Genomic DNA, 72,089 nt, shown 5'->3' on the forward strand with positions numbered 1-72,089 from the left:
ATAACAATCTTCAAAGGTTGAAATGTGATTATAGAGAGGATGGAGATGGACTATTCTCTGTGCCTGTAGGGGACAGAACTGGCGGCAGTGGTCTCTTACTGTAGCAGAGAAAATTTAGGTTGGAGATTAGGAAGAATGTTATGACTATGAGGGTGATCAAGCATTGGAACAGGATACCTAAAAAAAATTATGGAATCTCCATCCATGGAATTTCCATATATGGAAATGTTCGGGGGGGCGGGGGGGGCAGTGCTGGAAGAGACAAACAAGCAAAGAACCCATAGGAACAAATGGGATGGTTTAGTCAGGGATGATGCTGCCTTGAGCAGGAGGTTGGACTCATGAGGTTCCTTCCAGCCTTACTTTCCTACGATCCTATATTAAATTTAGCTATAACCTATTCAAGAAATGCACAATTCAGATCATAGGCATATCAGCATATTAAAAATGTTTGTATATTGTTCATTCCATTTTTACTTGCTATTTTTTTAATTATAAAAATTACTTACTCTGATACTATAGACTCAAGTCTGGAAAGCATTTAAATTGTACTATATTTCCATCTCCATTAAAATAGCACTTAAGAACATGTAATGGGTCTATTTTTGGTTGTGTTCCATAGCTTTGTAGTGAGTATTTTTCAAGAGCCTGTATATTAAGTCTGTCTGATTGTATTCAGTTTTGTCATTTTAGTGAATACAGTACTCACAGTGTAATATTCAAATTACTTTCATGTAAACATTCCACAAAAAAGATTGTAGGTAGATATATATATATATTTACAATGAACAAATGTAATGCAGAACATTAAGTTTCATATATGAGTAACTTGTTGTTTCTTCATTGTGGATCTCTGCCATACATTTCCTCCCATGTTTGGGCCTTGGAATGTCGAGGGGCATGAAATCTAAAAGTGTTCTGTTTTCTGACAAAAAATAGCCGGGAAGCAGAGATTACAAATATTAATCCCATGAAAAGATGTTTACTGGCACACAGTCTGTAAGTTGGGGCACAGAGGAAAAATTCTTTGAAGAGATGGGGTCCTAAGTGAAATTCATACTAGTTTTGGGAACTGAAAGATATGTATACTTAGCTGCTTACGGATTCTAAGAGTTCACTGAAATAGGTATAAATACACTTTGAAATGGATAGTTAATATGCATAGAAGAAGGAAAGTACATAATTTGGGATCAGTAATAAATATATTGAAACTGAGATACTACTGTAATTGTATGTTGAGTATCTAATTATATTTCCAACTGAGAGTCAAAGTAATGCCCAACATGTTAATGACAACCTTATGCTTTGGGCTCAGAAATAGTATATCCGAAATGCAACCAAACATGTGACTGAAGCTCATGCAGATATAAACAAGAGCGATTTAAGATGGCTAGCTCAGATACTGATAGCAACACAGAGATATTGGAAGAACAGATGTGGGGAGATATTTCATGAGTGGAATATTGGCACAGATGGGTATAGCTTGTGTGGGAAAAAGGGAGAAGGTGCTCTCTTGTATATTAAAGATATTACACTTCATCTGAGCTACAGACCTATGTGAAATCAGAGCTTATTGAAAGATTTGGGTTAAGTTAACAGGAAAAAGGTGATGTCACAGTGGGTATCTACTTTGATCTTTAAAACAAGAGAAGGAAATGGATGAGGCCTTCTTTTAAACAAGTGAGGCATCCACATCTGAGCAACTGGTGCTTATGTGGGACTTTGATTACCATGGAAGTGTAAAACAGTATGTATAGATGTCCCAATTGTTGGAGACAATTTTTTGGTAAAAATATTGAAGAAAAGTAGGTGGGATACTTCTTGCTTTGTTGATAACTAATGGGGAGAAATTGGTGAAAAACCTGAAGTGGAAGGTAACTTGTGTGACAGTGATCATGAATCAGTGAGTTTGATTCTAAGAAAAGAAAGAAAGAAGAAGAGCAGGAAAAAGAAAACCAATTGAACTTATGGAAAGCAGAATTTAACTCAGAAAACTGATGAGCAAGATCCCATGGGATGCAAATCTAAGTGGGGAAAATGAGCCCAGGAGAGTTGGCTGTTCCTTAAAGGGACAATATTAAGAACATGCTCCTGATGTGTAAGTTTAGTAAGACACTAGCTTGGATTAACCATGAATTTTTCAATGACTTGAAACTTAAAAAGAATCTCACAAAAAATAGAAACTTAGCCATATTACTAAGGTTGAGTATAACAGTTCAATCATATAATAACAAAATAAAAAAGTCCATGATACAAACTGAGGCATAGCTAACAAGAGATATAATTGTCAACAAAAAACATTCTATTCTACAAATAAAAAGATGATTAAGGAAAGTATAGCATGCTTACTGAGTTGGGAGGGAAACTTAAAAAGAACATTGCAGGGAAAACAGAAGTGTTTTAATTCTTTTTTAATTTGGGTTTCACAAAAAGGCAACTATCAGAAAATGAGTACATTAAGCTGCAGGAAGGGGAGTAGATCAACAAAGTGGAGTAGGCCTAGAGTAGAGAAAGAACAAGTTGGAAATGTATTACTTAGAGATATTAATATAGATTACTTAAATAAATTACCAGTTTTCAAAACATCAGGGCCACATGGGATTCATCCTAGGGTATTCAGGGAATTGGCTATTATCCATTAAAAGTTATGGACATCAGATCAGATCTCAGGAAACTGGAAAAGGTCAAATATAGTATCCATAAAAAGGGTGAAAAGAAGGACCCAGAGAATTGTGGATTGCTCAGTCTAATTTTGATATCTGGAGAGATACTGAAGCACATCATCAAATAATTGATTTTTAAGCACCTACTGGGCAAAAGGGTAGTAAATTACAGAATTGGATTTGTTATGAGAAAGTCATACTTAGCCAACCTGATTTCCCTACATGACAAGATGACAGACCTTGTGAATACCGCAGAGAACTGGATGTTATATAATCAGGTATTGCACTGTTTCCCACAAAATTCTCCCAAGTAATCGAAGGAAATATGTTCTAGATCAAAGTTGTTCAACATGTGACTGCCACTGTCACCCCTGACCCCACAATTGCTCCTGCTGTGACAACCAGACTCTTCTCCCATTTCTGTTTCCTGCCTCTACTCTTGAGGGTTGGGTGGTGCAGTGGGAGGAGGTCCAGGCTGCTTGTGCTGTGTACCACAAAGGCAGGAGCCAGACTGCCTACACTGTGGGTGGGTGGTATACATGGCTGGAATGGGAGGAGGGTGGGAGCCAGGCTATCTGAGCTGTAGCAGGAAGGATCTGGATTGACTGAATCATACACGTGGTGAGGAAGGAAGGGAGCCAAGCTGTCTGCACGTCTGGGCAAATGTGTGGGCTGGGCTACACACCCAGTGGGAAGAGTCGGGGAGGGGGGGAGCGGGAAAGGATCTGGGTGACACTGGGTGCTTCTGTTCAATATGTAGCTTTGGTCAACCAGAAAACAAAACGTTATGGTGTATAAAGAATGGGCTGAGGAAAAATTCTGAAAATGATAAAAGCTCTTAGTTAAGTCAATTATTCACCTTCATCTATTCAGTTCTGCTCAGTTAGGATTGTCTACACTGTCTGCCTGCCGAGAGTGGGAGTACTACCTCTTGCCATGAAAGTATGGCATGGAAGGAAATGTGATGGTGTACATCATGCACCGGATCTCGTGCCTTTACCTGCACATTTAGAGGGGTCCTAAGAAGCACTACCCACCCTCTTGTTCTACTATATCCTAGTATTTAGATAATGTAGCTACATCAGAGTGACACCGAGCATGTGTCTAGAACTATTCCCAGACTCTATTTTGGGCATCTTCAGGGCCACATTAAGGTAGCTATGTTGCCTCATTTTCAGGATTTAGTGTGTATAGGGGAGGAGTGGTGGCATGCTTCTCAGCCACTCTACTGCGCTTGGAATGGAGGCAATGTGGACATGTCCTTAATCTCAATAAGGATTATAAAGGATTCAGTGGTGTTCACAGATGGAAAATGATTAGTAATGTGAAGAAGACATGGAGAGATTAAAATATTGAGCGTGTTTACTTTATGGAGGACATGATTAGGAGGGTTCAGAAACACAAGTATCCAAACAATGAATGGACTGCAGAAGGTAGGATTTTTTATTCTCACAGTAAGGGGACATTTTGTTAAATTCAAAGGTGGAGAAGTCAAAATTGATGGAAATTTGTTTTCACACAAAGAAAATTATACTGTGGAACTCATTGTTGCAAGGTATTATTGAGGCCAGGACCTGCTAAGAGGAAATGGGCATTTATATGGAAAATGTCCAGAATTATAATAGTTAGAAAGTTCAAAGATCCTCCCAGGCAGAGTAACAAATAGGACTAGCATTGTTAAGGCACATCAGTTTCTGCAACTAACGCATATAATGGAATGATGTAGCAAGTATCCTGGTTGGCAACCTTTGCCCTAGCACAAATGACCCATTTAAAGCTGACTCAGTGGGAGTCACTCTTCTGCACAAGTTTGTAGTGTAGCCTTAAGCTCATGGCTCTGAAGCTGCAGTGAGATGCCTTAACTCAGAGGTGCCAAATTCACTTTGTGCCTCACGCCAGACCTAGAATATAGGGCTCCTTACAGGCCACTTCTGGACTGGCACACAGGACAGCAGCAGCACTAAAATGGCAATCGGGCAAGTGGCTGTGGATCAGGCAGGTGCTTGCTATGGCAGAAGTAATAGCGAGCCAGAATGCAGGGCAACCAAGGGCTGTGTCACACAGCCCTCACTCACTTCTCTGCCACTGATGGCTGTGTTCACCAGGACCCTGGATTCTGCAGCAGGCTGTGCCCCCCTCTAGCCACACCCCCAATTCCCCTGGGCTGTTGTGCTACTAGTGGGGTGGATGGAGCTGTTCTCTCTGTTTTAACTTTTCTGCCACTGGTCTTTCAAAATAATATCAAAATGGGGGACGAGGTGAAAAGATTATTGAAGAGGACATAAAATTCAGGATTTAGGTTTTAAGAAGGTACTAAGGAATATGAGGAGATAGTCCAGAGAGGGTAAGCAGGGGGTAATCTCCACTGATGTACAGAAGGGTTTTTTGTATCACATGTGCTTCAACAGAAGGTGGAAACTTTTCTTACAGATGGGACAGTGGGCCAACAGACTATAGGTATGTTCCAATAAGCTATTCTTGTGTACCAACTGTGCAGCTTAGAGGTCAGTAAAGAAAGTGTTAGGGTTTTCTATATTTTTTTCTAACATCCTTGCTGTTTTGTCAGTATTCTGGACTTAAAATGAACTAATGGACAGGACCCCCCATTTTCCTCAATTCCTCAGCTATAAAAGTGCCAAAGGAATGCTTTGTTGCTGTGAAATCTATCATGGGTTACAGAAACATAAAGAAAAGAGAGAGAGAAAATATTACCCTGCCAAACTCAGTGCAGAAAAAGTAGCATTTTAAACCAAAGACGGGGTGGATGTGCATTTATGCCAGTTGATGTCATCATTATAAATGCTTTTCCCCTGTAAAGCTGCATCCCTTCTATATAACCGCATCACTATTTAGGTTTATGGGATACAAAAGACAAGATTAATAGCATGCACTGCATGGAGCATCAAACAAATTATCTGTGGTATGAGGGCAATACATTGCCCTTTGGATTCTCTGTTTCCTGGATGGGTGGAGCTTACAAGCATCACCAATATGATATTTTAAGGCTGTGTGAAGTGGAAGAGAGATACAAAGTTACTACACACTTCACAATCCCTAGCCAACTCGCAGAACAGTTTAAGTAGGAGCTGTTTACTTTTGCAAATGGGAAGGAAAATTGGAGGTACTGAGAAAAAAGAACACTAAAAAACTAGAAATAGGAAAGGAATACATTAAATACACCTCCAGTTTCAAGACAGCATATCCTACATTCATGAAGGGAGTTGAACTGGATGCTCCTTGAAGTTCCTTCAAACTACATGATTCTATGATTCTCATTGAACACAGAGTCCAGTTGAACGTCTCCATGCTGATATTTAGAACTCTTCATTGAATCCATTCAGAATTGTATTATTTTCAATAGTACTCTGTATGTTGATTACATCCCATAGCAGCTAAATTCCTCTGGAATCATACAAAAACTAACAAGGACATTTCTGAGTACAGGATACATGGTTTTCACATAAGCTGCATCCACACTATGGAATTCATTTTCAAATAAGAGAAAGTTGACCAGGTAGGCTTACCTCTTTCAGACCTGACTGGTGTAAACTCATTCCTTTAACTTACTTTCTCCCTTTACTTTCTTTTCACTCTCCCCACCCCCTACAATACACTCACCTATTTCTGTATATCCTTAAAAAAAAAAAGAATGTTTATTTGAATCAGTCCATCTTTCTTCCAAAGGATGGTAAGAAAGAAAGAGATTGTTATTTTTATTTCTGTTTTTAGTTCTTAGGGAATAGCTAATTATGATGATAATGGATGCTGTATAAGTACCTAAAAAGATAAAGATATGTACATAACATGTACTATGGTCACAACTCCAGTTGGAGTTAATTAGCATGATATCAGTTGAGCTCTATAATTTATACCAGTTAAGGATCTGGCACAGCATTTCATGGTAGAAACACTCTCGAGTGCACAAGTGTCACAGCTCACTGGGTGTTATTACAAAAATCATACCTCTTGCTGGCTTTGACTCTCAAAAACAAGCTCTGCTTAGCACCTCTGAGTTTTATAAAGATCACACAGCAACCAACATGCTATGAAAGCTTCAGGAACAAATAAATAAGCGGCTTATCTCTCAAGGTCTTTTCCTTTGATTTTATTATGTGACAATGAAACCAATGTTACAAAAGCAGTATGTGATCTCAGACCCAAATATGTATGTTTTTTGCACATTGTTTAAACTTGCTATTGTTGGATTTCCCTTCAATAATTGCAATATTAATTTTAGATCTCTTTTAGAGCTTTTGAATTAATTCTCACTTTCTGTCCTGCAAAAAACACACAATATTTTAGAACCAACTGCAGGAGAAGTGAACCTACCTTGGCAAGTATATGCTAAAAAAAAAGCAAATGCCCGTTTTATAAAGCTAGTGTTTTCATGCTGAAAACTCTTCCCAGGGGCTAGAATGTGGAAATTCAGGGAACTGTCACTAGATTTTTTAACATTTGATGTGGCTGCTTTTAATGATTAAAACCCAGATAATTCTTCCATCCCTTGAGTAACATAATAAAAACCTTCAGGCAAAACATTGACCACCTTTTGTGGTACGTGTGTAATGTATAATGTTACCTATACTAATATTGACAATTAAATAACATCTCTTTCCTAGTTGTCTTCTATCTTTCTTTATCTACAGTTAAAGAATGCAGTTTTGCACCCTTCTTCTAATTTTAATGATTATCTAGTAAAATTGTTCTGTAAATTGATGGAGGTGATGGAGCAAAAGTAACAGACAACAAGCAAGAAAACATAGCAAATAATGCAAGCAAAAAGCTACCCTCTCCTGGAAGTTAGCCCAGTATACTCAGCACAATGCCAGGACTGTTTCTTCTTCCTGTTTTTCCCTCTTCGGAAGCTAGCACTCTGGAGAGCTTTCCCCTTTGTTTACTGGGCATTAGTGCCCAGCACCTTATTATGCTAACTGGTCTATTCCTAATTTAAGATCAGTAAAGGTTATTTTTAGAAGTGTAATTGGTCAAGACTGTGCCCAGGGCAGTTCTCTCTCCCCTGGACCTTCTTTTCAGGCTCAGGAAGCAGGCAGCACACAGGAGCAGCTTTTGGAGTTCATTGCTGTGGAGGGGAGATGCCACTTCCTTATCTTTGCCAAATGGCCACGTGGAGCTGCCAAAAAGACCCTGCCATTTTGGGTAGCAAAAAATAGGGGGACATCCCTCCTCAGCAGCAGGGAGCTCCACTGGTTCTTCAAAGCTACATTTTCAAAAAATGTTCTTCACTACCACTAACATTTTTGTGCCATCCATGCCACTCTCCTACAGGGGCTGAAGCTGGAAGGGTGCAGGAGAGGAAGTAGGAGATGGGAGTTTAGTGCCTCCTGCCTCACTCATTGTGGCACCCTGCTCCTAAGGCAGTTCATCTACTCCTTTTTATACCACTGGTTACTTTGGGGTGAGTTTTGTGGTAAAAAATTAACCATCGACAGACTAGGCAAATCCTTTGCTTATGAAACACTGCTGACTACAATGGAATTATGCCAGCAAATAATGTGGTCCAGTATGTTAAAGAGTATCACAGTAAAACAGCCAACTTTTCCTGCTCAGCAATCACTCATGATGAGGTAGGGGGAGTAAAAGAAAAGAAGGAAAAGCAGTTTAAACAAATTGTCTTCCCTCTGCTTCATTCCCAGTATTTCCTCCTTCCTCAATCAGAGCTCTTGCCTTTGAAGTTCTTATATCTCGCCCATCCCTGTGGTATCTCATTGTGATGTAGTTTATGAATGGCTTGATACAATTCTTCCACCAGGCATGAACCCTGAGAATGCACAATAATGTCTTTCATAAAACTATATATACAGCATGTTTCCTTTATATAAGTGAGCCTCTTAGCATTTTAACAGTGTTTAAAAGTCCTGATGCATTTAACCAGAGTTGGCTGAGCAAACTATACGTATTTTTTGCTTTCTGTTTTTAAATCCTGAATTGATAGTTTGATTTCCCCTCCCTCTGTTGAGTACAAAGATAGTAGTATATGGTTGTTATGAAAAACTGAGCAGTCTTTAGGATAAAGTCTCATAAATTCTGAAATTAACCATTTGCTTATTGAAAGAAATGATCAGTACATAGATGAACTTGCCCTCACAAGCTAATGTGTTAATATTTGGGCAGCAGTTACATAAATACAAGGGCAATTCTGTTGACTACCATGAAATGGGTCACAGAATTGTTTCTATAATCTATCCCAGACTTCTCAAACTCTGAACCATGGTTTCTGAGAGATAATATTTGAACCACATAAGTTTCCAATTTTGTATGGTTTATTAATTAAACTAAATAAGTAAAAAGTATAAAATAATGATAAATCAAGTAAAGATAAATCAAAGTTAAAGAAAGCAGGGTAATATCAATGTGATTTAATCTTATTAGATCTTTAAAAACATTTAGATAAAGTTTCTATCAAAAAAAACAGACAGAAGAAAAAAAAAAGAAGAAAACAGCAGTCTCATTTACTTAGCAGGCCCAGAATAAGAGTATATTGTCAAGCTCATTGCCTATCAATATATTTATGCCAATACAGGGAGGGTAAATTATGCCTAGGTTGAAACCAAGTTAGGAGTAGAGTTCTGATGCCAAAATTATAGACAGCAAGCTAACAAACTCTCCCCTCCAACACACCATTCCTAGAAATATTGCTATACAATCCAAAATAACACAGTATGTTACACCTTACACTGTGAACCACAAAAATGTTGATCACTATTAGTGTTAGCTTCAAGTCTGGAGCAGTTACACCCTTAGTCTAAAAACCTTCACTGACTGTCCCCTACCTGCACCTCTCTCCCCCACCTGCACTTGCCACTAGAGGCCTGGTGAGCAGGGGCAGGACTAGGAGCTGTACCTTTAAGCTTTAAGTTGGCACTAGAGAGTTGGTGGGCCCGGACAGGTTTCTATCCCTGCTCTATGGGCAGGGATGTGAGAGATCCTGGGATACTGGAGGAGTTCAACTTGGGTGGCACATCTGTGGGGAGTGGCCACACCTGAATGGAACAGGAGCTGGTTAGCGCAGATCAGAGATGACCCTGTCCTGGAGTGGCATAACTTTGAGCCACATAACAAGTGCTTAAAGCCATTTTAAGGTGTTAATGTGTGGACAATCCAAGGGTTAAGAGCTCCAAAGGCCACACAAAATTACCATGTAGCAAGGCCCTAAATCCCTAGCGGTTTTTCTTGCAGGGGGTGAGGGGAATGCAGTCTGTTGGGAAAAGCTATAGCCTTTGTGAAATGAATGAGGAAGGGCAGAGCTGGGACTCCACAGCTTTCCCCCTTGACTGTTGTAACTCACGTTTTCATAATTGTAATGGCTATTGTCTTTAAGGAGCTCATTGCTTGCTTTCATCATCCCTGCTGTCCCTGATTACCTAAATATTCTGCCAAAGCAAACAAAAAAATCCTTTCTGTTAATACTTTATCACTTCAATATGCTGATGAAATGTCACGAGATTCACACCATTGTGAAGAATCCCCCAAATTAATTACCAAGTATGGATATTTCCACTGAGACAAATGCATTAAATGAAAGGTGGGGGAAATCATGTAAAAAGATTTTAAGTTTTTTCCACAAATATGTCAAAGAATGGAAACTTCTCACATCTCCAGCTGCAGGTCTCTTTTTCTTTCAAAAGTTCTTCTGGGTATAACCTTAAAGCTGTCTGATGTTTTCTTTTGCTGTGCCAACTGTTGAAAAGCAGTCTGGTCTCATAAACATGCCAGTGCAAGTGAGAGAGTGCTATAGTGTTAGCCCTGTAGGATCTTACAGTGAAAGGAATGGAAACTCATCCTTGAGGTTCTGCATCAGAAAATGTGCAACCACATGGACTTTTATACTCTCAGTCCCTGCAATGGTTCCATGAAATCCTCAACTTCTGGTGCAGCTATATTAAAACCACATTGTACCTATGTGGCAATATTTCACTTTACTGGAAGGTTATAAATATCTTGCTAATCAGTGGTCAGTCTCTTTAAGATATGAAAGAGCCATACTATTATAACAAATGGACTTAAACAAGTTCAACCCCATAATTATGGAAAAGGTTACATTGTTCTACAATTATCCTTTTAATCAATCTCACAAGATAATCATTCTGCCTAAAAACCTGTTTCTCAATACCAATTTCATTATCTAGGTGATTCTCATCACTAATCATTAGAGTGTGATTCACTATATTCTTAACAACTCCTGTTTTAACTTTAAATGGGTGATTAGACTCAATATACAGGATATTACCTGCATGATAGTCTTCATAATACATTCCCCTTCCTAACTGTCAGGCTATCTTTTCACTAATAAATGTAAAAAAGCTTTTCTTATTAACATCCCTTTCCATAGTAAATCATGTATTCAAATGAACATTATTAATAAAAAAAAGCAGAAAAGTTTTCTCTTTACCTTTGTATCAAACACGAAAATTTCTCCAAAAGATTCCACAAAATTATATTAGGAAAAGTTAGGCACAAATGGAATTTCGTGACTAGACTTCCTTCCGAACTCGCATATAATTTTTATATGTGACCAAGGCAAAAAGTCACTAGCTGCCTTTCATTTCGAAATCAAGTTAGAGTTGTAAAGAAATAAAATTGATGAAGGCATCTTATTTTTACCAGTTAAGAAAGCTAGCAAAATGTTTGGTGTTCACTTAAAGTAAACCGAGTGACTGAGAGTGAGGACCCTTAGGCCACGTCCAGGTGTGCACCCCGCCACCTGGTGCCACATACCACATATTCAGCTGTTTTTCACACTGCAAGGGAGCAATGCAGTTGTTTTTTTGGACCCCTGTATATGTGCTTCATGCAAACAATAGCAGAGCAGCCCACGTGGGACTAGTGTGTGCTGCTCAAAATCAGAGCCTGGCTGGCCAGACCCATGCTCTGGCTGCCAGCCAGGCTCTGAGCAGGAGGATCGCCACTGCTGAAGCCCCAGAAGCCCCTCAGGACCCCAGGTAAGGCTTCTGGTACCAGCTCAGTGCTGGCCCTAGCTTCCCCTAGCCCACCCTGGGTAACCAGAAGGTGCATGGCACAGGCATTCCCTGGGGACAACTGGCAGTGGCACAAGGTGTCCCACTGTCAGTTGTTGCCAGGGAACCAAATGTCCACATTTGTGTAGACACGGCCTTGGATGATATTGGTTTTATTTCTATGTGACCTGTCCATGTCACTCAACTTCCTTAGTCTCATTTTATGCATCTATAAAATACTTTTTTAGCTACCTTATAGGTTTGTGGGACTTTAAATAATTTTTGTATAAATAAGATGAATGCAGCTATTCAAGTGCAAAAAATTCCTTTTCGCACTACCATTACACTTAAACATCCAGTACTGACATCTCCATTGCATTAACTCCAACTAAATTTTTCTAGTTTAATTTTGCACTGCACCTTGTCAGGCATTACATAGTGAAAGGCAGGGAAGACTTGCATCTTACAGACTAACCAAAATATGTGTGTGTGTGTGTAGCATGAGCTTTTATGAACTGAAGCATACTTAATCATAGTGACACAGTAAGGAATCGCAAGTTTTCTGTTTAGCTATGAAAAAATCATGTTAAGTACCTTATTGGATGGGATGGTTTTCTGACCTAAAAGAATACATATTAAAGTTTACATAAAAAAAAATAGGCAAAAACATATAGGGTATGAGGTACTAATGTAATCTTAATCAGGGTGCTTCACTGGTTCAGAAGATCACTGAAATAACCAGAATCAGTATGTTTAATTATACTGGTTAATTAAAACATGCAAGATTCCTCAAACTATTTTTTTCAGCATAGGCAAAACTTCATAGATTAGCTAAAGACTGTATAACTCTGACCCTCACAAGGTCCCTATTGTGAGGCAAAACTGTCTTTGGAGATTATTGCCTCTTGACACTGCCTGCCACTTTTGTGTGTAGATTTATGTACTATATATTTTCACCGAGCATTTGACCCTGAATCTTTATGCCAGTGTGATACGAAGCATATTACCTAGAAAATACTTGACACTCATCCTCTTCCTACAAGGAAGACAGTTTAAAAATGGAAAAGAATTAATTGTATTGTGGTTTCTAATATTCTGAAAAATGAATGAAGTTCTGTCAATTATAAAAAAAACAACAAAACCCTGAAGCACAGGTCTAATAGATCTGTGATTTTCATGGCTTAAGAATTATCTTATTCACTTGAAAGAATTCTATTCATTTAGCTAGAAAAAAAAACTTTTGGTACATTTAGATGCTGTAGTGATAACATACAGAGTAAGAATATGAAACAAAATCATATGGGAGATGGTATATCCAGTAAATTGTGAAAATGCAGTCGGCAGCGTTTCTGATGCCTCACCACCTATGAGATTTAAACATAGAGCATATAGTTTCATTTAAAATAAGACTCTGCCCAATTGCTACTAACAAACACAATAGTTTGGAGGTAAGGGGAAAAAAAACCTCTGTCACAATGACTTACACAAGCTTAAGCAGCAGACTTCCTAAACCAAGACTTATCACTTCAGGGTTATTTCCATGTGACCTGTGGAGGATGCCCATGAATAGTGGGAGAAGGCATGCAGTTTTCTCTGCTGTAGGGCTGAGCTGCTCAGTGCAAGACTAGAAGGCAGTCTTGAGTGTTGTGAAGTAATCATTAAGTTACACGGTTGTCATTTCTTGTACATTCACTCAGAACTAATGCACATCACTTTTTCCAATTATAATCATTCCACCATTTAACAAGCACAAAAGGCCTTGGATTCCAATTTGCCACTGATGCTTCACTCTCACTTGCTTATTTCTTGGCATTTAGGTCAGGCTAGGTTGTGCACAGCTCCAATAATGGGGTATATTCACCCTTCGTACATCAAACTTACAAATGATGAAGGCAAGAACAGCTGGTTTCACAATATGAGAGCAGATCATTGCCACTGGTATGGTAATTTCTCTATTCAGACTTTTCCTTTCAGTTATTGTAAATACATTTTATTCCTTGGTTTGCTTATTGCCAACGCCAAACAGAGAGCACACAATGATGCAGTGAATTCAGTTCCTTCCACACTTCCTTGCTGGCTAAATCAAAGTTTCTCTAGTAAGTGTGTCTCATTTAATTTAGTTCCTCAAATCTTCCTGTCATAAGAACAAACCCCTACCTCCCCCCAAAACACTCACCAAATCACACCTGATGAAATCCATCTAGACATTTACCTTATTTAGACTTTTTCCAATGACAAGAAACTGAGAGATAAAATCAACTGAATGGCATGTTAATGAACAGTATTTGGCTATTTAGTAGCCAAGAATTAAGGAGTCTTTCACAGCATTTAACATTTCATTAGTTGTTGTAGTGCTTCACAGACTTTGGACTTTACGCTGCATATGTCCATCAGGAATGGATGCTAAGAGCCCTGTATTTCCTGTGTAGAGGCCCTGGCAATCCTATCCTACTGTAGCCCCTGTGCTCAAGTGGAACCTACTACTGGCAATAGCACATCAGTCCAAGAGGGCCAGTAGGGCCAGGACCATGGCTGAGCCTCACTCTCTTAACATTAGGTACCTAGGCTAAAATAGATATTAGATAGGATAGAGCAGCAGGACCTCCCCTAGGGTTTGTGGAAACAAGCCATAATGCCACACCTCCTCCTTACTCTCCACCAATCATGGTCAGTGATTTACAGCTACAGTTTACTCCAAAGAAGACTATTACTTGATTTCTTTCTTCTTACTTCTCCTGCTCACTGCAAGTCCATTCATAGCATGTAATGAAGTAGCCGGTTGCCTATGAAAGCTTATGCCTTTCTGAATGAGTTTGTCTCTAAGAGCCTCTCTAGATGTTCAAGTAAAGGCGTGATATGATCTGATGTGTGAACTACACAATTGTGCATCCTCCCATTCCATATGTGCATGGCAGGAGGCATGATTGTTGGATCCAGCATGAGATCCAATCACGCCTTATTGATGGTGCAGGAGGAGCCCAAACTCGTGACCCTGGGCTCCCCCTGCACCAGAGAGCCCTGTCAGCTGCAGGACTTGCAACTGATGGGAGTCCCAGCCATGGGGACAGTGTTAGCAGCAGGGATCTGAGTTTTCTCTGATTAAAAAATTGCAAATTCTCTGATTTAAAAACCTGAAATTCATGATAAAAATTAAAGGCCCCCCACAGCCTCTCCCGGTGCTGCTGGTGCCCCACACTCACCCCCCATAGTCTCAACAGCCCTCCTAATGCTCCTCGTAACAACTCTCCAGACCCACAGACATGCAGACACAGACACTGACACCCACCCCAGCAGGTAAGTATGTGTGGGGGGAATGAGTGGGGCAGGGTGGGGGAAAGGGAAAGTGCTGGGGAGGTAGATCAAGAAGGTGGGGAATGTGTCCCTGTGCCCACTCCCAGGATCAGGGCCCAGGGGCGAGGGCAGGGGTGCCACTCTGTGGGCCATACACATGCCGGCCGGCCTGACAGGAAGTTCACACACAGAGGCTGCCACTGCAACTCTGCCACTGCACTACCATCCCATGGCCACCTGAATGGCTTTGTGGGTAAGTGCCACAGGGTGCAGCAGCAGTGCGGTGGCAACCACCATGTGCGGGCCACATATGTGCTGCCAGGCTGATGGGTGAAACGGGGGACTTGCATGCAGCGGCATGCCCTGCAACCAGCTGCAAGGCTCTGCAGCAGTGTGGGGTGGTGGCAGCTGCATGCAGGGTGGGGGGGCTTTGTGGGTAAGTGCTGCCACCATGGAGCCATGTCCTTCATCCGTGGATCCTAGAGGAAAGTGGGACTTGGGGGCTGTGGGGCAGGGCTGGGGAAGATGGTTGGGGGCTGGGAGAGTGGGGGGTGCTGCTGGCCCCAGGAGGCACATTGTAGCTAGGAGCAGAGCCAGGGGGTGAGGGTAGGGGTGCCCCTCTGTGGGGGGCTTTGTGGTCAAGTGATACGGGGTGCAGTGTGATGGTGCACACCATGTGCGGGCCGCACATATGCTTCCTGGCCGGTTGCCCAGGGGAGGGGGAGAGGGAGGCTGGCACATGGTTGGAGCACAGGTCCATGGCCGACTCTGCACCCATGGTGAGGGACGGGGCTGGGGCTGGGGCTGGGGCTTGGGCTTGCACGTGGTGGCCACTGCCACTTACTTGGAGGCCCATGATGGCGGTGATGGCTGCTGCCTCCAAAACTTCCCACTGCTGCTGCGGAGCCATGCCTGGAGCTGTGCAGCTGGCCACCGGGCAGCAGAACTGTGATGGTAGCCGTGCAGCACACAGCCATCCCCACCACCCCATGCCACTGCTGCCAGCCACACAGCTCCGAGCATGGCTCCATGGTGGCAGTGTGAGGTTTTGTAGGCAACGGCCATTATCACCGTCATGGGCGGCCACTGCCACTTACCTGTGGGGCCACCTGTGCCAGTGGTGACTGCCACTGTGTACAAACCTTCCTGCTGCTGCCACGGAGCCATGCTCAGAGCTGTGTGGCTGGTGCCAGCGGTACAGCGCAGGGTGGTGGTGGCCAGGCAGCACGCAGCCATTCCCAGCCCCACCACCACCCCTCACTGTGCTGCTGCAGAGTCGGCCACGGAGTTGTGTTCTGGCTGCATGCCAGCCTCCTTCTCTCCCTCTGCTGGGGCTGGCAGCACCCTCTGTTCCCTCAGTCCACAACCATCTTCCCCAGCCCTGTCCCACAGCCCCACTGACCTCCATGCTCCAAGGGCAAAGAGCAAGTGTGAGCCTGAGCTGGGCCTTGGCTGCCTCAGAGGCTCAGGCCCTGCCCTCCCTCTTCTCCCTCCCCCTCCCACCAGGGCTGGGGGTTTCCCGCCCTTTTTGCAATTGGCTCTTGCAGGCTGGAGCTGTGCCAGCCTGCAAGAGCTCTTTGCAAAAGTGGAGAATCCGTGGAATTCTCTGCTAAAAGGAGAAATCTGTGTTTTCTTCAATAAATACAGGGAATCCATGGTTTTCTCTATTTTCCAATGGGAAACAGAAAACCCAGATCCCTGGTTATCAGACATGGGACCATAACCATCAACCAATGCATTTCTTGCTATATATTCATATTAGAGCTGGACAGAAACCAGATATAAAGTTGTTACACATTTTCAAGCTTTAACTTTATAGCTGGATGGACCTTTCTATAGTGCAATTGTTACTTTGCATGTGGAGCTGGTCTAAAGTAATTGTACAATTAACCAGTTAATTGCATAATACATGTAGTATGAAGGTTCCACCTTGCTCTGCCTTTTGCTTGACTTCAGAATAACATGACCAAATACCTCTCCATAGAAGAAGGAATCCCTTCATTCATTAATGAAGTGTGCTTCCTTTAAAAGCACATAACCTAAATTAAAGAACAAAGTACCCAAATTAAACAGAGTAATAACTCTGCAGTCACCTGACACAACAGGGAAATTCCCCACATTATGCCAATGTTTTTCTGGCCAGTTACACAGGCTCTTAAGCCATATTCCACTGGGAGCAGTGTGCACAGTCTACTGAACCCCACATTTCTGGGACTAGGGTTTCTCTTTTCAGCCAAATCATAGCACTCACAACAATACTAGCATAATTCCATGACAGTGTACTGGTTTCTATTATCTTACAGGGTACAACTCTTCTTTCAATAAATGGTGTTCCTTTCCATAGCAACTTAGAAATCACTGCAGGATTTCGAAGTACTGGTGCAATCGAAACTTGATGAGCCTCTATTATATAATTTATACAGTTTTTGGCAGCAGATGCAAAATAAGAGCTCTTTATCTATAAGACCTTTTCCAGATAACTCACTTTAAACAGATAGCAGGAACAAACATAGCTGAGCATGGTGTGATGATCAGGGAACTTCAGATATGACACTACTCTAGCTGTGGCCTCATCAGTGCTGAATAGAAGTGAATAATCACTTCCCTTGATCTACTGGCAACACCCCTAATAATACAGTATGCTGTTCGCTTTCCTTGCAACAACAACACACTGTTGGCTTATAGTCAGTTTATTGTCCACTGTAAACTCCCGGTCCTTTTTGGCAGAGCTGCTGCTTAGCCAGTCATCCCCCCTGCTGTATGGGTGCATGGGATTGTTCTGTCCTAGTTGCAGGATTTTGCACTTCATGTAATTTCTTTGGGTCCAACCCTCCAATTTTTCATGGTTTTTCTGAATCCTATCCCTACCCTCCAGTGTATCTACTACTCCCCACAGCTTGGTGTCATCTGCAAACTTGTTGAGGGCCTTTACTCTGCTGCTGTCCTTCTTTCCTCAGGATGCTATGTTCATTCATCTCATGGTTGTGCCACTCAAGTTGCATCCACTTTTACATTCCCCACCAATTCCTTGCACCATGAATTTCCCCAACACTTTCTAAAAACTTCCTGGATTGTCTGTGCATTTCTGTATTGCCCTCCCAGCAGATGTCAGGGTGATGTAATTCCTCCATGAGGACCGGAGTCTGTGATATGGAAACTTCCACTAGCTGTTTAAAGAAAACCTCATTCACCTCATCCTCCTTGTCTGGTGGTTTATAGCAGACACCCATCAAAACATCAGCCTTGTTGCTTTCCTCTTTGACCTTAACCCAGAGACTTTCAACAGGCCTATCTCCAGTTTCATACTGGAGCTCTGAGTAATCATACAGCTCTTTTACATAAAGAGCAACTCCACCTCCTCTTCTCCTTCCTGAACTGTTTATAGCCATCCATGACAGTGTTCCAGTCATGAAAGCTATCCCACAAAGTCCCTATTATTCCAATCATATGTTCCATGCCTATGCTCAGATTTCCAATGTGTCCTTTTTGTTTCCCAGGTTCCATGTACTCGTGGAAAGACATAAGGTGACTAGTTGATCGCTTTATTTTCTTAAGAAGAATGAGCAGGCTTCCCCTGTTGCCCATTCCTGCTTGTGCTTTCTCTAGGTCACCCACTTTCCCCAAGGTTTTGGTCTTCCATTGTCTGATGAACTTAGTTTAAAGCCCTCCTAACTAGGTTAGTGAGCCTGTCTGCAAAGATGCTCTTTCTTCTCATTAAATACTATTGCTATTTTCATGTCCTTCTAGATGGTTCAGAAGATAATTTCTTTGCCTAATGAATTTTATATAATGGTTAATAGAATATCCAGAGTTAATATAATGACTACTAAATATAAAGTTTGGGAAGAAATATAAAAGCTCTTGTTTAATTGCTGAAGCCAACTCATAACTATTCAGAATTAGGATAAAATTTGTCTGAGGACCAGAGGGTTCTTTATCTGCTGAAGAAGTCTTCTTATATATTTTCTTATGTCTTTGAATTAGCTGGTGTTAGATACTTTTGGGGAATTGCTGAAGTTGACCACAATCCAGTGCAATATGCCAATACCTATGATTCTGTGTATTTTTCCATTTAGGAAATGTGCCTTCAAAAGATCATTGGCACTGTATCAGGAATGTCATGTTTTAGTAGTGACTTAATTGGGAGCACCAGAAACTCAGAAAATTTTGATAAAATATGAAAGTGTTTTCCTGTGAAAAGTGCTCATTTGTCAAAACTGAAACTGGGCTGGTTTTGAGGATTTCCCTATTTTGAAAAGGTTTTGCAGCACTACTAACTGCCAGGATTTAAAATACATGGAAAATAGTTTTAAAATTAGGTTCTTCCCCCTATATCTCTCTCCCCCCTCCCACTTCCCCCCAGAATCTCTTGATTCTGGCAACTTGCACAATAAGAAAAAAAAATCAGATATCACAATTCATGATAAAGTCAATATCGCTAGCAACACTGATGGTATTATAAAGGAGTCAGCATACTTTATTACTTAATAACTTCTGTTCACTTTATTGGCTGGATGGCTGTTGCCATGATATGTTACTACATTATGATAATGGCAATTGCTCTTGAGGGAGATACCAATTTTTTTTAATAGACCTATATCAGTGAAGGATTTTTAAAATCCTTGAAACTGACTTGACTGAAAATACTTGAAACTGTGCCTTCAAAAAAAAAAACACCTAATGTAAAGATTTTTATTATGAAAACCTAGCTGCAAATGTATTGATGCCTGAGAAAAGCATTATTAATTTTTTATAAAATTGTTATAAAATAGAAATTCTAAGAGGTAAATAATTTAAGTAAAGCAAGAGGGCTGATGGAAAATGGAACATGACCCAGGCATCCTTTCTGTCTCTCTATCAGATGTACATATTGCCATGTATATTATTAATTCATCTAATCTCTTGATTAAAAGATGTCAGCATGACTGCATGCCAGATGTATGAAAGTTAAATATGTTTCTAAATATGTTTTTTGCATCCTTCAGCATCATGGTGCATCAGCACACAACACTGTGCTGTTATAAATACTGTTATAAACTCTGGTTTTATGGTACCTCACTATAGCATCTTTGTGTGGTAGTTCTTGTGGGATAGAAGCATCATTTAATGTTTTTTTCTGTTATTTACTTTCTCCCTCCAAAATTCCCCTTTAAACCTTGCTGTTACAGCACTAGAAAGTAGCCTATGGGGATGAGTTAAACACTGCACATTTTTTTATCTTCAGGACTGTTTTAGTATGTAAAACCGGGTTGTTATCCAAACTGTATGTTACTCCCACTATTGCAAGAAGCACTAGTCTGTCTCTGTAGAAGATAAATGGTAGAAATGCAAACTTTGAATAGGAATTTCACATGTGCCTTTCACAGTCTAAAAGAAGAGAATCCTCATGGTAATGCATGCTTACCTACGCTTTGCCCACGACCCAGTACATGGCCGTACAAGTGTGAAATTCTTCTTTTTTGCTTTGCTTATAAAGCCTACTCAAATCCAAGCTGTGAGTCATACTTAGACAACTTAAGGATATACTGTGGCAAGAGCAAACTGCATTTCTGACCTGTTGTACTAATAGCAAGGGAAATGGATGTTGCAAGTGATACAGGGCTACATTTTTTAAGGCATTTAGGTGCCTAATTTCCATTATGCAATAGTCTAAATCCGTGGATGCCAATCTTTCTGTCAGGCATGGCACAAATTATCCCTACACACTCTCCAAATGCCACTCGGATCCCCTTTCCCTGCCCAATCTGCTGCTCTGTTTTAGGCTCCCTTCCTGATCCACTGCTTTGCTTTCTGTTTCCTGTACTGTGCTCTCTGGCTGATCTGCTGATTTGGTTTCTGCTTCTTGTCCTATCTGCTGCTCTGGTGCCTGCCATGCACAGAGGCAGCTCATGCCACTTATGAAACAGATTGGCCATCCCTGGTCTAATAACCTTTAAAAATGTGACTTGTTATTATACGTACTTTGAAATAGCAAGGGCTTCAAAATTTGGAAATACCAGAAATAAAGTCACCTCTTCTAAGGTATGATCCAACCAACATGAAGTTCAATGGAAAGAAGTTTGCTGACACCAGTGGGACTTATATTCAATCCATAGACTTGACCATAATGCACATCATATATATACTAGGATAGGTATATACCTGTGTGCATGCATGTGTGTGTGTGTGTGTGTGTATTAGCATAGGCTCTATACAAAAAGGTTTACCTTACATAAAGAAAACAAGAATAGAAAATACAAAATATGGAGTACAGCCAAGAGATCATGGTTTACTTCCTATTCTGGAGGAAGGAGCCATAGGATATTTAATTACCACAAGGGGTCAGAACCTTGGTTTTACATCTCATCTGACAGTTAACACCTCTAAGTAGCATCAGCATGGGAAAAAAGCCCCTCATCTTATGATCACATACAAGGAAACCTCATTAAATACACTGTCTATCATTGAACTGCTGCCAAAAGCAGCATGTGCTCAGTAGTGGAAACCAATTATGAAGTTGATTAAATGCAGCCAACACTGGCATAACTATAAAACACATGGCACATATGGGGCAAAATACTGATACCACAAAGGATAGGTTAGTGCAGCCCATCTGAATACAGATACATGGTAGTGGCCATTGCTCAGTCCCTCTCAGCACCAACTTTTTTTCCAAGTCATGGTGAGCCACTACATTGCATACATTTTTACTTCCTCTTTACTCCCACAAGAGCTGTGCCTTTCTTTCCCATTTCCAATGATTTCTGTTTCTTCACCAGTCTTAAATGTCTGGCAAACATCACCAAATGGGGCCCCAAACAGTTCACCCAGAATCCCTCTGTTACTCCCTCTCTCAGCTGTGCATATGATTAGTGTGACCCCACCCTCCATGAAGTGGAGGCAGACCAGGTTGCCCTAAACTTCATCTGCATATAAATTTTTGGAGGATCCCAGGACTCATGACAAAAACAGTTCAGTCATGAGTGGGAGCTAATTAGCACATGGATTTTTGATGGGGGTTTCTGGAGTACACACATATACTGAACAGTGCTGAGCTGTGGGGTCACCATGGTTTGAAATGCTGTTGACTCTGGTGGGCCCAGCCCAATGAACTATATGGTAAATCATGAACCTTTTGGCTTTGGACTACTATCATGCATAGTTTGTATATTATATAAGTAGGTTAAAAAGTGCTGTTTAAAAGAGTGCTTATGGAGTACCTGTGCTAAAGCTTGCAGCAGTTTCAAAAAAGATAAATGCATCAATTCTGGATGAACTAAGTCTATGGTACCTGAATATGGCAAATACTACAGGTATGTTTATTTCAAAGTCAGTGTTTCAAATTTGCTCCTCACTTCCATATGCTCAGGGAGAGCAGGTCTGATAGTAAGGGGAGCAAGGCAGGGACTGCAGGACAGGGAAAGCACCTGACCCCCCCAGATTTATTTTTCCTGCTGTAGCAGTGGGAAAGGGGATAATTTCAAGGCAAACCTCCAATAATTAGATTCTATACCTGAAAAATTATAACAAATATATACATTTTCCATATACAGAATATAATTATTAGGTGGTTATCTTGAATGGTTGGGATAAAATAAGCTCCATTCAAATGTGAACTGTCTTTGGAAAAGTTTGGTAAATCTTTCTAGCATCTCCAGTAAGGAGGAAAAAGGTATAACTCCACATGTAGGCTAATACACTCTGTGGGTGCAGCAATACAAGCAAATAAAGTGACACGATAAATCCTGGAGCAGTTCACACTGGAGTTCAGCCCCAGGCTCCAGATGGTGGTGTCGGATGGTGGAGGGGCTGGTAGGATCCAAGGTTCTGGCCCCCAGCTGGCAAGGCTGACCAGGCACAATTTGCACCCAGATGCCACCATCCACATGAGTGTTTGATCGTAGTTCATTACTCTCCTACAACAGTACTATGCCCAACAGTACTATCTTATGACAGAGTTAGTTAATTTACTCCACCCTATGACTGATGTACATGTGATCAGTGATGCTTTACTGTGGAGCTAATTAGTCAACCCTGCAGTAAAATGCATGTGCAGGTGCACCCTGTAAGTACTACACCTTGGGTTTTCAACCTTTTTTAACAAGTGTACCCCTTTTCTCTCAAAGTTTCAGCTCATGTACCCATTTCTATTTTTTTCTTGTTTTTAAGGGGTGCAGGGGAGGCAAATGAAAGCCCCCAGGGTGAGGTAGGGAGTGGAGCCAGAGCTGCACAGCTGGGATGGGGTGCCAGATGGAGCTGCACAGGGGGTGGCTCCTGCCACTGCATGCACCCTGGGAGGCATGTGCCCCTGGATCTGAGCACAGGGTGGGGCAAAGAGGGCTGGCCCAGCAGTGGGGGAGAATGTGTGGTAGGGGCTGGGTAGGGGCTGCCCAGCTGGGGTGAGGCATGGGTCCTGCCACTATGCGCACCCTCAGGAGGACATGGGGGGGTGTGCACCCAGAGCTGTGTACAGGGTGGCCTGCTGCTGCTGGCTGGGGTCTGTACTGTATTCTTCCCAGCAGGGGGATGGGCTGTGCTTGGGGTGGGTGGCGGCAGCACTTGGAGGGAGTCTTGAGGTGGGGCTATGGTGAATTATGGAGTGGCTGTGGCCCCTTCCATAGCCCTCCTCCCAGTGCCACTGCTGCTTGCCCCAAGCACAGCCTGGCCCAGATTCCTCTGGGAAGAGCCTGGAGTAGCCCCAGCCTGTAGTGGCAGCCCACCCTACCCCACATGCAGATCTAGGGGCACACCCCCCCCCAGTGTGTGTGCAGTGGCAGGAGCTGTCCTTTGTATGGATTAATCTGGTGCCCCACCCAGACTGAGCAGTCCCTGCCCCTGCCCCAGCTCCACTCCCTTCCCCATCACTGGGACCTTGATTTGCACCCTGTAGGGCCCTTCCGTCACAAAACACTTACCAGCCAGATCCAACTGCTCTCCTGGCTGTGTGCATGCTGCACTGTCACTGCATGCATGCACACAACATTTATTGGCCATCTTAGTTCCATGTACCCCCTACAACCTTTTTAAGTACCTCTAGTGGTATGTGTACCCCTGGTTGATAAGCACAGTACTATAATGCTTCTAAGAACATACATTTTAATGAAGTTTCCAGAGTAGGGGTCCAATCCTTCAGATAATTATACAGAGAAATAATCTTGGACATACTGGGTGTGTATACCCATGAAATTAATGCAACACAATAAACTCTGGTACATATTGGTCTGGAGTTTATTGCTCCTGGGTTCTGTGTTTACACATACTCCTAGTACCACAGCATGTTGAGCTGGGTCACAGCAGCCCCAGCTGGCAGGGGCCCTGAGGGGTCAGCTTATCAGCCCGGGGCTGCTCGCAGTGTGCTGCGAAGGGGTATGAGAGTACTCCAGTGCAGGGCTAGCCTCCAAATTGAAGCACCCTTGTGTCCCAGCTTGTTCTGTCAGCATCTACACATGCATTGCTGTGCACTACAGAACACTGCCATAGGGTAGTACTTGTGTTTACACAGGCCACATGTGTAGACACTGAGACTTTACTGTGAAGCTGCATAATAAGTAATTCCATGGGGATCAATATGACTACTCTTATATCGCTACAGGTTCCAAACTGAACACCAGAATTCTTCAAGGTTTGACCATTAAAAAATAATTAGACAGAATTGAGAATATTCCTTCATGCGGTATCATAGATGATACCTACAGAATGTTGATATCATATGTACATTGGGTTTTTGGTCATATATCTTCTGTTTTAATTTGCCACACTAATCCTAGGATTAAACCCCAAGAGAAAGGTAACTATGTTCTTTTGCCATGTCCTTTTAAATATCCTGTAAGTATCATCATTGAGCAAAATGTTTCATTTACTTCTTTCTCCAGAAATCCTTTCCTAGGTACCCACATTCAAATAATCCAGGGCAACTCTCCTATGTTTGTTTTCCTGAGAGAAAGATGGACTTGTACAGAAGTTCAGACAGAGAAGCAAAGAACCTCAGTGTAGATACTGGGCTGCCAGGGGTCCCTAGAACATGAAACTGAGAGAGGGTTGCAGGCTTTTTTTTTAAGTGAATGTAAGCAGGGATCATCAGGGCCAGGGAAGGTGGAATTGAGGTCTGTGCCATGCCTCCTTCCTGCTATGATGGAGCTCAGCTAAGGCTGGGCAGGGCATATGATTGTATGGTTGTCTGCACCCAAATGCTGCAGTGTAATTCAGATAGGGAACAAGCCAGGCACAGAACACGCGCTCTAATTGCTTCAGCACTGGGCTTTCCCAGTCCAAGTACTCTGAGGGCATGTTCTGCTCCCTGCCTGGCTGAGATTGACACATGTTCTCCTTCCCGCAGTGGGATGGGGAAGGGAGGTAAAGCAAAGCACACTGGGATTGTGAAAGCACACAGCTCTATCTCTGCTGCCTGTACAGAAGTTGTGTCTCCTGAGAGACATTCTCCAGGGAACCACTTCACTCAGGTTGTTCCCAAGTTATTTTTCTCCCTGAGTGGCCACTTTTACTTTGGGGGAAGGGGGAAATTATGAACTTCTGTACACTCATAGTTTCTCCAGAGAGAGCAGGGCCTCTCCCTGGACAAGCTGAATGTCTGTCCAAGCCCCTTAAATGGAATTTGCCGAGGCGTACGCGGGGCACGTTCTAGTGCCTCTAGTTCTTTCACAAATCTAAAGTAGTTCTAGTGAGAACACAAATGACCTGAATGTACAGACAGGAGGGTATTTGTGCTATCAACCTTGTATCAGTGGGCTTTCCTAGTCATTATGGCTCACTATTGTTCATTTTGGCTATGGAGATTGAAACAAATAAAACCCCATGACAAAATTCTAACAGCCCAGGTGTTTCATGCAGCTGCATTTCTTCCTGCCAAAACATATTGCGAGTAAGGTGCAGAAGGCAGAAGAGCCTCCTCCATCAAACCTCTACTCCAAAAACTGTTGTTGCTGTCACTTGGGGGTGAGGAGAAACCCTTCTTTAAAACAAAGATGAGCAGGCTTTGGGCCCTCGAGGGATTTATGTATCTCTGATACCCTTTGGCACTGCACCCTCAAGCAGCCGGTTCAGCTGGATGCTTCAGCAAACCTTCAAGCTTGTTGAACTCTCTTCATCACTCGTTGAGATGTCACTTTTTTGGCTGAATGCCTTCTAGCCATATGGCATGGAATTAACACAGATTTTCACTGAATTAACACAGATTTTCAATTTTTTCATGGGCTGATATCAACACCATTAGCGATGTGTTAAGCACAAATGTTTAACATAAACCTTTTTAAAACAGTCATTTCTAAATTTCAGCAGTGGTCACATATTCTTAAACAAAGGAGGCAGCTCTTTAACATTCTACTACTGTAGTTTCCCTAATGCAGGAAACTACCCTTGAAGTTGCTTGTAGTTCTTGTTGTTTCCCCCATAATGTTATGTATGTGTGTCTTGGTGAGAGAAAGAGAAACTTCCCAGTTTTTAATAAGAACTCCCAACATGTTATTTCTATTACTTAAAAATAATTTCAGATTCCTCTTCTTAGGAATACGCTTTTTATCCAAAGGTAAACATGCAGATCCCATGGAAATATATACACATTTATCTAAGGATCAAATGTGGGCCTTATTTTTGTTGCAATTTTTATCCTTATTACATTAAAAAAATATTTTCAAGGCAAGTGGCCAAGGTCAAACAGGTACCTCTACATCCACTGTATAAAATAATGCCCCTAGACCTGCCAGTAATAATTTCCTAGTAATTAGAATAACTACATAGAACCAGAACTTAAAAAAAAAACTTGTGAACTTCGCAACCAGTTCCCTATTAGGGGAGTGAACTGATAGAGGACAATTATGCAGGAATTAGATGTTTGCTTCATGCACTTTACTAAAATGTGGAGATCTTCAAAACTTTCTGTTATGTTTGGTCCTGCAACATGTACATAATGTAAGCCAGTGCTTACTTGCATAGAAAATGAGGAAAGAGATGTTGATGGGTATAGGACACATAGCATATGTTCAAAGTTTATTCCTGGGCATTTCTTAAAAGGTTTAGATCCTTTCAGGGAAAGGATCATAAAAAGGGGGAGAATTTTTAATGTATTTTTCTATACTCTGAGGTAATTATATGGCTCCCATTAGTGCCTCACAATCTTTAATGCATCTATTCTCAGAGTACTTTTTGCTAAATTGAATGAAGTTTCTTTAACTCACATACAACTGAAAGGGATATATCAAAATAACTGCAACAAATAGCATTCCTAATAAGATTTCTGACTTATTTGAATTCAGGAAAAGGTGAAAGACTCACCAAAGAGTGTAATCTTACAAGCATTCCAGGCTGGTGACCGGATGGAAAAGGTATGGATAAGTTTTGAATAGTCCATCAAACTTCTGGATATTTACTTCAACCAAATGTTAGCCTTAACCCAATTCTACTGATATAAATGGGAGACTTTCCATTTGGGTCAGTGGGTTTTGGATCAGGTCTTTAATTTGTGAATCTTTTGAGGTTTTCCTGTTACTTTTATTAAGTGACCCCTTAATAGCATGGGCATTTTCCTGTTCAGAGATAGATGCATTTAATTCCTTAAGAAACAGATATTTCTCTGAAATAGCTATGCATAAGATTAGGTTATGCTATACTGGCTATATCACATGATCAAATATGGCCTTTACATCCCATGGTGCAATATAATATGTTTGTTCTGCATTGCGATATGAGTTTAAAGATGCCACTTCCCTTGAGGAGCAAGTAATTATCTGTAGGTAACTCATATTTTATCACTACCTATGACGAGAATCCAGCAGCAAATCTTTGGTTGCTGGTACATGATATTGTGTTTCCTAACAAATTGTGCTTCTGTGCTATACTGTACCTTAACACTTTTAAATAAGATCCTGACATCTGTGTCATGGTGCTGCTTCGCATCTGCACTGCAAAATTTTTTTCTTAATTTAAACGCACTATTTTTCATCAAATGACAAGCATACATTATGGCTCTCCATTTTAACCAAGGCACTAAAGGCTATTTCAATTTGACTACAGCAGTTTTCTGCCAAATGGCTACTCTAAGTTATATTGTGCACATTACCCACCAGAAAGCACAGAGTTGATGAGAGTGCACTGTCAACTACACTGCACATCGATATGGAGGTTATTTGATTTGAAATTGGATTCTAGCCTTCCTTGATCTGTTGTATAAATGGAGAAGCTTGTGTTGAGGAAATTCTCACAAAGTTTATGAAGAATGTGATTTACTTTTTTCCCCTCTGAGTTTGCCTTTGGCTTTGTTATACTTCACTTCCAGCTCTAATCCCTGTGATAAATATTCAGAGATAAAGTAGAAGATTTTAAAATGGAAAGAAAACTTCCTAAAAATTATTCACTGCATGAATTTCTTCTCTGATATTAGTCGGGTGCAGGTTGCACACTTTTGTAGCAGGGTGCCTTTTTGACCCTTCTTTAAACATTTAAAACTTAGTTCAGTAGTTCACCCAATATGATGAGACATGTTTCTTAAGTACAGAGCCTTCAAAAAAATCTTCTAAATATATAATATTCTCAGAGCGACATGTCAGTCATTGTCAAGATGAAAGTAGTTTAAATGCTAAATTCCTAGTAAACTGTGTCTGTCTTAAGGGCCTAGTCACAATGCAGTAGCTTACTTTGTGCATAGTGCATGCTAAAAAAATACACAGTTTCATTATGAGGTGGATTTAACTGTGGATATTGTGATTTGGAAGGAAAAAAACTTGCCGTGAAAGTTACATGCATATCACCAGCATGGGGATGGCCCTAAGGGCAGCACACAGAACTTCACAGAAAACATATTAAATGGGCATGGGGGAAACATCCTTTTGACCCACATAAAAGGGCCTTTGTGTCGATCTCATGAGCACAAGTTCTTATTTTCAAGTGGATAAAGATGTGCAGTTTTTCCAGAATCAAAGGTACATTGGCAACACTTTTCAGTAAATGGCCAAATCATTATAACTGTGTTTGGTATTCACTGTGAAACATTCATCATTGTGAAGGGCTTTGGCATCAAGGATTCTGTAATATGCGATCACACAAGAATCTCATTGTAATTTAGCATTAATTGATATTAGCCTATTGTAAAATGCTCTGGTAAGTTAAAGAAAGTGAAATAGAGAGGAAAAGCACAATGCCCTGACAAATCCTTTATATCCTGACTGTGTGATGGATTCAGACAATGCTCAGAGGTCTATCCTTTCGCCAAAGAGTACCGGGGGTTGGGGGGGAGAGGGGAAGGAGTGGGGAGTACTGTTGCAAATTTGGTAGCATAGGTCAAAAATACTCCATCATTCATGGCAATTATGAATTTCTTTCATAAGTTATTGAACTAGTGGTTGGCACCAACCTTGGGCAGTGAGTTGAAATTTGGTATTCGTGCAGCATTTTTAAAGGGGATATTTTGATTTGTTCCCAGTAATATGATGTAAATCTGAAACTCTCTGCTGTTCTAAGAACCAGCAATATGTCTGATAATTTATGTCATACTAAGTAGGATTTGTGGCTGGATAAATAACTGGGACTGAGGTGGGGTTTGTTAAAAGTGAGAGATATAGACTTGTGCAATTTTAGCATATTAACATACGGTTATTGTAAAATATCGAGTTTTGTGAGAAAATCAGTAATGGTACAAGAAAGCAAGTTGAATAATATATTTTTTACACACAGATACTTTCCAGATACAATTCTAGCAATCTTAGTCTATTGTGTTTCTGGATTATAATGAAATTATTAGATGTGTTATATAGAATAGGCATTACACTTCAGTTTTATCTAAGATGATTTTGCTGTGCTAGCTGAATTGCTTTTTTTTGAGGGGGAGGGGTTGTTTGTATGCTACATAAACTTGTAACTTTCAAGTTAGCTTCCATGTTAACAATCTGCAAATAATTAATGAGAAGGCTATTAAAATGGTGGTAAAATAATAACATAAGCAATTGATCACATACTGTATTTAACTCAGTCTGTTAATTGTTGAGATTTCACTACTGAGCTGTTTCTCTCTGTTTTCAGTATATTTGTTTGAAATATTATCCTTTTCTGTACACTAGCTCTTTTAACCCTCAATGATCCTTAGTTGGTATAGGTAGCATGACCAAGTGTTTTATTCTTGCATTTGTACTGAAGTAGTTTGTATGCTATGATAATTTGATTTATATAACAATAGCTGGTAGGCCATGGAGCCATTGTACATTATGCACTGTATTAAAATGTAGGAAAAACAGTCCCTGAATCAAAGAACTTACAACATAAATGTATGACACTTACACACAAAAGATGGATAAAACAGATAGGAACCGCATAAAGAAACAATTATATGATACAAGTCATCATGAAAAACAGCGGTCAAGGCAACCAAGATATGCCTAAGAATTGGCACCATGGCAGAAATGAGTTTTAAGAAAGGAAATGAAGGAGACTAAAAAGATTACTGATGGGGAATTAATCAGGAGCTCCTCTTGTATGTAGCTTCCTACATACTTTGGTCCCCATGTATGCTACCTTTCAAATCACACAGTTACAAAAAAAAAGTCCCCTGACACTGCTATGTTATGGTTCTAGTCTGCAGCAAAGATGGAATCTTAACCATGTTCTTTAGCTAAGTTGCAGGCCAAGGCTTATAAACTACCCCTTAGGAGCAGTTGTTGTAGGCACTCTGTTGATTTCTACCCCTGAGTCACCTGACTTCCAACCCACTTGGCTCCAGACCTTTTTTGATCTTTACTTGTTCCCTGATCTCACCACTGCAGTGACTTTCCTAATTTGTTTCCTGAAAGAGGAATAAGAAAGCAGGAAAAAGGCTTTGGTTGTGTTTGGTCATGGCACTGGTTTTCTCTGCTAAATAAATAGCAGTTTATAAAATAACTTTTATTTTCTAAATGCATTTCAGATGGACAAAATTTAGTGTTATTGTACAGACTTGCACGTGGTGCAACAGAAGTAATAGTAGCAGTAGCAAAATACCCTTCTCTGTTTGAGTTTTGGATGCCATTCCAGAACTTGCATACTCTGTGGCAATCAACGTTGTGGGAGCTATGACCATCATATCCCTTGTTGTGATCTTGCCTTTTTCATTACAGTGCCATGTATTATATGGCAGTGGGCTATTCAGCTCAGAAGATGGGACTTCAGTGAGCTATAATACACACAAAAACGTGTGACAAATTGCAATGACAAGGTTGCATTTGTACTATGAGGTACAGTTGCTTGTGATATGATGTAGTGAAATAAAATAATCCTTTCTTGGACAAAGCAGGCTGTGGTATGTTGTGCTGCTGAAAGCTGACATTGAATGCACACATATCTAACCATCCAGAACAAAGTACCAAATAACCCTTGTCTAATAAACAGGTATTTCATAATAAAATAGTAGGTAACGATAATGAAGCTGTGATAGGATTTTGTTTCACTGCACTTTGGCACAATAATGGTATAAAATCCATTCTCTTGGTAGTAAGTTGTGACCTAACAAAAACACTGTTTTTGCCATTTGGACAAATGTGATTGTAAAGCTACAACTTCAGGTTAAATGTGTTGGTGTGTTCATAAATGTAAATATACACTATTGCCTAACTTGTTGATTTGAATATATCCCACTCCAATATTTATGATTTTTTCACACAATCAAATTTGGATCTGAATATCTGCAGACTTAGAGGTTCAGAGCAAGATCTCAACTTTGTCGTCAGCTCATGTCTACTCAAAAGTTACAAATATCTGTGAATATGTAATACGATTGAGTTCTGGGTCCTTCTACTTTTGCTGTAGATGTTCTGGACAGCTTCTCGGATGACTCACTGTAGAAGGATACTATATCATATTTGAATATCTTGCTCTCCCTTGCTTTCATACTGAACTTAAAATTCAGTATTGCTCATATAAAAAATATTGTAAGTCAAATATATAATCCTTGACAAGAATCTAAACAATAGGTTTACTAAATTGTTAGATTATTTTCCATTTTAAAATGTTTGTTTTGGGTTAGTGTTTGAGAAAACTATATACCTAAAAAAAAAAATCTCACAACTTAAGTAATCAATCCTTCTTTTCGTTTTACAAAATGTTCTAAACTCGTTATTATAGGAAGAGGAAAACTGAAAAGAGATTCCTATAATATATAAAAGGCAATTAAAAGTGCTAAAATATTTCTTGGAAGATTCTGATATCCTGAATGAGCCCCATTCTTTGGTGAAACAATAATTTCCAAATATATTGGGCACATATTTCTCATTCTAAAAGGAGTTTACAAACAGGAGGGAACAAAAGTGAAGATAAAGGTCTGATTCCTAGAGTTAAATGACCTAATATTGCACTGACTCATCCTTCATACAACACTGCAGTCAGTTCAGTTACTGCAGATCTGTTGTAATGTAACTAAATACAAAATTTTCATGACTTTCTTTGGCCAACACATCTCCTGTATAATTTTATAATATTACAACCGTATCTGAATCTCCAGCTTAGGTAAAACTGACATTAACTTCAGTAGAGAGAAGAATTTTGCCTAAATAAAAGCCAATGAGAACTTTACCTAAATAAGGCATTCAAGATGTGCTTTCTAAATTTGCCAGTGTAACCATAACATCCACTGAGAGACTCTTTAAAGAACCCAAAGTAATTATGGTTCTGATTGTTGCCTGTCGCACACTTTGTCTGAGATGCTCTGCTGTGTAGAGCATCTTTCTGAGGACAGATGATTCATCTTTTCAGTAGATTTGTCTTCTCTTTTTCTCTTTTTAACACTGCTGTAATAGTTCACATTTTTGAAACTGGTTTTAAAGAAGACATTTCCTTGGTGCAATTGCAATTTTTAACAACAACTGCTAAACTCTTTGTAGCAAATCTCCACTGGGGTAGAAGTAAAATCTGGAAGTAATCAGCAACCACTGAACATCAGAAATTCTTCAAAAAACATTTAAACACAGCTGGAGTCTGCTAGTAGTTGGGATAGGATTCAGGTACCTAATCCCTTGAGGTTAGTTGCCATCCCCCATCTTCCTTGTCTTGTATGTGGAACTAAAAAGCCCCAGGGTGTTGATGGTTGTAAAGAAACTGCGGCATCTGACACCTGCTGGGAGCAATAAATAAAGAACTATGCCTGCCATTGTCAGTTTGTGCCTTCCTTGCTTACTACTTACTGCTACTGTTGAATTCTTTTATTTTGTGCTGGATTTAGGAAGGAGAGAAGGACGCTAACTGTTTAGCCTTGTAAACAAATCTGATAAGTAACAGAAATCATAGCTGAGAAGCCAGCAGTTTTTGACACGCATGCTTGACCTGTAATACAAGCAAGTCTGGTTAAAAAGTAAACAAAATCACACCCTTCACTTCAAAGAATTATTGTTTAATTATTCTAGAAACAATATTATCCAGAGAGGGTCTTTGGAATCTGCTTGGTTCACTTTGCCTTACTTTCTCTCTTTTTATTGTTTCGGGTTTCCTAATTATAGTTAGTTAGCCCGGATGATCTGTGTGGGTGGGGTTACCTACTTCATTTGTACTGGTTGCAAGAACTTAACTAGCCAGTTAAATTAGGGAGGTCCTCCCTGCTCTTTTAGAGTAAACTAATGATGATATCTGAGGGTGGGGGAGAAACAATCACCAAAACCCTTTATCATATAGCCTTGCCTTTCACCTCTGGTACTTCAGAGCAACATTATATTAATAGGCTGGCTCAGAGACCACTGTTAATACAAACCATGGAGGGGTACAAGTAGCAAGCTTGGTCCCCTGTTCCCTAGCCTGCATGGCTTTGAAATACTATAGATCTGCCTGAAGTGGAGAGGTATGGGAATGAATTGATTTCTAGCGACCCCCTATGATCCACATTAAGATCCACATTATCCATCCTATCCTGGAGAAAGCCTTTGAAGAGAGGAAACAAAGGTCTTTCCAGGACTACAGTCTAGAAATAAGATGTAATTAAGGCAATGTATGAAAAGATGAAGTAATACATAGTAAAACAGACCTGCTAGCTTTCATAAAGCACAAGTTGTTTCTTGCCCTCCTCCCCCTTCCCTCCCTCCACCAGAAAACCTCTGATAAAGTATGTTATCATTTTCTTTATAATTCTTAGGCCATATGAAACCACCCACTTTTGCAAAAGGGTGAAATTCACTCCCATACGTTACAATCCCTGTGTAACTCGTTACCACGCTTCACAATTTTGGCTTAAGTGAAACTTGGGTGATGCAGTGGTTTTGTGTTAATCCTCTGCACAGAAATAAATGTCAGCCAAGAGAGAGTAGCACGGAAGAATAAGACTGTCTAAGGAGGTATATTTTCTTGTTTTGAATTATGTATGAATACATCTGGTTTGCAGCTGAGGACTGCTTTTAAGTATCCCAAGCTTAAATACTTTCCAGAAACCAGCACAGAAATAGTTGTGATCTTTCTACCAGCTCTATAGATATGGTTTAGTCAAAACAGCTGGTCACGGCAAATCCAATGGAAACCCTGAAAAGAAAATGAAGAAAAAAACAGTGATAATTGAAAGAAACTGATGGCACTCAGCTACTGCATTGAAAGGGCCTTATAAAAACTTGGGGAGACTGATTGATTGATTGGATGAAAAACACATTGAGTTTGTCTAGGCCTTTGGGACACAGTAGCAAGATGAAAAGTCTCTGACTGTCCATTTTTTAGAAAATTCAGTGTGTTGTTTTAGTACAAACAATAAATTTGTAGACCATTTTAACTGCATTTCTTTGGGTCAGAATCTGAAGTAATCAGCTCTTCATTAAATTTTAATTGCAACATTAATGTTTGCTAAAAAAATCTGCTGTATGTGAATTTGTTAAAACTCATAGTGGCCTTTGTTGTGTAGCCCCAGATGCTGTGAATAGTTGTGTTGAATTTTATATTCATGTCAGTGTGTTTATACCTTCCTAAAAGAATGACCCCGGAACAGGAAAATCTATGACGTTCAGTGACTGAAGTATAATGCAATTGTATGGTGCAGGATGTAGGGATGGAAAGCAAAATTCCACCTGTTCTACTACTCACCAGTATGTAGTCAGAATCAGGTTACTCTGTTAGAAATAATTTGACATCACTTAAACATTTAAAATAGTCCACAGAAATGATCCTAAGGTGGAATTATATGGCTTTAAACATTTGATTATGATTATGTTTTATTATTTACATTTAAGTAGCTGAGACAATTTTCTGTTCCTTCCTACATGATATTTGCTTAAAGTAATTATACCAACTGAGAACAGTGGCAGATTGAAATTAAATGTTTGGATTAAATATTTTGTCAGCAAACATGCAGCAACTGCTTTACTACTGCTTCTCTTCTTCTCTGCATACTGATTACAGAAAGATTAGCTTTTATCTTGGCATGGTTTAAAAATGCTTAGTAAATGCTATTTGATCTGCAGTTTAAAAAATAATAATCTAGAAAGAATCTGGATCCAGCAAATAGTAACTGTAAACCATGAAAACAGAAAAACTGGTAAGGATTTTCCCAATCAATCTCTCACCTATGTTTAGACAGGCAATTTTAATTAGGTTTCCAATTAATATATGTCACAGTGGGCATAACTACACGTTCATTAATGTGTCTTTGCTACTGTGCATTAAGTTTAGTACCTCTAATATTTAGGAGTAAAATGTGGTTAACCGAACTTTTATAATCTGCTGGTGATCTAAGTAGATGTAGTTGTTGTGGGACATTTTATATTATGTAGAATTCAGAATACAGATCTCCTTTTAATTCTGCAAGTTGGAAAAACATTTTTTTTTTGCTAATAATGGAAAGGGCAATTGCTCCCTCACAGTCTAGGAGGAACATTAATAATAATGTTAATAAGATTTATCTGTGCAGACGGACAAGCAAATATCCAGTGTCCCTTGATAAATGCACAGTACTGATATTTAGAAATAAAATTTGAAACCAGCCCATCAAGATAGTTTGTGCTGTACATGAGCTGTGTTTCTGCTTTGTGAAATCACAAAATTTCCAAGCTCTCACTTCAAAAAGCTTATTTCTCCTTTCCTTACCCTTATTATGCAGTGCAGCAACTAGACTCTTGTTGGTGTATGGTGATATAAGTATGTGGAGATATCTAAGTAAAGTTTGATTCTCAAACTACTTTTTAACTTCCAGTTGTGGCCTCCCCTTCTTCCTTAGAGCAGACATGTTTCTATCAGTGGTCAGCTTGTTTTTGTTTCAGAGAACTTCTCTGTCATTTTAAATGATTATAGCAGTATAAAAAGATGGCTTTGCTGGACTAAAGACACCTCTAATCTTGTCTGGTTTGGTGGCTAATCAGTCCTTGGCCTGGCTATGACTTGGGTGCAAGACAACCTTGGAATCCCAGGGGGCACTTTGACACATGCTCTGGGGATGGGGGGGGTGGGCGGGAGGGGACGGTGCTTTAATTAGAATGGCTTCAAGAGCTGTTCTAATTAAAGCGTCAGTGCATTTCATGTATCAGTGTCCCCATGCTTTAAAATGGTGGTAGCGACGCTTGAACTAAAGCTTGTTCAACAAGCTTTAGCTCAAGTGCCCTTGCCACCATTTTGAAGCACAGGGACACCAGTACACAAGACAAGGAAGGCTGCTGGAGCAGAATACTTACCATGCTCCAGCAGACACGATTAATCAAGTCTGCTCCAACATGTTGTAATTATAGCATGTAGGAGTAGCCTCCTTGCTCATGTATAGGCACCCCCAGGTGCTGTAGATACCAATCATTGCAAATACTGGACCATAAGAACTAAATAAATTACAAACTGATAGACAGAAACAAAGGAATAGTTTAAAATCTAAAAATAGAGCAGGTTTCATTTAACATGTTAGATGCTTTATTTCCCTCTGATCCCTGTCTTCTGGTTTTCAGGTTGCATAAGCTTGTGGTACCACTGGGCATGACTGTTCAGTACAGCAGTACTGGGACTAAATATAAAGTCAGAAAATAAAAAGCAGAAAAAGAAAAAGTCCCTGTGTTTACTGTTTTTCTTCTGCTTCTAAGAAATTTATTGAAGCTTGTATCATGTCTTCTTATATTTCTGCAGTGCCCTGCATTCACTTAAAAACAAAATGAAAATATTAACCATAAAGGAATATGACAGCAGGTTTGTAAACTCCTTAGAGTTACCAGAAAGTTAACCTTTGTTAATTCATTATACTGTTTACAATTATAATTTTGTAATTAATATTCACATTAGCAGCTGGTAAAACACTCAACCAAAACTGCACTATCCCTTATGAAAACTTCTGTAGGATTTAATAGAAATGAAACCAATGGGCTCTTTAGAAATGGCTGTCTTGACCCTGAGATGATTAGCCAGCAAATCGGTTATACCTCTTTTTTCTTTCTCTGGTGCATGCAGAGCCATTTAAATTTGAAATATGTTACCAGACACTTACATGCATTATCTCTCACACTGGTTTCTGCCATGGCTTTCCTCTTCTCCCTGTCCCCAGTGTTCCCTACTGGCCAGGAGAAGGCACTGGAAGGAAGAACCTGACCACTGCCACTACTGTCCTCAGTTAAGCCCAGCTCCCCGCGGCATAGGGCAGGAGTGGGTAAGTAGCAGCTCTGGGCTCCCTTCCTTCCTGTGTCAGCTGAAGACACTGGCAGTAATGTGAAGGTTCCTCTTTCTAGAGCCTGGTCCCAGTCAGCAGGCCACCTATTTGTGTGTGGGGGGGAGGAGGCAGGCTGTGAGAAGACTCTGGAAAGAGGAACCTGCATGGTAGCTGCTGTCCCTTGCTGAGCCTTGCACCACTTGGCCACGTCCAGACGAGCATGGCTGTGCAGTATATGGTGCCACAAACACATTTGCAGTACCACATAACACACACTCAGGCATTCTCTGTACTGCAAGGGCACATTGCTTGAGTGTGCACTTCTCTGGGTTTTTGTTCCTATGGGTGTTTTTGACCCCTGGATATCCCCACAGAACCCCTAGCCCCCAGAGCATCACACACTTAAGCAGTGTGCGCCACTCAAAGTGGAGCTGTTCCATCTGAAGCTGTGCTGTGGCTGCTGGCCAGGCTCTGCTGGCAGAAATGCTGCCACTGCAGCCCCAGAAGGCCCCCAGAACCTACTGCGCCTGGGATAACTTGTCACATGCCAAAGCGTGCATGGCACAGGTGTTCCCAGGGGCCAAGTAGCTGCAGTGCAAGGTGTGCTGCTGCTATTTGTCCCTGGGGAACCAGAAGTCCACTCACATCTGAATACACCCCTTGTAGGTGCAGCCCACAGCTGGTGTAGGGTAGGAACATCTCCAGGGTTTCTTCTGTGCCTATATTCAGCTAGAAACAGCAGAACGAGCAGCAGCGGAAGATAGGTGCATCCTCATTGCTGAGCCCCTCCTCCCTTGCCCTCAGCCCTCTGCCCCTGGCAGTCCCTCTACAGTGTTTTGGTCCAGTGAGCAGATAGAGGGGAGGCAAGAGTAAATGCGAATAGTAAATGCTCTTTGCAGGGAGGGCTTGATCCTGCAAGATGCTTAGCATTCTGCTCCTGATACAGCAAAACACTTAAGCATATGCTCTAAGCAGAGGTTGAGTTTTACACAAAACATTATTAATAAAAAAAAATTCCCTTTTCATTTTAGTTCTTAATCTGTTCCCTCACCTTCAAAGCCTTTATGTTGTGCTCTCCCTTATTTTAGCTGGAGTCAGTTTGATGTATCATTGGATTCCTTGATAAGGCCAAAGGAGCTTTTATAAGTGACATAAGATGCTTCTCCCTGTGGACTGTGTTCTGCCAAACTGTGTGCAGCTTTCTAGGGGAAAAGAATCAAATTGGAACTAGGTTTGGTTCTTATATGGCAACAGATCTATTTCTGGGGTGAACATGCAAAGTTCAGAATTCTTATACTCTGCTGTGACTCTTTCTTTTACACTGATGGTTTTATACTTCGCAATAAAGAGTCCATGGATATACACTAAACAGCATATTACCATTATAATAAAGTATCAGGCTAAGAGGGGCTCACAAATGGCATGGTATCGGAAAGATTAATGCAAAAGTCTCAGGCACAGATGCAGGTTTAAGGCTCCTCTTGGGCAAGTTTGAGTGGTTAAGTTCGGAAAGCCATTAGCACAGCTGCTTTAATGTGGGTTGGGGCAAGTTACCTTTCTATATTCTGCTGGAAAATCTGGGGTGTGCAGCAGCAGCAGTCAGCTGCACACCTGACCACATACAGTCATTTCCATTCTCATTTTAATTGCCTTTTAAGGAACACCAAGGAGTTCCAAATACTTCTAATGAGCTTCATCAGCCACCTGTGAAATACACCACTGTAGCCACATACAAAATAAAGATTTAAAAGTAATATCTATGTGTGTGGGCACCTTGCTTTCCACCTGAGAATGTAAAAGGTGTATATTCAACATGATTCTATCAGAACATTTGGAAGTGCAGACCCAATTCCTTGTGGGAATGGCAAGAGATGTTCTATTGAGATATAAACAGGGATGTGACACAACCAAAAGGCAAAGCTAGCCCAAAGCTGTTTCTAGTAAAACAAGCAGCACTATTTACAAAATGTGATATCATCAGGAGCTATTTATATAGGGAAAATAATTTACATTTCAATTATGTACTCATAGAGAGTCTAGCCAGAAATGGCCACTTGTGTCAGCTAGTCTGACCCTCTGTCCCCCCAACTACAAATGAGGCTAAAGAAAAGTCTTGAATTATGAAATACTCTTTCCTTGGTGTCTGCCATTTCCTTTTTCATTTCGGTGTTGAAAAATCACTGGTGTTATGGCAGCCAAGCACATTTCAGGAGAGTCAGAAAAAGATATTAATATGAACATTTTTTTAGCAATTAATCATGGACTCACACATATTAGAGATGGTAAATCAACCACTCTGTTTCTTGCCTGTAGAGTAGCATTTCTAATATTTTGGTTATTGAGGGTTAACTTGTGATAAGCAAGATGGTGCATACACTACTTTACTTGAGGATCCAGCTACATTTTAATATTCATCCTGAATTTTCCCATTCTCCATTCTGTCCAAATATTTATGATTAACACCTTTATTTCTATCTTTTCTCCACAGGTAACACTCTTCATCAAATATATTTGATACTGCAGAGATTCATTTACCCTTGTAAAGGGCATATGTTGCAGACTCTTTAATCCATGTCTAAATGACAGGATATCCTGAATGTTGAGACCTCTCTAGAGCAAGAAACATATTTTATTTGTATTATTCACAGCTCTTTAGATATGATACAAATGATCATGGGTAACCGGTTGGTGAAATTACAATGCTAGGGAGCAAGATGACAACAAGTATTTCACAAATTCTAGTAGAAAACTCAATGTAAATTAGAGAGGGGTCAGAGGTCTCTCTCCATGCTGACAGAAGTTAGATTTGTTGTGTAATGGGCCCCCTAAAAGTATGCTACAGCCATGTCCTGGCAGAAGTTCATGGCTACATAGACCTTTAAAAGAGCCCAAGCGTGTGATAAGTTAATTGTCATTTAATAAGGGTTCAGATGAAGGCACTCCAAAGCAGAACTCCAGTCTGGGGTTTGCTCAGCCTGCACTTGTGGAGGGAGTGGGTAGATGAGTGGGGAAGCTTTACCTTGTGGGGGAGGGGGGCTCCCCCACATCAGAACTCCCTCCCCCGCCTTCTTCCCCCTCGCATCTCGAAGACAGCACGGGTGCTGCGGGGAGGAGGGGCTAGGAGAGAGAGGATACAGGTTACAAACCCTCTCTCCACTGGCTTCAAAGTGGAACTTGATTTCCATCCCCCCTCAACAGTAAACATCTTTTGGGTCAGAGGGGTTGTTGTAACTCATGGCACTTTTTGTGAAGCACCATGAACTACACCAGGGAACTGCATGTCTGTCAGCGCCCTCTAAGAATTGTTCGCTTTCTCTTGTTACAAGATTACTGTAAATGAAAGGGATTAGAGAAAAAAAAGCCTATTCTTTCTCATTTGTTTAGATTGTACATTCAGTAGCAAACTGCATATAAACAGTTTCACTGAATTCCATCTCTAGACATCTTTGTGCATCTTTCACAAATAATAGGGAAAAGATTGACTGTGCTAAAAGAAAGAAAAAAAGCATTTCTCTTACACCCCAAAAGAATTGTCTAGCATGAAGACCTAATCGCTCAGCTAGCCATGCCCAAGGAGAACCCATGAAGTAGAGATTTGTAACATTCCCTTGCCTTCACCAACTATGTAATATCACAGTTGTCTTAATTAAAAACAAAGACACTTAACTACCACTTTCATTGATTTGAAAAAGTTCTGAATTGAGCAGTAAGCTTCCAGCTTCCCATGTAAACTAATGTGGAAAGCGCTAGCTGAACTGCAGAGAAAAGTGAGGAGGGAAGGAGAGCATTCATATAGTTCCGTTGCTAAGGAAACCATAATTTGTGCACTTCTTCACTCCAACTTTGGGTCTCAGAGAGTGTCAATCATGTCAGGGCTTCAAGAGAAGAATGTATGTGTGTATGTGTGTATAAGTAGCTAGGTATAAAGTAGTTTGGATGGCGGGGTGTATTGTATAAAAACATACAGTAACATGAATCTTACTGCCTCAGTGAATAAGATAATGGTACTTGGAAGACCCTAGTCCAAGTCTAATCTTCAGACTGTTGCACCTGAGGCTTGGTGAAGCTGGTAACATTACAGAGCATACTTTCACTGTAAGAAGGGGACTGGTTCTCATGTACAGTAACCTCTGCTATCAGAGTGGCATTGCCAGGTGAGAGGAAAAAAAGAATAATGATAAATAGTAACAACTTGCATTTATATAGTGCCTTTCATTCTGTTCTAGCACTTCACAGGCTTTGTATGACAGTCATAGAAATTAAAGAAGGAAAAAACTAGGTTAGGTTACCTAGTGTTTAATTGTTTTCTGCAAAATATTCCTGAGTGCTTTTCAATGTCAATGTCTCAGGAAATCCAAATTTGCATTTTCACAAAGGAGACAATTCCATCGGCTAAGAGATCTCATTGCAAATATTTCTCACGTTTCTCACTATCATGCCAATTGCTTCTTCTCATCCCATTATTTCATCCACAGCTAGTACCTGGAAGGAAAATGACAGCCAGTGGATGTGTCTACATGAGATGCAAACCACGCAGTAGCCTAATAACACTGTGCAATAGTGTGTTGGGCAAAAACCATGCTAATATGCTGCCGTGTAGCAGTATTGGGTTACTGCACAGTAAGCATCACTAAATAGCCATGCACTGGTATTACTGCACAGTAGCACACATTAACCAAGTGCTAAACTTAATGTGCAGTAACAACAGTGCATTAATGAACATGTAGACATGCCCAGTGTACCACAGTAAGAGTGTACACAATCATCAAAACAGAGTGTAGGTCATACTAATTGCTTGGGCCTGGGTCAGGAACCATTGGTGTATGGACCAACTGAATTGAGGCAAGAGTTCTCTTAAACTTTTTCAGCTGCCATCATATCTTTGGGCACAAAAAGAATTGTATACTTTGAATCACTGCTCAAAAGCACTCCTGTTCATGGCATAGAGCATGGTATGGAGGCCAACTGAAGTAGTATGTTCTGCAAAAGCACAAAAATTCTTACTCTGTGCACAGACACCAAGAAAATGTTATTTGCAACTGTCTGTAATCTCTACGTACCACCCTACAGTTGACAACTGTACCAGTTTCAGTCAGTGCACCATTAAAGGACAGGCAAATATAATTCTATTGCTTTTTAAGCCTATACAGAGGTGGGATCTCAATCTAGTACTGATAAAGTTAATGGACTTGCTCTCTGAGCCCTTAGGAGTGCTCTTTATTTCACCTGTCACCAAAGACAGGCTTTTTAATCACAATCACATCTGCAAGAAGAGTGAGCAAGCTGCAAGCTTTAATGGCTGAGCCTCCCTTCACTGTATTCCACAGAGACATAGTTATCTTGTAACCCCCATTCCAAATTGTTCCAAAGCTGTGTATCACCTGGATCAGACCATCAATCTTTCTAGACCTCTGTCTTCTTTAGGAGAAGTTGGATTCCATGTTTTAGATGTTGGAAAGGTATTTTAAGATTTTATTTGCATGGGACAAAAATGTTAGGCAGTGTATGAGAAGCAATGATATTTCTTATTGGAACGACTGCATGGTTGGGTTAGAATTAGAAAAGATTTTGAATGGATTGCAGTCTTCATTTAAAAATTCTTATAGTGTCTTCACTGCATACTTAGGACATACATATTTTTAGAGACTGAGAAGGAAATGTCATTTTTACCCAGTATCTGTCATCATGGGTTAGGCTATACATTAACATCTGCTATACTCCTGCCAGTACCCAAGGGTTTGGGGGATTTGTTCTGTCATGGCTAGGACAACTTCAATAGTGTATCCTTAGAACATTTTCATGTGAGAAATTCATAGTGTCCTACTCTGTAATTCTATATCATGATATATAGGGATTTATTCTGCAGTAGTCTCTTAAAATGGCACTTTTCTAGATATGATACTTGCTTTGGGGGAAGAGTCCTCAAATCTCTGTTTAATTAGAACTGCCCTACTCACTGTTATGGATCTTGCAATACTTGTTAAACTCCTGTATGTGAAATATGAAGAGATGACTGCAGAAGAAAGAAAGGCTTTCTCACCAGAAACTATTTTTTGAGTGTATTGGCTCTACTGAGACATCCTCTAAGACTCTGCAGTGTAGCAGGCAGAACTGTGGCAGTTGGAGACCAAATGCATTTTTGTTACCTCCTCTCCAAAACTTGACTGAAATGAGAGGGTACTCAAGTAACAACAATGGACAAGGCTCCTGTAGCTCAGCAGCACCAGAGGATATGCAAGGACAATAGGGTGGAAAGACTACAGCTATTTTCTTGAAGAACATAAGTTAAGATCTACAAATCAATCATGGTTACATCTTGTTTATATCAGTCAGGGAGGTTTTGATTCTTTTTTTTTTTTTTGGTTAGTAGAAAAAGTTCATATGGAATGTGATGTATGTACTTTATTGGGAGTAGAAGGTTGTGCTCTCTGCTTTTAATAGCAGACAATGGAGTGACATTGTCTCTTTGTGACATTAGTGTACATATTTGATGTTTGTAGTCTTTTTAATACTTTAATGAAGAATTAATTATAACAACGTGGCAGAAATTGAGGTCTAATTTCTCCATCAGAAACTAAAGGGGAATATAGATGGATAGAATGTAATTACAGAGGTTGGAATTTGGCCAGGATGCTAGCATTTTGTGCTTTTCCAAAAAGTGTCAAGGGATCTTTAATGGACTGAGTGGCTTCAGTTGTGTGTCTCTTTTGAAAGATGGATGTCAGTGTTCGTCCATTGACTAGTGAATGTGGTGCTAATGTCTGTATGGCTGAGAGCTGAGAATAAGAACAGGATGAAGAGATTCATTAAATAGTGAAAGATCAAACTGAATGGATGGGGAAGCTTAAGACCCCTGCGTGGTCTAGGAAAGATCTTGTCACTGCCTTGAGGAAGTGATGGCCTGATCCAGAGCTCAATGAAAGCAATGCAAAGATGCTATTTGATGTCAAAGGGCTATGGATTAAGCTCTGAGTCCCCTTGTTATCTTCTTTGTTCCCTGGCAAGATTTAAAGTAGCTACAAAGTCTCATACTTGAATGCAAATTCCCAAATAATTAAACAAAATTGTCTATGTCTTATTTCATTTAAACCAAGTCTGTTTAAGAGCTGGTTCCCCAGTGTCAGGGTGCACAACTTGGAAAGTGACTGATCATGAACATAAACAACCATTGTTTTACATGGGTTGGAAATGATCCACAAAAAGTAGTCTTACAGAGTTATGATGTCACGTATTGTGCCTGTTGTAGTTAAACCTGCAAAGTGGGTTCCATTAAATTCACTGATTTTGAATATGTCACTTTACTAAACTTCCATCTTTTGGGATGGAATGAATGTAGATTCTCTTTGAAGGACTTAGGTGTTTAATAGGAAATAACTAGGGCTTATTTCCTAATGCAAATAGGTTATAAATAAGTATTTGCTCAAAAGCTTAGATGTGTGTGTGTATATGATATTTTGCATAAAAACTACATACCTAGAGGAGTAATTTCTTGATGTTGGCATATTAATGTAAGTGTGCTAATTGCAGATTACTGCTGAGCTGCACAATAAACTGATATGGACCTGAACTAAAATCCTGTAACTGATCAGTGCTGACTCTAGGGACATTTGAAATGCAAACGCAGTTCCGGATCCCAGTTTCAGAAACTTTTCTCCATAATCATACATCTGAACAGTGGATGTATTTGAATTGTGGATTTAGATGTTGTGGCTTAAATTTGACTTTAACAAATATATAGGAACTTGTTTTATGGGGCAAAAAGTTGAAAACCAGGGTAAGGTCACATTAAGACGTGACACAAATGGGTTAAGGAGATCTTTCTGCATAATTTCATAATTTTTTTCTAGAAAAAAATGATAAAATATTTTACATAGCTTTAAGTTTCAGTGCCTTTCAAATAATTCTTTCCTCTATATATGTTTTCTTAAAGGAAGGGAATGCAATTAAAAGTGCATATCTTTGTGGGGTCATTTTTTACAAGCTATTATTATGGATGAATTATTTTGAGAAGGCAACTATCGAGGGTTTTTGCTTTTCCTTCTGCCTATGCTCTTCTTTCCTCTTGTTTTTGTATTTTAGTGACTGCAGAGAAATGACCCTTAAAGTTACAGTGTCAGGCTGGTAATAAACTGACATCCAGGAAAAAAACCCCACAAACCTACACAAACCTTTTCTTTCATTCTACTTTCTTTTTTTTTCCCCCTCCTGTAATTAGAGTTGCCATCATCAGGGACAGTCTTGGTTATTAACAGCATCTCTCTCACCTCTGCAAAGGGACAGAAATGGTTAAGTGAAAACATCCCCCTAAGTACCAATCTGAGATGTGGACAGAAACTGGCATTCAACACAAGCCATTTTTCCCCTTTTATTAACCTTCCTATCATTAGGGACCTTCACTTGTATGTGTGGGGGCGGGGTTTGCTTATGTGCTTTGGTTCAGATCCACGTACAAGTATTCTATAACATCTTATTACTGTCCATAAAGTATTAAAATTTAAAATACACACTCATAATGCTACTCTGATCCTTGAAGTTCACACATAGTGTGTGACTCATCAAACCAGTCACCAGCCAATGGCATCACTTAGAAACTTGAAAAATATGCTGACGTTACTCATGCTTCTGTCAGGAATTCCAACCTAATGCATTGTTGTTTCTCCCCCAAGTGCATTCGTTTTCCTAAAGAATACTGCACCGTTACTTCAATGCACTGGCTACAAAACTTTTATAAAGAGAAAAATCTGATATTTTGTCAGTCAGAAGAGCCAAGTGATTTTGCTGGGATATCACATGGCATGACTAAACTTGCAGCTTGTATTTTCTAACCATCCTGCCTCAGACAACAGGCACAAATACTAACCAAATCCACACCTCAATCCTTTGTTTTAAAAAATGTAAGCGTATATCATATAAGCTGAGGAGGCTCTTAGCCAGTTCTAGTAATATGTCATTTATGTTGATAAGACACCGACCAACTTTAAACAAATCAGATTTTTTTTTAGTTCCCTTTAAGATTGAGCACACTGATCTTTAGGGTGTGTGAAAAGAAGAAACTGCTCTTAAATTTTGTACACCTGCAAGCTGTACAGGATCAGAGTCATGAACAATGCTCTTGTCTGGCATCACAGGGACTAGCCAAAACCTAGGGAGAAAGGCCTTTGTTAAGAAGTGCTGTTGTCCCTATGCCTATTGGGCATTGTGAGAAAAGCAAGCTGTCAGTCTGATGTGTTTACAGATAGATGGGTCAGGAACAGAAGCAATTACTTTAAATAGGACCTGACCAGTGTGGAGCTGGAGAAATTTTACACGTTTATAAATGACTGTCTTCATCAGATATCCAGCCAAGGATGTATTACAAAACTAACTGCCTGAAAGCCTTTTGTGGTAAATCAAAAAATTAGAGTCCACATCATTTAGGCCTTTCCTCCCCAACTTTCATAGCTGCTAGAAAGCTGGCATACGCTTGCTTGCAAAAAAAAAAGTAAGTATGCTCCAATGAGCAGCATAAACCATCTGCTATTCTCTTGTCCTTAGGATGGCTAACTAGTTATGGGGCAAGAACCAATATACTTATTATGGATGTATTTCCCAGACAAAATCCTTTATTCCCTAATATTTATCATAAGGGCCCCATCATATCTCATTCTTACCATTTTCAGAGTCGTTTTTCCCAACAAACCATCTGTCTTTAAGTCATCATCTAAAATAAAGGGCACAGACAGAAATGACAATTTTGGCCCTATCTGGCCACAGAAAGCAGTCTATAGCCATGACCAAACACAAGTGAGTAGCTGCAGACTGCTTCAAAAATGGCCAGTTGGGTGAAAATCTGAAACCTCATTTCAGGAGGGGTCAGATGAAGATGTTTCAAAACGTAAGTGTTTTTTGTAACCCGTGTCTGTGATGCCTCCTAGCCTTGAGCTGTTTTCAGAATGAGAGGGGGAAAGGGAGTGTTAGGAGTTTGGTCTGGGGTTTCTGCAGCCCCCACTAGAGGGTGGGGTGAGTGTATTGGGACAGGTGTATTTCAGCCCCAGTACATCCACCCCACCCTCCAGCACTGGCTGGGGAACCCCTAGAATGAGCTCTCTCTCCTCCCTTTCCCTGCTCCCATTCTGAAACAGGAATAGGCTGGACGACAGGAAGAGCCACTGCTAGGAGAAACTGGATGCAACTAGATTCCCCTCCCCGCTGGAGCCAACAGTGAACTTCTGTTTGGCCCGAGGGATTGTCGTAACTCAGAACCTCAGAATACTTCCTGCAAAGCATTCTCGGTTACAACAGCGAGCTGCACTTTTGTGTGCCCCCAAGTTTGCACTTTATATTTGAACACAGGGATGTTGTTTAATGTTTGATATTCTTCATTCACGTCTCTCCACTTCATCTCATTTTAGTTTGATGATACAAGGAGCTTTGGGTCTCCTACTGCTCACTGTGCTCACTTTCCAAAGTTTAAAAAAATATACTCTATTTCAAACAAAAAAATATACTCTATTTCAAACAAAGCATGCTTAATGCCTGGTCAGTCTGTGTCCCGCACTTCACTCAGTGGCTTGACAAAAATGTCTGTGCTCCATTTTTACATCCTACTCCCAGTCTTGGGACTGTCCAGGGTCTGATTTGGCCCCAGACACAACTTAGAGCACTCAGGGATCTTCCAAAAACACTGAGCTATGCTAGTACCCAAAAAGCTTTTCCAGCATCTGCAAAATGCTCCTTTCGCCAGCTATATCCCCATGTGCATCTCCATTAGTGGGAACATGCATTTCCCTAGGGACAAATAGCAGTGGCACACATTTGTGCCACCGCTAGTTTTTGCTAGGCATGCCCTTGCATATGCACTCTGGTACAAGGCAAATTGCCCCAGGTGGGGTGGGGGAGGCTGAGGACAGCACCTGGCCCCAGTAGCCTTACCTGAAATGCTGGGGGCTTTCCAGGGCAGCAGCAGTAGTAATCCAACTACACAGAGCCTGGCTGACAGCTGAAGCATGGCTAGGCTCCAGTTTCAGACAGTGCATGCTACAGCTATGTGCCCGACCCTGTTTTATTCTGCCACAGTTTTTTAGATACCAGGATTTCAAGGTATCTAATTTTGCTGTTGTGCTGCAAACATGCAGTGTGGCTAATGGATAAACATGTACCGCGTGCATTTTGTGGTGCCTCCAAAATGTCTGAGAGGCCATAAACCACACGTTCCAACTCCTGGGGACGTGGGTCTCAAAGTCATTTCTATGGAAGGTGCACACCGCCTAAGAAATCATTAGAAAGCATTTTCTACCTCCTTTGGCCTACTACAGTGGTGCCAATCAGATAAAGGAGGAATAGGGCCAGTCTATCGTGTTTATCATCTGTGTTATTTCCCATATAAATCCATAAAAAATATTTTAGAATTGGGTCATGGAATTGTGAGAAGCAGTGGCGTACCTTGTCACTGGTTGCAATTCTATCACTCTTCTTGTTGGCAAAAGGAGCCAGGAGACTTCCCAGGGCTGTTTGGATTACCTTGTTATACACATGCAAGTGACACCCTACCCTATCATTCTCCTCCAAACCTAGATTTTGTCATCTTTTTGTTTTGACCATTCCTAACCAAATAAGAGCTGTATTTGGCTCACCCTGGCCAATTCAGGGTATTGCTGGTAGTTAGTGACAAGCTTCTTGGAAACAGAGGCTACAAACAATTCCATCCTAGGATTCTCCTTTTTTGCCTTAAACACTAGACTTTCAGGGTGTAACTATATTTCAGGGTGCTATATGTCTGTGTGCTCATTATATCTGGCCATGCAAAGCAAGTAGCAAGTAGATGAGGTTACAAGGAAAACCCCATATTGTCAAGGTGATGCAATCGGTCTTTTTCATCTTTACTTCCTATAATTCTGTGAGGATTTACCTAGTACCTATGAGTCATGTCATGCTGGATTCCTGTCTGCTCAGGCTGCCAATAGCTAGGTTTGTTGTTATTTTTGCTTAAAGCTTTGGTAATCTCAATGACCTTCTGTCCCCTAAAAGCTGTTACACTACTTATGATTAAATACAATACACTGGTTGTCACCTCCTGGATGAGTAACAGGGCATTCTAGGTGCTGGAACAGGCTTTTCCTGATCATATATCAAAGCCTATGTCCAGTCACTTCTTGGAGGAAACTACAACATGGACCTTTAACTTCTCCTTAATTGTCATTTTCAGGTACTTGAGCTTTAAAGGTCCGCAGATTGGGGTGGCTTAGGACAGAATACATCATTATATCTTCATCTCTTCTCTTAAGTGATATCTTTTAGCTATTGACTCCTGTAATACCATGGTAATGGTTGCCTAAGATATTTTGGTAATAGAGAAATACAAATAAAATAATTAAAAGCGTCTTAATTCAGTGATGGTTGAAAGATAATTAGAATGCTTACTTGCATGTCTCACTTCCTAACCTACAAGATTGACAGTTGTATGACCCCATCGTCTAGAAAAAAAGAGGCAAAAGAAGGACACAAAAGAACTGCCAGTCAAGCCACCTACTCGCAGGACTGCAAAGAGTGAGTCCTCCTCTGTCCATCAAACAAAGTATCTTCCTAAACAGGAAACTCATTTTCTTCCAACTCAGTTAGCTCCAACTGCCTTTGTGCTACTGTCCAACCCATGCAGCCACTTCATGAGCCAGTGGAAGAGAGAGGGACCCACTGACTAGCCACTAGCCTCTATATAAAACATTGCTCCTGATTCTAGAGAGTTGTAAGAGGTTTGAAGGAATTCAGAGAAAAGAAACAAAAATTATTATAAGGACGTATCATTAAAATAACTAGTTGATTATACAGTTAAAAGTAACTTACATTAAGTGTGATAATTTTCTACAAACATGTCAAAAGTATAAAGATAAAAGTGTACTTAAAGCAACAAGGATGTTGAGCTAATGAACAATGGCATAGTCTCCAAAGGAATGTGGACTAAGATAATGTCTCTGGCCATAAAAATATTTGGCCTGAATAAAGTACTGAAGAATAAACTTTGGGTACCATTACTGAAAATGTTGACAGATTGGAAGAAGAATGGACTGGTTGAATAATGGTTCTTTTTTGGCTTCTGATGCTTCTTAATATCAAAACTCAGTGCGTGGCCTTTTGTTGTTTCTGACCCCTTGTCAGGCAGTAATTGGGTCAAATTATTCCACTGCACATGTCTAGTACACTTACGTTATGATTGCATTTCATTCAATATTTTTAATTTTTAGTGTTGTTACAGCTAAAAATCTAAAGCACATTTCTGCTATGTCTGTATCCACACATTAACAGTATCTCAGTCATTTAAAAAGTGGTAAGATTTGTTTTTACATTTTAATATAGCTGATTCTCTTCATTTTTAAGTTTGACCCATGTATTTTTAAGGTAATATGTGTATCGTTTCTTCACTATGCAGGAATACGTTGGCCTTCTATAGTAGATAGCACACTCCTGGCACATGTCCCTGATCTTCCTGACACGTATTACCCTGGGAAATGTATATTGTGTATATACTTACAATACTCAACTGAATGTCCTTGTGAAAGAGAGTTTAACTTTAAAAAAATGCACTAAAGTATGCTAAATATATTAGTTTTGCAAGATTACACATCCAGTGCCCAGTCTATTCAAGCTTCTTGTGGTATATTTTTTAGGTTAAATGCCACCAGCATTATCAACATTGCATTCTGGCAAATAGATTAAATTTGGCATGATGACATGAAGTCAGAGGACCTATGTGTTGCTGGTCAGAACTAGAAATCAGAATTACTGGATTGTATTGCTGCCTTGCAATTGTCTTAGCTCTTTTTGACTCGGTTTACACCTCTGTATAGCAAATATAGTCATAGAATCATAGAGAAGTAGGCCTGGAAGGGATAGGTCATCTAGTCCAACCGCTTGCTCAAGGCAGAATCATCCCTATCCAAACTATCCTATACAAATCTATAATCTAACCTCTTAATAAAACTAACATCAACCCTGTAACGCAATACAAGACATAACACTCTAACCTGCCACAAGTAAAGTAGGGGGACCATGGCAGCCAACATCTTGCTTCTGTAAAAAGGTTGCTAATATACTCTCAAGAGATCCCAGGTAAAGGGCCATGCCCCCTGCTACAGAGGAAGGTGAAAACCTCCTGCAGTCCATACCAGTCTGAACATGGGGTAAAATTCCTGCCTGATTGTAAATATGGCAGTTAGTCTGACCCCCTAAGTCATGATACTTACTTATTTTGCAGAGGTCTTCTCAGACTTAGCACATGTCTGTTATATGTTATAAAAGAACAGCATATGATTTGCAGTGATAATTCAGTGATATGAGACAAGAATAAAATTATTGTATTTGAGTTCACATTTATTAGATTATTTCAGCATTTAATTTCCTGGTCCCCTTCTCCGCTCTTCATCCTATCTCTGTCCCATCCTTGTGAGACAAATGCCATCCCTTTGACTCAATCACTCATTTCCTTTCTATATGTTAAACCCTTCCTTTTCTATTTAGCTTATGATTGACTCCCCCTGAATAGTATTTTGTGCTATTGTGTATTAACTTAAGTTGTATTTTACATAAAAGGTACAGGATAAAATAAAGGGAAGCATAGAAGATGGTGCATTAGTGTGTGGGCTGAAAGATGGAACAAAGGGCTGTTTTTTAATTCATGCTGAAAATAGAAAATTAAATACTTGCTACACTTCAATACATGTCAACAAAACTGTGACTTTACTCATAGAATAAAAAGAAATATAAAAACCCTCTTAAAGCAACAGAGATATGATAAGTTAAGAATCTAAGCATGTCATTTGCTGATAAAAATAATCCAAGGCTTCTTTTTAGACACTTGTTATAACATTGGACAATGTGAGCAAAAGAAAATAATTTGCATTATGAAAAACTCCTGTAAATAATATATACTGAATAGCAGTGTGCAGCTCCAGCAGGATATTGCTTAGAGAGATTTTGTTTAAAACATTTATTGGAGGCATATATTACAGTATATCATTTACTGGCTGGAAGCCATGCAATATGTGTCTTTACAAAAAAAATTACCTTGTAATATGAGCCCCTCCAAGGCATAATTATATAATAAAGTTCTTATTGGGAAAACTGGAAGTAGGCCAAGCCTTGTCCAAATATAGTGAATGTCAGAGCCAAATTTATTATCCTTAGCTATTAACAGGAGAAGGCAGGTTTTGTTTACCAAGCCTAATTCTCTCCTAATTACAGCCACTATAAAATAATTACTATCCATGGGATAACAACACAAGACAGAGTGACTAACAGAAGAAACTGCAGGGGTTAGAAAACAGAGTGCAATTCTGTGTCATTTTGAACAGCTTGTGTACTGCCATGAACAAATTAACGGACTTCATTAAGGAATTATGTTTTAAGAGTGGCTTTGCAGTGAAGCAGTAAAGCAATTAATGCATCTTATTTGGTCCTAGATCTGAGTTCTAGTGCAGTTTGAGACAGCAACTTAATTTTTTTTTTGATATATCAGGTTTAATAGGATGCAACCACATTACTGAACAAGATAGTTAATGAGCCTACTGAAAGGACTTTATTTTGGACACATGCTATCCAGACACAGTTGACTCAATATGTATTATGAGTGAATTCCACACCATGCTGTTTGTAATTTTATAATGAGTAAAGAGAGACCAAACAATTATTTAATTTCATTTCCACTGTCCAATATAGATTTCTCTAATGATAGTTTGGATGAAAAGATGTAGTAGTACTGAATGTTTGCCTGTGTGTATATAAAAATTGTATTTCAACAACAAAACTAAAATCTTGCAATATTATTTTAATATTTCATAGCTGCTTTACACTCAAATCAAGACAGGGTTTTTTTTCCAGTTGAAACATGATGCTTCATTAAATTCTCAATGTTCCCCATTCCTGGAATCCCCGGTCTCTTCCATCTCATCATACAAGCCCAGAAGTGCAGAATAGACCTAGCTGTAGGTTTCATCACAATTACAGTGTATGTATCAAAATCAACCAGTACACAACATATTCACAATGGAAAAGGTCAGAGGTCAAGTTCTCTTCTCTCTGTGGAGGACCACTTCACCCAATAGTAGGACAAACTCCCTTATTTTGGTGACTTAGTGGAAGCTGGCAAACTCACCACACTTGGGGAGTCTGTTTTAGATACTAGTTTTAATAGGCCTCCAGATGGCCACATGAAAGAAAAAGGATTATTATAGCAGCCCCCAGCTGTGCCATTATAGATAAAGGTATATCAGAGTTTCTTTACAACCCCCCTTTTTGAGGGATTTATAACTTGATCATAAAAATTCTCTTAGCATCAAAAGTGAGTCTAGAAGTTCTCATCCTGCAGAACATCTTTTTAGGTTTATTTTATAAACTGTGTATCCATTTAGTCACTATTTTTCTTATATATGGTGCATGAAGCACTATTTTAGGTTGCTATTTTGGTCTTACTCTAGTTAACCACAAACATAAAATGTAAATTTGAGGGCATTAAGAACCAGATGCTTAGCTGAGGTAAATCAGTGTGGCACTAGGTAACATCAAAGGGGCTCCTGCTATTTAGACCAACTAAGGATCCAGCACTGAGACTATTAATCTTACACTAAGTGCAATAATCAGGAGCGTGAGCTAAAGCTAATGCAAGACTGATCCAAAGAGGAATGTAGATGAGCATTTTTTAACATGTTTTGGTAGTCAGTGTCAAAGATGCAACTGAGGCACACAATAGATATATAGCTGTGAATGTCCTCAAATTTCAGAGGTTTTGGAATTCTGTGTTTTGTTTCAGACCAGCCCCTATTCACATATACTATGTATAGCTGTGACACCTGCCAGTTGCAGTATGGACAGGCTTCTGTTGAATCTGAACCCATATGGAAAAGCTGAAATTCAAAATAGAATTAATTAATTCCATTAAGCTTTATGCATTACCATTATGTTTATTTGGTTCTCTGATCTCAATTAATATCATTGGATCCAGAAGATATATCGTCTCAGTGGCAATCAGCTGTTAGAAAAAGTTTCTTTGTACATTTCTTGTTCTTTGTTCCTTTTGAACAAAACCACAAAACTTAATTTAAAAAAAAAATTTCATACATTTATTGCATTGCAATTATTGCATTGCAAACTTCTTGAATGAATTTGGTTGGTTTTGTTTCTACACTTGACCACATAATTATTTCAGTTTTTCATTGTTTTGGGCACATCTACATGAGATACTTAATGTGCAGTAGCCTAATAACACTGCACAGTAGAGTGCTGAGCAAAAACCGTGCTCATATAATACCGTGTAGTAGTATTCGGTTATTGCACAGTAAGCATCACTAAAAACCTGTGTGCTGGCACTACTGTGTAGTAAGTGTAGTTACTGTGCATTTAGTTACTATTTCATTAAGCAAGTAGATGCACGTGTAGATGCACCCTTTGTTACTGAAAGAAATAGATCTCAGGTTATCTGTCAAACTAGAATGAATTAGTGCAAACAAATGACACACATGTTGGAGGGAGAAAAATGTAGAATCTAAATAAATATCAAGGCACCTTTTGGAAATGGGTTTCCCTATTCAACTTTTATTTCTAATTCTCACATTGGCCTCAGGCCTTCTGATACTAAAAGTGTAGATGAGTTATTACCATGTGAAAAGTAACTTCTTTTCATATAGTAAATCTTTCAGGGCCTTATATATATAACCATTGTAATGCTCATTATTTTACAGTGGCTTTGTGCATCAAAAGATGACACAGTGTATTGTGTCAATAATTTCACAGATATATGAAGTGAAATTATGAATGTATGTAATGTGTCCTGGTTACTCTGACATATCAATACCTACATATTAACTTCTCTATTAGTGGATGGTACTATATCAATCAACATTGTTGTGGTTTTTACAATTAACAGTAAGCTGTAACCACTTGGCTTGAGTTGCATTGACAATCAAAGACTAACATGTTTACAATGTGATAACATTATGTCTTCAACTGAAACTAACAAAGTTGAGGACATTTGAACATCGCAGCTTTTACTCCATTTTTCATTTCATTTAATCGAACTCATGTTCTTATTTATTTATCTATTTATTTGGAAAACGTATTACTATTTTCTTAAGAAAACAATTCAAACTACGTTACAAAAATGGTATCTAAATGCAGGTCTTTTGGAATAAAATTAAAAGCCCTGCAGAAAATGACAACATAAATATTACAATAAACAACATTTACAAATGAAATTATATCAAATTTTAGTTCAGATACGTATCAGAAAACCGTATCTTCTTAGTGGTCTCCTGATGACCTCTGAGCTGATAAGTGGTACATTTGAATGGGATACATGCCTTCAAATATTGCAGAAATTTCAAGTGTGAGATGTCACGTACTGTAGCAAATTTGCGGCAATACCTAGGCACAAAAGGGTGAGTTAAGAATGGACTGTCAGCATTAAGGGCATGACCTGCAATGGAAGTAATGTACAGATCTAGAGCACTAATGAGGGAAACAATGACTTCTACAATAATGATGCACAGTGCTGTATAACATCCCATGTATTCTTGGATAGCCCTGTAAATGTCACAGGCCTCGACTAGAAATCAGAATTTCCTTGCTTTTGATGGCTTATCTTAGGACTTGTTTAGTATGTTTTGTAGCTGCAGCTGCTGTTGTGTTTTATGTAAAAGCCATTTTAAGAAACTATCACCATCCTAATACCACCTGCGAGAATATTTTACTAGGATAGCAAAACCTGTTGGTTTTGCATTGGAATATCTAGTTTCAAGAGATCATTAGACATCTTTGGTACTGAGCCAAAGAAACACTTGAAGAAACTTTAAGTGTGTGCTTTATCCATACGTTGGTGAAATCAAAATTACTATGAAGGTTTCAAGAGAAACTTTTATTACAAAAAGTATATAATTACAGCCAGGGCAGTGCTGATAATCATTTGCCAGAAGTTACTAAACTATGGTATCTTAGAATAATATCTTACAGGCAGAATCAAAAATAACTGTGATGTGTTAGATGTTACAGTGTGAGAAAATATTGTGTATTCATTTGTCACCAGCTGGATTGGAAATGCTTTAAAGGAAATTTCATAAAATGGTGCCATGCATGTTTCCCAGGGGTAGGAATCCTCACTTAAAAGCTATAGTGAGGTCATCACTATCATAAAAGTTTAGCAGATGCCAAGATGCCAAGATGGCAGGTTTTCCAATGTATAGCCCCTCTACCCTCCCCACACAATCATCATCACTGGACATGTGAGTTTCATTCTATATATATATCATTTTATTTAAATACAAGTCATGATGGGGGGAGGGAGGCGGAAGGCATCTCCTTTCTCCTTTGAAGGTTACAGATTACAAGAATCAGCCACTGTTGTGTCATACCACAAGTGCAAATCTCTCTTTTCTGGGATCCTCCAAACAAAGCTGGAAATAGAAATAGAACTAACTCTCAGCTTTATCAAATGCAATGCTTCAAGGTCAGCATGAAATTCAGTGATGGGGCAGCACAAAGATGCTTGCTCTGCAGATGCCCTGGTCAATCTATAAACTCAGAGGCTAGCAGTCTCTGTGCCAGTCTGCATTTTAATCAGAAGAAAGAACTTGTGGCACACTTAGAGTGCTTAACAGTCTCCAATCAAGTAAGTCCTCAAACTAAAAGAGCAGGAATGTTGCAAATTGATTAAGATGTGCAGGGGGGGATATGTGGAGACCTGCCTATGCAAGGTAAATTAAATGCCTAAACTTCATGGGCACCCCTGCTCAACTCATTTGTCATTTTGCCCCAAACCCCCTACAAATGCATTGCCACATTTCCTCTGCCCCACTTTGTCTCCTAGGCAGGCTTTCAGGACTGTTTCTGTCAGAAGCAAATGCAGCAGCAGCAACAACAAGAGTATCTCAGTCAATGCTTTGAGAATCCCTCCTGTTTTCCTTTACGTGCTGGATGATTTGTGCTACCTTGTCTCAGCAGCACAAAGGAGTATGTTAAGTGTTTGGGAGGGCCAGGGAGTAAGAATAGTATTAGCAACATTCCTGCCCATCCAGTGATGCTGAAAAGCAGGAAACACTGTTTGGAAGAATGTTATTGAAGAAGAGATTGGAAAGATTATGTACATTGAAATAAATAGGGACATCCTTGCTTCATTTTCATACATGCTATTTGTTTGCTCGTTTTTCCAGCTAAAACCTTTCAGAGAGGTGGGTAAAACAACTGAATTTGGTTGTAACCTAATTCAGCTTGAACCGAGGGAAGCACTACTGTGTGTGAAATGAGAGGATATTAGTTTAAACCTGCTCTGCTGCATTTCATGTTCAATAGCTCTTGCATTAAAGAAAATTTGGGGTGAATGGAGTGGTCCAGCTGAGAAGAAAGGGTGGAGAAGTAATTCAACTTCCTTTAAAAGATTTGAGATGTGCGAGTCTACAATTATATGAGAAAAGTTAAATCTTCTGCAGACAGCCATCGGACTACATTTCCCATCATGCTATTGAATGAAGTCAAAGTTTATAGGTCCGAGAAGCAAAAGTTCCCTGTTTCTTTTTTCAGGATGGGGTTGGAGTATTGACCACCTAAGGTCATCTGAGTTGAATAGTGGGGCTTTCCAGCCTCATTTAGTGTGGAAGATTATAATGAGGACTTTGTTGGCCATTCTACAGACTACCGGGATGGGGCAGTGTTTAGTCAGCATTATTCCATTTTATTGAACTTCAAAAGATGAGTGAAATGGTTCTGTTACAGTCATACTTTAACACGCCCCCCCCCCAGTGATAAGTTTGCCTAGGAAAGTAGTTGCTAATTACCGTCTTACCTAGAAAAACAAGCTGTGGTTGTTTTACAGCGATGTTATTACCATTGAATAGTGGAGATAAAGCCTATGGAACTCATGAAAATATGCTTGCATTTGAATAGAGCAATCATACTGGGGTATCCTGCAGTGCTGCCAGGTCTGTTGAAGGGTGTTGCAAGGTGAGAGGAAATAAGTGAGTTGTGAGGCAATAAGCAGATAAGTTAAGCAGGTAAATCAGGCTCAGGCTTGTCCCTGTCTTGGGTGACTCCACATTCCTACTGTCCAGCCCCTGTGTAAAGAGGCAAGCACTGTAATATATAAATTAGTTTTTGAAATTGGGTGCCACTCAATTCACAAAAGGTATGGAGGGGTGCCTTGAGTCCAGAAAAAAAGACTGAGAACCACTGGAATAAAAATTTCCTAAAGCACAAGGGCCAGTTATACATTTAATTTTCTACAATCATCTTAACTTTCTCTCCTGATTTAAGCACCTTACTCTGCTGTTGCTTGGCCTTAGAGTTTGTGTTGAATGCCTCTCTTCGTGACACACAAATACTGAAGTTGAGTGTCTAAAATATCTAAAGCTGTTGTTACAGATGGGCAAGGGAGCCTGGTTTTAAAGCATTAGGCACGCCTTGTCTCCTATTACCTGTTGTGTGATGTGTAGCTGTAATTTATTAGCAGTGCTTATTAACAAACTGTGCTTTTCCTAATATTTCCATAGCTTTTGTGTGGGTCCTTGCTATATTTAAAAAATACATATAAAACTAATGTGCAGCTATTTCAAACCAGCTCATCATAAATATGGAAACTAAGATTCCTAAATTGAGATTATCACTAAGCAGGTACCGTGAAAATAGAGTTAAAAAACAACGAAATGACCAAAAAACAACCCTCTTAAGATATCCTGAATCAAGGTTCTTCTGTATTTTACTCTGTAACCCAATGTGTGACCACAGGCCAACCCACCACAGATAACAAATGGGAATTTCTTAGGGCTACTGAGCACTGTGCAGATTTTCCCAGTTGATCAGCACAAAGTTAGTTAGCACAGGTGTTCTTGTAATTGTGATTCATTGGGGGAAATGCTCAGTGCTCAATGGCCCTCTTCCACACACTTCCTTTTCCTGTGGGGTGTATTGATCTATTCAGTACTGGGCTGCAGCACGAATTATAACACAAGAGTGTAAACAGATTGGAGATCCCTTCATCTTCTAAAGCGTAAGTCACACTCCTTTAGAATAAGATTGCAGAGGGAAATTTTCAAAGGTGCTTAAGGGGTGTTAGAACACAAAGTACCAATGACTTCCTAGTGACCTTCTGCAAATTCTGTAGGCACTTTTGAAATTCACCTTCTCAACTGCTTAACATCCTAAATCAATGCAGATGAAATTCATTCTACCTGGATAGAGACATGGGGTAATGAAGTCCTATGAACTGGTCAGGAGTTTTCCATCAGATGGAAAATATCCTTTTTGCACAATTAAAATTTTCCTGGAGGAAAATTTCAGTTTTGCCAACAAAAAAAAAATTGATTTTCTGTCTGGAAAATCAAAATGACAGTACCTCTGTCGCTTGTCTTCTGGAAGGCTTTTGTCAATTGCACTTTATGACTTACAGAATGAAACTGAAATTGACAACAACCTTCTGGCAGGGCAGGCTACGAAGCTGAGAACTTCTGTTTCATTTCTTCTGAAAATTTTTGTTTTTCTGGAAATCTCTTTCTGCAAAACTGTTTGCATTTTTCATTTTCATCCCAATTCAGGTTGGGAAATTATTCAAAATATATTTGATTTCAGTGAAAATAAATTTTAGTTTCTAGCAGGGTCTAGTTTTGTATTCAGACTTTATTTAGGTGAAGTATATGGTGGGTGGTAGGTGATATCTGTTGTCCAGCATGGAGAGGGAAAGATTCATGGGTAGCCACTCTAATCACCATTTCCATCACTGAGTTCCTATTCCAGTATGAGTTGAAAGAGAAGTCACAGCATCTTCATACAACTATCATGAGGTGTCAGCATCACTAGCTTCATGTAGATGACCTGTATTTCCAGTTGTAACCTTATACTGATATGGCCTCTGTACCAGCCAGTAGAGAGCTCATGTTAAGATCCTTTTCACACATACAAAATATTTTCCTTCGGTAAATTGATAGCTGTTGACAATTATGGGGATGCATGTGGTTATTTTATTCTGTGATTATGTCATCTGGAATTTTATCTCTAAACTTGACCAGAATTATAATGATTTTGCACTATTAATTGTGCTAGGATTATGCTCACTGAAGTTCCTTTATAAATCATATTTTTATACAGATTTAGACTTCTGAATTGTGTGAAAAAAACTCACAGATTAGACAGATTAACCTGGCCCATGGATTACAAATGCCTTTTTCTCATGCTGAAATTGTGCATACATAATAACCAATATACTCTGTAAGTTATATAGCATGTCTCTTGCACGCAACAAGCCTTTACCTGGTAACAATGTGGACTTCATCACTGACTGCTTCCTGACAAAAAATGATATAAATGTTTGTTTGTTGATGAAAATGGATATTGTTCATTTTTGCATACTGAAAGTACTTATAGCTTCATAGGAAAACACACATAAATACACCTAACTTCCTGTGGTTTTAAAATACTACAATATATCAGTCCCACAGCTTCCTGGATTAGCCACATTCTATAGATGGATAAAGAAAAATGATTTATTGTAAAATAGTTATAAATAAAGAAATGTCCTCTGAGGATATAATAATTGTTTTCATTTTCCTTTCCCCAGTGCCAGTGGAATAATAAAATGCTAATAGATGCAAATTATGCATGATCTTTAATGCATACTAAAAAGGGACCATTTGAAAAAAAAACAGGTACCTTTTGTTAGTGATTACTAGTAGTCATTACATTATTGTTTTCTGTTTATATTCCATGCTAAACTGTATTGTTTAGTTTTCTTTTGGAGTTTCTGTATTTACCTGTCTAATAACTGACAGGCTGCAACAGCTATGCATTCCTAAAGGGTTAAAAAATAATCCTTGAGTCAAAATAAATTCCACAAGGAAATCTTCAAAAGAGAAAACAAACATTGCCCCCAATAGGACAGATACCATGACTTGAAGAACAGAAAATTGAAATACATGAAAAATCAATGAGGTAATAATTAAATTGTGGAGCCCACAGTACAGTGGCCAAAGCTCAGCATGCATTTGTTAATGTATACTGGGAACTGGGGTAATCAGCAGTTAAAGAAGACCAAAGAATGGCTGTCATTCTGAAGCTAATTTCATGATCAGGCTCTTTAAAAATACATCCCTGTTATACTATACAGAGATATTTATAGGAGGCTAAAGATACAAATTAAAGTCCAGGAGTCTATACGTTCCTGATTACCCAGCATTCTTAAATCAGTCCTCTCCTCAGTCTCACACCTGGGCCTCAGCTGCAGTGTAGCTGTCATTTACGCTATCCATGGTACAGGATTGATGACAGTCATTCGCTGATGAAGCTGTATACATCATTTCTGTCCGAGCTGCACTGGCCAGATGGACCCTGACCATCCATCGCCTGTCAGGGACGCATCTGTTCACACTGCTGCTAGGGGTACTAACAAGTCATTGGCTTTCCAAAAGGACAGTGTCAGCTGGATAGGGCACAACATAAAAACAGTTGTGTAGTTTTGGGTTGTTTTTTCCTTTTTAATACAAATTCTATAGTAGCTTTTTTACTGTAAAAATGATTTCCATTAACTTCCACAAAGAAGTTAAAAAGAAATCTCTCAAACAATTGAAAATATTTTAAACACAAAATATGTTTTTGTGAGAGCCTTATTCCTCATGTTTATATTTTTTTCAAAAAAAAAAAAAAGTGGGGGGTGGGGGTGTTGGCCTGATAAATTATTAGCAGTTATATGGAGATGCATGGTTTTTTTCCTAAAACCTAGAAATATATACATATATTTTCCACTAAGCATTATCCACGGATTTTATGTGGAATATCTTCAACTTTCTATCTAACTGAAATGGAGGAGCAGTGAAAGAATATTTTACAGTTCAATTTGCAATGTAATCCTAACCATCAGTAAGATGAAAACAACCTTCTAAAATGATTGTTTTCAGCAGTGGACCTTATTCACATGCAGAAAAGTGGTGCAGGTTGTAGATACAAAAAGTGAAAATGTTATTGCAGGGCACAGGCTGTAAAGATATACCCCAAGTCAAACACATTCTCCTCCCCTACTATCTTGGGGCTAATGCATCTGTGACAATATAGGGTAACTTTGTGGCCATTTTACAATTCACAAAAGGAAACAAGTATTTTATTTTACCAGGCTAGTTTAGGAATTTTTGGGGAACTGTCACACAACTCTGCTTTAATATGGATAAGGATGTACGGTGTCTGCTCTTTGAAATGGCATCTAGGAGGAGTGGGTAATCTGAAAACCTGTCACATTTGTTTTCTGGTCAAGGGACAGATGCAGGCAGAACACTACCACCAGGGATAAATACACACACAGTCAAAAAGCCGGAGGCTGAATCGATTCAATCTTCACAGGTTAGTCTAAATGCCTAAATTGAACTGATAAGCAAGTGAACAGACATTCACTTTTGATTCTGGAAATGCAGCCACATGCCTGCAGTGGCCCAGGCCAGAAGCCAGGGGGTGCTAGAGCATGCCTTCCTGCTCTTCTGGGGCAAACATCTTGGGCCAAAGCTAGCCTGCCCAGCCTGTAAGGGATGGATTGTGCTGGAGGTGAAAAGCATCATGGGATGCTGGGGGACTATGAGTTAACTTGAATCCAGAGGGGATCTCAAACAGAAGTTCAATAAACTGATTTAACCTAAATGAGATTAAGTCTGATAGTATATCCATCCATGTGTATCTTAAACTAGTTTTGTCCATTTTTAAAGTGGTTTGTATGTACTGAACTGCTGTTGTGTTACAATCTGAACTGGTTTCCGATCACTTATATCCGTTTAAGTGTAATTTCTGTCGCTAGCCAAAGAGAGAAGTTTCTGAATCTTACTGAGGAAGCAGTACCACTATCAGCAGAAATGTATCCTCCAGGGTAAGAAGCTAAGGAAGAAACACTTCACACCCACTGGGTGATTAACCTTCCTTATATCAGCGATACCTACAACTTGTGTTTTTGTACTACTCGGTGAACTTTCAATTATTTTGACAATAAAAAATTGCTTTTGTAAAAATATGGACAATATGTAATTTGGAATTATTCAAACTATCAAATTTACTTGAATCCAAGATGAGGTTCTCTTCCATTTAACTTGTGAGGGGGAGGGAGTCCTTTGTCTTAGATTTGAGTACAAGGCAGTAGAGGTGGCTGGTGGGTGCTGCAGCTCTGACTCCAGCTCCAACCCAGGGCTGGAGTTAGAGCTTCAGCTCCTGCCTCCCCCTGCCTCCCTTCCTTCCCCAGTTGCCTCTGTCCCCCTTGCTGCCACATTTGCCCCCACCCACTGACTACCTTCCCTGCCACATACCCTGTGGCTTTATCTCTGGCAGTGCTACAGCCCCAGTCTAGCCCAGGCCACAAAGCTTGTGATTTCTCTGGATCCAGCCTAGGCCAATAGCAGCAGTGTTGAAGCAGCTCTGGCCTCAAGGTATAGCTGGAGCTGCTACTGTTACAGTAGGTGCTGTGTGGCTGGGCTGGAGATGGACCAGCAATAAGCATTGTGATTTTGGCTGGAGCAGGGCTGGAGCCCTCTTGAAGCTGGAGCTCTGCTGGAGCTGGGGATGGAGTTGGTGGGGGACAGAGTGCAGAGGCAGTGGGAGGAGAGCCAGCATCAGGGGGAGGCCGTGCTGGGGGTCATGCATCAGGGGGACAGGTGCTGAGGGGTGTAGGCTTGGAGGGGGGTGGTGGAAATAACAGTGAGGGCAGGTGCTGGGGTGTGCAGGCAGCAAGTGGTGGGGTGGGGGACAGGAAGCAGGGGTCAGGCTGCTTGACTCCCCAGTTGTCTGCCTCCTTACTTCCAGCCCCACTACCATCACTCCCATGGTCTCCCTCATTGCCTGGTCTCACACCACTTGCCCCCCACTACTGCTGTCCCTGTTGCAGTGGCAGGGGGAAAGAATTTAATATGACCCTCCAATAATTAGATTCTATACATGGGGAGTCAGGTTAAATTCAGAGTTGTCTTGGATTCATATAAATACACTACTTGTCCAGCTTGACATTTTTAACAGTTAATAGAAATTTACATAGGGGTTGTTACTCCCCCTCTCAAGTACTCCTTACTTAGCAGCATGGAAATGGTATTTCTTCTAAATCTGTTTGTACTTTTCCATTAGGTAAATATCAATGTTCTTAATTTCCCTGTGTGTCACAGAAGATGAACCATGCATGTCTATCTTGTTTAGGGATCTGTTTATGATCAACCTTAAATATGGTCTCTCAGAAATAAGCATATTATCTACACATGCATATAGGATGGTTGATTTAAGAAAAAATCATCAAAACTTGATTTGAGATGTAGTTTTTGAAGGAAGTCTTAGATTCTGTAAGACATTTCCTGCCACTATCTAGCAGTTGCAGAATATGTTAGATTTGTGTGTCTGACTTGCTCAGTAATGTCTCTTTTTATCTGGGATTCAGACTAACCATGCACAAATTTTACTGTTCATTCCTCTGCTTATCCTTCACTGGCAGTCATTGCCATATTGAATAGTACTGCTGATTTAATTCACAGCTACTTCTGTAACAACTCCAGTCCTTGATGGACATATCAGATATGCCTTCTACCAAAGAGTTCAAGAGTAAGGAATAGTTTGTGCCATTCAGGCAAGCCCCAGATAAATGGCAGTGTTCATAGCCCTCCTCAGGAGGAAAGCAGGAGGAGGCACAACTTCTACTAAATAAATTTATGGGGTGTAGCTGCTCCCCCTACTGGACTGAAGAGATGGGATTAGACAGAACTCTACTTCTTCCCATCTGTTTTGTGATGGTACGCATATTTCCAGGGAAGTAGGGGACAGCTCATGTCCCTCCACTTTATATGGCTCTTAAAGGCTCTTTAAAAAAAAAACCCTGATTGATAAGGGAGGAGCAAATGCTCCACTGTAAGTCTGAGAAATACATTAGTTACAAATTTACCTTGTTTAGCTCATGGGTTTTTTGTTGTTGTTAATGGTAGGGTTTTTTTTTTTCTGTATTATGGTATCTAGGACTTTAAGAAGCAACATCTTGAAGCAGCAGGATGTAGATCAGTGGCTGAGGCAGCCAGATAAAGCAAGTCTTGAGGATGGCTGTGAAAGAAGAGAGAAAGCAATTTATGGCTTTTTTTTATTAATAGTGGTTTCTTCAATGAATAATATAATAGAGATCACCAATCTAGGGTGATTAATAACACAGCATCTGTATTTAAAAAAGCATTGTTAGAGGGGATACTTCTTAGCATCTCACATATACTACTTATTATTTGGATTGATCAGTTATTCAGGGAGAGGTAAACAAGCGAGCTAAGCTTGAGCTCTTAAGTACCCACCCTGTCTAGCTAGGAATGATGGTTTCTATTCTATTTCTGTACTTTTTTGTACAGCAGGTCTCCACTCTAATACAATCAGCAGATGAAGAATAAATCACTTCAGCGGAGAATGAGAGTTGAAACCATATGCTATTCTCCCTTCTTGGTAGATTCTGGTTTTTTTCCTCTGGCTGCTGCCTTTTTAGAAAGCAGAAATTAAAGCACTATTTTGCTAATATATTAGGCCATAAATATTTCACTAATTGGCAAAATTGTGGATTCAAAATTTATAATCAATATATCACCAAATTCATATTCATCATTTTCCTTTTGTCTGGGTTTGTTTAATCTGGTGAGGGAGTTGATTGGATAGGATAAATTCTCTTCCTATGTTACTAAGAAATATTCCTAGATCAGCAAGAGTAGGTAAGGAAATTAATGTGTTGAAGGTGAAATATGCAGCTGTGTTTATCTTAACAATTTGGTTTGCTGACTGTTTTGTGTTCTTGAAATCAAAAGACAAACCTAATTCAATCCTCTATTGAATTAAAATGGAAAGACTCAATAGTGGTTTTTCTTCTGTTCTAAGTTTCAAAGATGGTAAATGTGCACTGCAAAGTGGACAATATATGCTGTCCTGATTGGTGAGTTGTGTTCAATGGAAACTTGTAATGGGAAAGTAGAAATAACCAATCTGTGTTTATGAAGTAAAGGGGTTGGCCCAGAATTCTAATGTATTAAAAAAGTAAAATATCAATTCAGGAATAGCATCATATACATATACAAACACACATGCTAAATAATGTGAGGAAGGCTGGGATGAAATAAGAAATGCAGATTGTAGTGCACATTTGAACAACTGAGGTAAAATCCAATTTTTTTCAAAAAACACTAGTGGCATCTGTGTATAAAAGAACAAGAATACTTGGGGTGTGCAAAGCTTCGGTCGCTGATTTAATTCACAGAAGATTTGGCTCAATTTGGTGGCTAAATCACCAAATCTTAATTGAATAGGGAGAACCTCCTTACCCCCTCTGAATTGATTCAGAGCCTCTGAATTAATTCAACAAAGATTCGGAGGTTCAGAGATTTGGAAGGAAGTTTTTCAGGGGAGCAGAAACTGAGAAGAGGGAGAGGAGCAAGGGGGGAAAGACTGACATCTCTAGTTGGCCAGTTACTGTTATCTTTCCCTGAGTCCCCTTCCAATCACAGTGCTCTGGACGGACATAGAAACAGCATGTAAGCCTCTGTCTGCAGCCTTTCTGTGCTTTTTACGAGTTTCATCTGCCTGAGCAACAGTATCTGACAGGTACTGGATTAGCTTGTCTTCCTACCTAGTCAGTCCCCTGCTAGTTTCTGTTCTCAGAAAGGATTGGATACAATTTACTAACCAGAATCCCTCTACTTATCCTATCCAATCCATTTAGTTCAATTTATGTTTCTACCAAAAAACCACTTATTTGTTCTTGGTTCCCCCCCTCCCACACACACACTTTTTAAAAAGAAAACTGTGTTTTCCTTGGCAGTGTGATCCATCACTGTGCAGGAAAGCACAAACATTACACACACTCATACACATACATCACAGAAGAAGAAGAGAGATTATTAAACACAGAAGAAGTCAGACAGTCATACATCAGAGAAGAAGAAGAAGAGATATTATTTTAGTTACACACACAACAGTAAACACAACACAGAAGAACAGGTCAGACACAGTCATACATCAGAGAAGAAAAAGAGATATTACAGCTGCACACACACAGAAATACATTTTTCACCACAGGAAAGATTAATATGAAGTGTGCTGGAAAGGCAGGTGCCAGGTCTTCTGGCAGGGGAGGGAGGGGGCTAGAGGGGGTACGGGGAGAGCTAGAGCTGCAAGTTCCCGCCCCTCCCCCCTACAAACATAGACACATCCTCTTTCCTGGCATCCATGAGTCTTCTGCTGCCAGGGGGAGCAAGGAGGTGAGAGCAGTACCTGTCCCTGCACCTGCATCACCTCCTCTAACACTAGAAATAGCCACCAGCAGCAGAGTGACAGTCTCCCCCACCCCAATTTAATCTCCCAGCATGAGCCTCCCAGTGCCAGAGCAGGAGCTGGATCTGGAACCAGGGGACCTGAGTGCCTTAGCTAAAGAAATTCTGAGGACCCAGGGGGAATCTGAGTTTGTGCTCCACAGCCTTCAAAGTTCCCTTGGGGAGACTGGGATCAGCAGTCTGCTTAACAGAGCTGAGTGGGATACCATCTCCCAGATCTCGGTGGTCCTCAAGCCATTCCTTGAGGCCACCGAGACCTCAGTGCTGGCGATACCCTCCTTAGCAAGGTGATCCCCATAGTGAGGGAACTTGAGAACCAATTGGAGAAGTTCCAGGGGATCAATGTTCCTGGCTGGGGCAAGCCACTGTCACCAGATGTGCAGGCACTGGTGAGGTGGCTGAAGGAGGGCATCAGGAAACAGCTGGATCTGTTGTGGTCCAGTATGGTCCACATGCTGGTGGGCATGTGCGACCCAAGGGTGATGGGGAGCATGTGCACTGTCAGCACCAAAACCCTTGGTCACTGGATGGAGGTGCTGGGGAACAGTTTCATGGAGGCAGAAGGGCAGAGGAAAGAGGGTGTGGAGGAAGGGAATCCATTTTCCCATGCCAGCACTCCCAGCACCAGCCAGTTTCCTCCATGCCAGCCACTGCCAATATGGGCCAAGGGCATGGCTTCAATGTTGGGGTCCAGATCCACCAGAACCCAGCCTCAGGCAAGTAGTGCTGAGGCTTCATTGGCTACCTATCTCACTGAGGATGTGGAGTCACTGGAGTGCAACTCCTTGGCCTACTGGGCAACCTGCAGCAAGAAGTGGCAGGATCTGGCTACGGTTGCCCAGGAACACCTGTCCTGTCCACTGTCCAGTGTTCCAAGCGAGAGGGTGTTCAGCATTACTGGGGATGTTGTGACACCCCACCACACCTCCTTGGATCCTGGTTTGGTGGAGCACCTGGTGTTCCTCAAGGTGAACCATCCACTGCTGTGGTTCCTTAAGCTCCATCTGCAGATGGAGTGAGTGCCACCCTCCTCACTCTGCACCTATTTGTATTTTTTTTTAAAAACCAGTTAATGCCCCACTCTCTGATCTGGAGGCAGCACTCACTGCATCACCAACCAGCAGGGGAAGAACATGTCCCTGCTGAGCTCCCGTGCCAGGATGAACCTGGTGGTATGAGTTGGGGCTATGGGGAAGCAGGATGCCCCAGGGCCTGGGCATGACTACTAAAACTGCACTCTGCCAGGGTCAGGGAGGCCTGGTGGGACTGTCACCAGTGTGGCAGCCCAAGGAAATGCCAGGACCAAGGATCCTCCTGGTGAAAGGAGGGTAAGAGGTGCCATAACCTCCAGCCACCACATGCATGCACACAGTCCTGGCTGGTGAAAGCCCAGACTTGTCACGTGTGTGACAGGCCTGAGGCTTGCTGGCTGCAGTGGAGTTGTGAGGCTCCAGATGAGCTTGGCTCAGCTGCCTGGGGTGTCAGCTTTTGGGCTGAAAAACCCTTTATCAGGTTGAGGAAACACCTGCAGTTGGGGTGTGTGTGTGCTGTTCCTGGATGGAAGGAATAGTAAAGGAGCCAGAGGTTGGCATGCAATGCAGGCAAGAAAGTCAGTCAATGAAAATGGAAATGGAGGTGTTAGGGGGTGAGAGAGACGGTTTGAGGTGGGGGAGGGGCATGCCAGCCTCTGGCTTCTTTACTATTCCTTCCACCCTTTAACAGCACACACACACACCAACTACAGGTGCTTCCTCAGCCTGGCAAAGAGTTTTTCAACTCAAAAGCTTGCTAAGATTATTTTCCCTATTCCGTTGGTATACTAAAAGATGAATAGATTGACCCAAAGAACCTGTCTGCCAGTGCTATGTCCTTAGATCAACACCCCTATCACTTGATCGGAAGGAGGCAGGGCCCTGGGCACATCTAAGCCTCAGGACTGGAGCTGGCAGGAAGAGTTCTCTATCAGCTGCTGGAGAAAAAGTTCCTGCAGGAAAGGAAAGAAAGGCTGCAGTCTGTGACATTTTTGCTGCCTCAGATGCTGCTGGTGCTACTGTGCTGCTTACTAGGTTATTTCCTGTTCTCATTTAAAGTGATGGACCAGGCTGAGGCTGTAGGGGAGAAGGAGACTTCACTGGGGACCAACACTGTTGTGTTGTTTAGAGGCCCCAGTGAGGGCGCAGCCTACACACACACACACACACACACACACACACACACACACACACACACACACATTCACACGTGATGAGTTTTGCTTGTCAACAGCCTGAGGTGCAGTTTCCCAGAAACTCCTCCACCATGCCTTCAGAAAGGGCTACGATCCCTGCATCCAGTACCTAAATCAGCCAAAAAATGACAACTTTATAGATATTTCAGTGATTCCCCATTATAGTCTATGGCCAAATCTCTCCGAATCAGCGCTGAATCTTCCAAAGCCAATTTGGCCAAATCAATTCGGGACAGTGATCTAAATCTCTGAATCGAATCACTTTCCCCCAAATTGGCTGAATCTGAATTCCCTATTTACACAGGCCTAAAGAACACACTACTAAGCTTGCTCTGTGATAGGATTCTCTGACACTTCATGGATTCATTGATTATTTACTGTAATACATCTTACCACTGATAATCACATTACTGAGACAACAGTAGGACAAAATGCACAATGGTTGCAACACATGTATTGACATTTAATCACACTACTTCTTGAAAAGCTAATACCATGGAATCTTATACAAATGATTGGAGGTCTGAGTTTTTATTTTTATGTGAGGGTGGTATTATTCTAGACATTTTAAGCTACATAATAATCACAGTTTCGCTCAGCTACTGTTGCGTACTGCCAAGAGGGTTGCTGAAGAGACCTGACTGTAACTCCCTAACCTGAAGTTGCCTAAAATAAGTTGTAGTTTTATAGATTAGAATTGCTACTGAACAAGAAAAGTTCTTAATGGAACAATTTCCATCACAATACAATCTTTGCAACATATGATGTTTCTGGGAATGTGATATTGACAACATTTTCAAGGAAATGTTTTTAACCAATTCAAAATCGGAACAGAGTGTTTTGTATCAACTTTCATGTTTTGTTTACATTTTAATAAAAATTTAAAATACATTATAAATTACTTGCAAAAGCTGGGTGCAACAGGGCTAGATTAGATTCATTCTAAAGTATGCAAGTAATTGACTGAGGTAATTGAAGAGCCATTAGCTGTTTTCTTTTGGAATTCATGACAGTTGGGTAAAATCCCAGATGACTAGAGCAAGAAGGAGGATCTGAGGAATTGTGATTGCTCAGTCTGACTTCAGTACCAGGAGAGATTATGGAGCATGTCATCAAAGAATCTCTCTCTAAACTAAAAAAATAACAAGGTGGTCAGGAAAAAGCAACATGGATTTTTCAAGAGCAAGTCATGCTTGACTAACCTGATTTCCTGTGGGAACTTGTGACATTTCATATTTTGTTTTCATTCCAAAATTGTTGTGAAATGGAAAAATCTATGACCTTATTAAAAAATCATTTTGATAATGCTGAAACATTACACCACTCTTTACCAGTTTGTGGATCTTGAATTGAATGATCTGTGGTATTTGCATTGTGCAGGTCTGCGTTATAGAAATTGTGTTGCATATATTTTGGAATTTTGATGGAAATATTTGCAATTGTTCTGTTCTGGATCTTGTTCTACCTGTTTCTGTGATTTTGACTTATTCTGATCAAACTCAGTGCTTCAGTAACATGTTATTCATGTTGAAGGTTATATTCAGGAAAGTCACATCTAAGTGTGTTCTAGATTATTTAGTGTATAATTTAAGTACATAATGTGAATACACCTATAATAAAAGACAATCCTTCTTTATGTAAGTAAACTAGTCATAATAAAACGCCGACAACAACTAAACCAAAGAGACTAGGAATACATGGGAAACAAATTACCAACAGTCCTCCTTAGAGCTGATGTTGCTCTCATAGAAACAAGCTGCGCTGAAATTTGACCAAAGAGTAGGTAATTTAAATTGGATGAACACATGAACGACACCTGGGGGTTAAGAAAATTTTATTTCCATACAGAGAACACAGAGGAGATAGAACAGGATCTCTTGGTAGGCATAAGGAAAGGAGAAATAGCAACAGCAACAGCAGTCTTTATTTTAAAAATTAGATAATATCATGCTTCCAAATCATAGCTTGTATCAATTTGCTATCATATCAATTGCACGTGCTTAAAATGTTTATATTCCTACCTTGTGGAAGTGACTAAAGTAGAAATACAGTTAAATGGAAGGATTTCCCCACTTTTCCAGGATACCTAATAGAATAAAAGCTGGAATGAATTCT

Source organism: Crocodylus siamensis, chromosome 4 (genome assembly GCF_052110815.1).
Source record: "Crocodylus siamensis isolate JL-2025a chromosome 4, ASM5211081v1, whole genome shotgun sequence".
In the NCBI taxonomy this organism is placed as follows: domain Eukaryota; kingdom Metazoa; phylum Chordata; order Crocodylia; family Crocodylidae; genus Crocodylus; species Crocodylus siamensis.